General features: G+C 40.9%; 1 protein-coding gene and 4 long non-coding RNA genes across 5 annotated transcripts; 3 read left to right on the top strand and 2 right to left on the bottom strand.

Moving 5' to 3' along the window:
* Window positions 1-20,940: 20,940 nt before the first annotated feature.
* On the bottom strand, window positions 20,941-24,779 carry LOC309486464. Its single transcript, XR_014201551.1, has 3 exons — window positions 24,503-24,779; window positions 24,347-24,408; window positions 20,941-22,124 (listed from the first exon to the last, which is right to left on the bottom strand). It is a non-coding gene; the product is annotated as an uncharacterized lncRNA (long non-coding RNA).
* Window positions 24,780-28,389: 3,610 nt separating this feature from the next.
* On the top strand, window positions 28,390-30,432 carry LOC309493420. The gene is made up of 3 exons (XR_014203915.1): window positions 28,390-28,673; window positions 28,870-28,912; window positions 30,131-30,432. It is a non-coding gene; the product is annotated as an uncharacterized lncRNA (long non-coding RNA).
* Window positions 30,433-42,459: 12,027 nt separating this feature from the next.
* Window positions 42,460-45,669, top strand: LOC309485437 (uncharacterized protein). The gene is made up of 2 exons (XM_082152258.1): window positions 42,460-43,366; window positions 43,410-45,669. Exons 1-2 carry the CDS (start codon window positions 42,475-42,477, stop codon window positions 44,195-44,197), a joined length of 1,680 nt encoding a protein of 559 aa, XP_082008384.1. The 5' UTR covers window positions 42,460-42,474; the 3' UTR covers window positions 44,198-45,669.
* An 18,458-nt stretch (window positions 45,670-64,127) lies between these two features.
* On the bottom strand, window positions 64,128-64,817 carry LOC309493541. Its single transcript, XR_014203975.1, has 3 exons — window positions 64,458-64,817; window positions 64,295-64,373; window positions 64,128-64,207 (listed from the first exon to the last, which is right to left on the bottom strand). It is a non-coding gene; the product is annotated as an uncharacterized lncRNA (long non-coding RNA).
* A 3,460-nt stretch (window positions 64,818-68,277) lies between these two features.
* Window positions 68,278-69,084, top strand: LOC309493416. Its single transcript, XR_014203912.1, has 2 exons — window positions 68,278-68,621; window positions 68,685-69,084. It is a non-coding gene; the product is annotated as an uncharacterized lncRNA (long non-coding RNA).
* Window positions 69,085-72,089: the final 3,005 nt, after the last annotated feature.

Below are 72,089 nucleotides of genomic sequence, written 5' to 3'. Positions count from 1 at the left end.
ATGGGTTATGAATGGGAAAAACATATGGGACCCACTGTGATAAACCATATGTGTCAGACATGGGCAAACACAATCAGTCCTCTATAGGCTGCCTACATGGGCCCAAGGTAGTTCCCACATAGGTAATCTCTATATGTATTATGAATGGGAAAAACATATGGGACCCACTGTGATAAACCATATGTGTCAGACATGGGCAAACACAATCAGTCCTATATAGGCTGCCTACATGGGCCCAAGGTGGTACCCACATAGGTAATCTCTATATGGGCCCTGAATGGGGAAATACATACAAGTATAATTGTGAATCTAATTAATTATGTAGTAAATATAAATTGTGCATCTGTAAGTTACATCATAAACTATACACTTGTAAACAACATATCTGTACAATCATTAAAACAATTGTATACAGTATATTTGTCATTTATAATCTTTGATATAATACCACTAACAGCTGACTGCGGAATATTTAGTAGTGAGGAAATTTCACAAATGGACTTATTATACAATTGGAAACCTGGTACCACGCTTGAATTCACTGAATTCACTGAGCTCCTGAAAGCGACCGATTCTTTCACAAATGTTTGTAGAGGCGTCTGCATGCCTAGTGCTTGATTTTATACAACTGTGGCCATGGAAGTGATTGAAAGACCCAAATTCAATTATTTGGAGGGGTGTCCCAATACTTTTGGCAATATAGTGTATGTGGTTACAGTATAGGCCATGGCTCTTCAAATCCAGTCCTGTTGGTGTTCAGCAGACATTAGTTTCAACCCATGACATTAAATATTCAAAGTGTCAACTTTTAGTGGTCTGATTTTGTGAGTTACTGCAAAATGCTTATCTCCATATAGTTATTTTAAAATCTATACAAATGGTTCAAAATATCCAGAAAATGGTCACTACAATATGAAGAACTGGTTACAGAAGTTATCGAATTCTGTCTATCAAAATCTATCAAAATAATGGAATTATAATGGCTTAGAGATGGGTAGAAGAAATCAAACCCCTAGCAACAGCCATATGCCCTTATTCAATTGAGATTCTCCAGAGTTTTCTGGTCAGTCGGTTAGTGACAATGTAATTCTAGAGATTTTGAATATTGGGGTTAGGGTTAGGGTTAGGGTTTTGATTATTGAAAGGGGCACATCAGTTCAGATGATGAAATAGCCCAAGTAAAGAAAGATAGAATGGAAATTCATGGTTTGAAGGGAAAATCCAATGTAAATTCAGAAATCATATTTGCATCATATACAGGAGTACAGAATAAAGTGCAGTTTCATTCATTTAGCATATTGTGTTTTGTGTTCAGTTTTCTTTTGAGGCCAACAGTACAGACTTTTCTTTTCAGTCATAGTTGGCACATGACTGATCCTCAAAGTTGAAATATGGTTGAAACAATGTCAGTTGTTGTTTTAATGTTGTCACAATGAAACGTTTAATACTAAACAGTTGAAAATGTTTCTTTTTTTTTACAAAATCTGTATGTTGAATCAATGTCATGTCTTCAAGGAATACATCATCTTTTAATTATTATTATTTCTAATTATTATTTTATTTTAGTATGATATTTTGATCCAAACACCACTTCACAAATCTAAATTTATGTAAAATATAATCATATTATTAACAATAATAATAATAATGGATATAATTTCAATCTCAAGAGAGAAGTGCAGCAGAAACTTTTTTGCTTTGTGTGATTTTGTTTGGACTTACAATTTTGTGTTTGCCTAAAGCTTACCATGCAGGATTTCATTTTTATTCACACTGTCATCAAAACACTATTTTAACTAATTAAATAATATAGTCTACAAATAAAACTAAACATACATTTCTTTAAAAAAAAATAAAAAAAAGAAAGAAAGAAAGAAAAGTAATCTTTTCCATTACCACGCTGAAACAATTGCTATTGGTTGTTCCACCTTCTTTGATCATGATTGGTTAATATGACTGGCCAATGACAACCGTGCGCGCCTTTTTACTGGTCAAGTTTGAAAATACGTCAGTTTGTGTTGATGACGACGTGTGTGTGCTACTGCTCGGCAAGATTACGGTCTTTCCTTATGCCTGTTAAATTATTATTTTAAACTAATTTGCGTTGTGGCATGGAAACGGAGAAGAACAGAAGCTGATATGTGAACACAGAGGAAGGAGTCCTGCAAACATTTTGGCGATATCAGGTAAGAGAACATTTTTCAGTCTCTATTACAGGCCTAACGTTATGTAAAGTTATGTTTCGTGTTCATGTCCTATAAGTTATATCCACTATCATTTTAGAAAAACAGGGATCAATTAATATATATTTAAACGTTTAGGTATTACATTAAAATAAGTAGATAAGAATGTTAATATAGTTCATGGTATAATATATAATGCAGGTAAACAAATCGTGTGTTAATGGAGTTCATTAACTTCCCAGAAATGTTCTGTGTAAGTTAACTTTCACGGAAAACGTACTCGGTTACTAACGTAACCTCGGTTCTCTCTAGAAGAGGGAACGAGTACTTGCGTAAGTATCTTACGCTAAGGGAAAACCTCTTTTCCTCGAGATATTGAAGCCAAAAATTATCCTTAATTTTGCAATAATGTAAAACGCATTGCAGCAGCATGCAGACATGGGCGAGACAGCTCGCGCGCCCATTGGCTGCTCTGCGGCAACTGCACCAGCCTATCGATAGAGGCCCCTCATGACGTCAGAACCAATGAGGGTGCTTCGCGCCCATTACGTCATGTCCCGCCGAAAGCGGGTGGGGCTAGGGCTATAAATACGGCCCAGAGAGGCTGGTTTGGTCAGTTTTTCATCGCTGAAGCGAATCAGAACATGACGCATGCACGGCAAGATACGCAAGTACTCGTTCCCTCTTCTAGAGAGAACCGAGGTTACGTTAGTAACCGAGTACGTTCTCTTACGTGAGGTCTCTCGTACTTGCGTAAGTATCTTACGCTAGGGGAACACAATGTAAAACGCCGTGCGTGCTTGAGACATAACACTAAAGTCCCAAGGGCAGGTGCCCGGGGCTCATACAGTGCCTAATCACAAGGGACTCACAGAGAATCCGGGAAGAGGGGCTAGAATAGCATCATTCCTGTAATATGGAGCTCTGATAAGAACATGTTATATCAAGTGTTCCACACAGCCAGGGCGAACTCGGCCTGGACTGGTAAATATGGGGGACTTACGCACTGCCCACAGAAGTATACAGACGATCAGTGATCGACGCTCTAGCAGTTTCAGCATCCTGAGCCGATAGCATCGGGCGGGCAATACTGAAAAATTAAACCGAGAGCAACCTAGCTTGTAAAGCGGGAACCTCGAGGTTATAAAACCTTATAAATGTAGATGGGGAGGCCCAGCCTGCCGCCATACAGATATCTTGCAAGGCAATCCCACTGGACCAAGCCCACGACGAGGCCATGCCTCTTGTGGAGTGCGCTTTGACACCTATCGGGCATTGCAGGCCCTTGGATGTGTAAGCTAGCGCTATAGCATCAACTATCCATCTGGATAGACTCTGTTTTGATGCAGCTAGTCCCTTAGAACGTCCGCTGAACAAAACAAAGAGCTGCTCCGTCTGTCTGAAAACAGATGAGCGAGACACATAGGCTCTTAACGCCCTGACGGGCAAAGGAAGCCTGCGTCCCCTTCCTCTTCAGATACCGGCAGGGCCTACAGGGAGATAACCTGTGCCCTAAACGTTGTATTGAGGGATTTAGGAACATATCCGTGCTTTGGTTTGAGTATGACTCTCGATTCATTAGGCCCAAACTCCATACACGTCGCGCTCACTGAGAGCGCTTGCAAATCCCCTATGCGCTTCACTGAAGCGAGAGCCAGAAGAAACACTGTTTTGAAAGACAAGAGTTTCAGGTCTATTGACTGTATTGGCTCGAATGGGGCACCTTTCATGGCTTCCAGAACCGTGGAAAGGTCCCAAACGGGAACTGAGGGCCCATATACAAATGTTGGCGGGGTTAAGCTGGGACCGAGATGGGTCTTGTGCATGTTGCCCACTTAGGTCCCACCTAGTACCAAGTGCAATCCTACATGAAATCCATCTGGGCAATTAACATGGGGCCATTATGGAACCTGCGGACAATCCCATACAGAGCCCATTTTTCAGCCCATTTCAAACCCACATGGGCCCCACATATAAATGTCGACTGGGTTAAAGCTGGGACAGAGATGGGTCTTGTGCATTTTGCCCACTTGGGTCCCGCCTAGTACCAAGTGCAATCCTACATGAAATCCATCTGGGCAGTTAACATGGGGCCATTAAGGAACCCGCGGACAATCCTACATGGGGCCCATTTTTCAGCCCATTTCATACCCATATGGGTCCCACAAACAAATGTTGGCTGTGTTTAAAACTAAGCTCAGACATAAATCTGAAATTTTCTTAATCGATACAGAATCGTTGGAGAGAATCTATAACACAATATCACATAAATTAAACATAAACTGTTATTTCCTGTAGCCAGGCCTATATGCGTAGCGTGCCAAGTTGATGCTTCATCTGCAATACAGACTGGTTTACTCTCGCGTGCCATGTGACCAGACTGTAATTGCAGCTTTGCGGTTAAAAAAAAAAATCGCATTTCATCATATCGCAATATTATCGCAAATGCAATTAATCGTTCAGCCCTAGTGTGTATAGAGTGAATTCTCAGGAGGGGGCTACTGCTACCCTACTTCTCTCTCTCTCTTCTCTAAACACTATAGGAACTCAGGGAAAAGAAAAATGTAAAGAAAAGTTATAAACAAAGTTAACCCTTATATTTTCAGTTATCTTTTCTTTTCTTTTTAATTTTTTTTTGTTGAACTCAGATACATTTTTCTTCTTTCTTTTTTCCTAGTTTATCTCAGATTAATTTCTTTTTTTTTTTAAAGCTTACTCAGATCAGTATCCTCAAATATTTGAACAGCTTTACGGTCAAAATCAGAATGCCCGCGATCCTAGCTAGTTACAACAGCGCCTGTTATACTTCTATTACTTCAGCGTGTTAAAATGTTTTACAGTTTATTCTGCCCTTATTTCTCTGCAGACTCGCCGAATTTAACCACTCTGGTCAATCAAGTATCGCTTGTGTCACACTTTCTCGTCTCCTACTGAGAACAAATCTTCAGTGTGTTGGATATGTTTTAGAGTTAACTCTGCCCTTTATTGCAGTCTCGCCATATTCCAACCACATTATAATTTACGTAACCAAGCAACATTTTCCTAGCTTAACCGTCTTATATCTAATTAATGGTATTCTTTCTAAAAAAGATCCACTTTTTACCCCAGCATCATTAAAATATTTTTAGAGGTTTACTGATCAGAGGAACTTAAATAAGCCAAATTAAATTGAATTAAATTCCTTTTTTTTATTATGTCTGACATATATTCATTGGCAACACAACTGGTACTTTAAATAACACAGTTCTTTTAAGCAGTTTCAGTCAGTGTCTCTAATTATTGTAAGGGTGGAATTCCTGCAGTGGTTCAAGCTGCAAGAACTGCCGAATGACTAAAGAAACGTTATCAGCAAGATGGTAGAAAACTGCACATTTCTTGTCTATACCACCCACTGCCACTTATACCAACGACGGAAATAAGCGCAGTTACAATAGCTAATATTTGTGGGAGAGCGTTGCTATAGAGAGTGACGATATTGTATTGCAATAGGTAGCACTTCAAAGTCAATACCAAATCAAAACTAGTTAGCACATTAGTTGTAATTGTAAAGGTTTAATGACAAAATATGGTTATGGTTACACTTAAAATAGTTACAAAATAGATGTATGAGATGATAACTTATACCATTAATCTTACCCAGCATATATAAAAAAATGTTACCTTACCTGAGAGAGAGAGAGAGAGAGAGAGAGAGAGAGAGAGAGAGAGAGAGAGAGAGAGAGAGAGAGAGAGAGAGAGAGAGAGAAAGAGAGAGAAAGAGAGAGAGTAAGAGGAAGGAGGAGGTAAATTGTAGACTTGGAATCAAGCCTTTTCCCCGTTATTATTTGATTCACAGGACCGGACACCAGTTATCTTACCAGGAAAAATCTTTATTCTTATATGTCAGGAGAGAAACTCTGAGAAGATGTTGTATTCATGCCAGGTCTATGCGTTTCCGTGTTTCTCTGCCGTAGTACGATTAAGCTTAAATACACAACTGAGCGACTTTCGACTTACTTGTAAGGTAGAAAAACATATTGTTTAAAGATGGAACGTATATGCTGTAACGTAAACGACTCTGGGTCAATGCGAATTAGCTCAAGAATATAGGGAATTTGGGAAATATTACTAATCATAACTCATGGTCATAATTCATAAATCACATATACATTACTTTATCAATTTTCGGAAATACCTCGTTCTGTAACTGGTCTCGTCATCAGTCATTCGTCCAGCGAATAAATGTAAGATTATCAGTTAAGAAGGAGTATCCCTGTTTACAAACTCCAAGAAAGTTTCATCTTCTGGCCACGAACATCAAACTTTCTGAGTTTATGAATTAAAACTACTCAAGGTAGTCAATATCGAGCTTGTAGCTTGGATCTTTGATTTCATTGACTTAAAAGGTGGGTTTTCAAACACAGAGACAGTTACAAGTATAAATGATTTTTTTTTAATAAATGTAAACTAGAGAGATTATATGAGCTATAATATAAACGTACGTAAAAATGCAAACAGTAAAACACACAAACATTTAACCAAACAAAACATAAAACATAACGTGATAGAGAGAATAAAATGAAATGAAAGAAATGAAAGAAAGAAAGAAAGAAAGAAAGAAAGAAAGAAAGAAAGAAAGAAAGAAAGAAAGAAAGAAAGAAAGAAAGAAAGAAAGAGAGAGAGAGAGAAGAGATAGAAGGTAACTTAATTCACAGACCTAAGAGCTGGACACCTGAAATCAGCTTTTAGAGAGAATGTCCATCTGAAAAGTTGCTGGATCCTTGTGTGGCCGAGTATTCTGTAACGGGGCGAACAAGACGTGAGGCGTGCTGATCCATGTGCAAGCTTTTATTTATAAACATAGTAAGCAGGCTACAAAAAAGGGTCAGACAACGGTAAACAGGTATGGTACGGGCAAGACACAAGTGAGATCCTAGGGCAAGCGTGGGTCTACGATCGGTGAACAATATCCAACAGGGCAAGGCAGAGAGATAATCCAGGTACACAAGCAATGATCAAAACGAGGGGCAAACAGAGTCCGAAGGGCAAGGCAAAGGGTTAATCCTGGAAACAGGCAGATATCAAAACACAAGAAAACAGGCAAGGCAAGACTTAAAACAACTGAGTGGGCTCCGTAGAGTAGCTATCACTAGGATATGCACTATACAATACTCAGCGATCACAGAGAGAAAAGGCAAGGCAAGGCAAGTTTATTTATATAGCACATTTCATACACAATGGCAATTCAAGGTGCTTTACATAGAAGAAATTAAAATAATAAAAAGAAATAAGAATAATTAAAACAGTTTAGAAAAATAAAATAAAATACAGTACTTTTAAAAATAAAAAAAAGATTATTATTATAGATCTTTCCTTCAAAGGATTCCCTTAAGACTTAAATCTTTCAACCTTCTTTTAACCTTCAATCTTCTTACGACTTCCATCTATCAACTTTCCTTTAACTTTCTTTTCTCCCTCATTTACTCACACGTTCTTTTCACTTTCTTTAGCACTGCGTTCACGTTCTTTCTCAGACGAAAACTTTAATATCGTCATTTAAATACTGTTCTACTTTCAAACCCACATTAATACACGTCACTTTCACATTATCACTTTCTTTTACACCTTCTGAGTGGGCATTTACAGTTACGGGCTAAATGCCCTGCTGACATAGGAGAAAAGAAATAAGAATAATTAAAACAGTTTAGAAAAATAAAATAAAATACAGTACAGTACAAACAGTCGGACGAACAGCGGCACAGTGCTCATTCAGTTATGCACAGCTAAACAGAAGTGTTTTGAGTCTGGATTTGAATGTGACTACTGTAGGAGCACATCTGATCTCTTCTGGAAGCTGGTTCCAGCTGCGGCTGGCATAATAGCTAAAAGCAGACTCGCCATGCTTAGAGTGAACCCTTGGTATTTCTAGCTGATACGATCCTAATGATCTGAGTGATCTGTTGGGTTTATATTCAGTGAGCATATCTGCAATGTATTGAGGTCCTAGGCCATTGAATGATTTATATACCAGTAATAATACTTTAAAATCAATCCTAAATCCAACTGGGAGCCAGTGTAAAGACCTGAGGACTGGTGTGATATGTTCATATTTTCTGGTTCTGCTCAGAATCCTAGCGGCAGCGTTCTGTATGAGCTGCAACTGTCTTATGGTCTTTTTGGGAAGGCCAGTGAGGAGTCCATTACAATAGTCCACCCTGCTGGTGATGAAAGCATGCACAAGTTTCTCTAAGTCTTGTCTGGAAACAAAGCATCTAATTCTTGCAATATTTTTCAGATGATAGTATGCTGATTTAGTTATTGCTTTGACATGACTACTGAAACCAAGGCTTCTAAAGAGTGTGTGATTGGGTCATAGTGATTGTGAGATAGTTCTCAGCTGTGAGCGTGATTAGTGTAATCAGCTGTATGTGTCGTCAGTGCAATGGATGATGGGAAATGCAGTCCAGTGTGCTGTGTTGTGTGAGAGTCAATGATGGAGAAGCGACCTCTGGTGGCTATCGGGCGGAAGGCCACAGACCGGATTTGTGACAAGTATAACTCGTGCATTTTAAACTTCATAAGATAATACAACTGATTATGAATACTAATAAAGAATAATAATACAGATACATAATATTAAATTATTAAATTATATTCAAAGATGAAATTTTAGTCTTCAGATAGTTCACCCAAAAATGAAAATTAGCCCATGATTTTCTCATCCTGAAGCCATCCTAGGTGTATATGACATTCTTCTTTCAGACGAATACAATCGGAGTTATATATAAAACTTTTTTTTTAAAATATATTTTATATATTAATTTAACTATTTTAAGAGCATTGCGTTAACAACGCAAGGTTGTGGGTTCGATCCCAGGGGATTGCACATACCTATGTATAAATGTATAGGATAATGCAATGTAAGTCGCTTTGGATAAAAGCGTCTGCCAAATGCATAAATGTAAATGTAAAAATTAGGGCTGGGAATCGATTAAAAAAAATTAACTAATTAATTGCACAATTTCTGTAATTAATTGCAATTAATTGCGCTTCCCCCAAGCTTGTAATCATCAATATTTAAACTTAGAATCACCTAATTAAACAACACAGGAAAAAAAGGGAACAGAAAATAGCCCTATATTAAAATATTAAACATCAATATATCAATATATTGTTCTTTTTCAATAATCAATCAACATAATCAATTTAACAGATTATTATTATTATTATTATTTTATTAATTATTAAAACAAAATATAGTCCTACAAAGCTATTATTACCAGAGCATGTGATCAGAGCAGGTCATTTTACCATTGTTGCCCAGCATGGCTATACCAGCTCAGCAAACAGAAGTCAACAGAGAAATTTCACGTTACTTGAGTGGACTTTACTTTTCCAGTGCTTACTGCTTAGTACATGATTGAAGCCTTTGGGCCGTTAACGACAGAGCCGCCGACACACACACACACACACACACACACACACACACACACACGGAACGGAGAGCTCGCCGCTGCTGGGCCATTAACGACAGAGCGAGCCGACACACACACACACACGCACGCGTGCGCGCGGAGCACAGAGCGCGCCGACCGACCGACACACACACTCACGCGCGCGTGCGCGCGGAGCACAGAGCGCGACGCACATACCGAGCGGAAAAGACCCGCTCATGAAAGCTGCCCGAGAATGAAACCTGACCGCCGAACATGGAGGGGCGGGACGGCATATTTCGGCCTTTTTAATAGCAGACGCAACAGGAAATCATTAAAACGAGGCAAAAAAAAAAAGTGCTGCGTCAATTGCGTTATTTTTTTTAACGCGTTAAACATTTCAAATTAATCGCAAAGATTAACGCGTTAATTCCCCCAGCCCTAGTAAAAATGTAAATATATGTTAATTAAGGCCTTCTGAAGTGAAGCAATGAGTTTGTGTAAAAAAAATATTCATATTTAAAACTTTATCGACTAAAATAACTAGCTTCCGGTAGACGGCCGTCCGCAAGTCGACTTACGCCAAAAGAGTAACACTTGACCACGTAGGATGTAGGAGTAGCATAAGCTTTACCACCTCTCGTGGTTCAAATAAACAGATGCGTACGGCCGTCTACCGGAAGCTAGTTATTTTAGTCGATAAAGTGTTAAATGTGAATATTTTTCTTACACGAATGCATCGGTTCACTTCAGAAGGCCTTTATTAGGGGATACTTTCGCTGGTGGCCAGGGTGATTTGAGGGTTATGGTGTGGCACAATAACCAACGAGTCATTCTTTGGGCAACGCCCCCCTCCACATCGCAAACCGTGGAGCTTCCGTGTGTGCCTGGTTCCTCTCGGGGTCCCAGTGTTTTCATTCAGGGCTCCGACTGATGATGTCATTTCACTCACAGCATCACAAGGCGGGCTTGTTTCCTCTGGAAATGAGGATTCGACTGCTTTGCCTCCCTCGGGAGTGTCCGTTCAAGATGCTCACGGCCAAACACATTCTCCAATGTGTGCCGCCACAGGATTGGTTTGCAGCGATCGACTTCATGTCTTCATTCTTCCTCCATTCTTCCTCGACACAGAACGTTCCCACGGTTTGCTTTCGAGGGGCGGGCATATCAGTACACGGTTCTCCCATTCGGTCTAGCCCTGTCTCCTCGTGTCTTCACGAAGGTCGTCGAGGCAGCCCTTGTTCCACCATGGCAACACGGGGTTCGCATCCTGCATTATCTCAACGACTGGCTGATCCTAGCTCACTTTCGAGACCAGGTTTGCGAACACAGGGACCTAGTGCGAGAAGAGCAAACTTTGCCCCGTGCAGAGGATCTAATTTCTCGGTATAGAAACCGACTTGGTCGCCATGTGCGCGCAGCTTACAAGCGAGCACGCGCAGTCAATGCTGACTTGCCTGAAAAAAAAAAAGGGTAAGAGTGCGGTTCCTCTGAAGGTATTTGAGAGGCTCCTGGGGCATATGGCATCCACAGCCGCAGTAACGCCACTCGGACTGCTCATACGAGACCACTTCAGCTCTGGCTTCGCGATCGAGTCCCGAGGTGGGCATGGCAACACGGCACGCTCCGAGTACCAGTTACTCCGACCTGCCGTCAGACCTTCACCCCGTGGTCGAACCTCAGCTTTCTATGGGCCGGAGTTCCCTTAGAACGAGTTTCCAGGCATGTTGTTGTCTCAACAGATGCCTCCACCATGGGAGGGGGTGCCATGTGCGATGGACATGCTGCCGCGGGCCCCTGGACAGGACCCCAGCGCCTTTGGCATGTCAATTGCCTCGAGTTTCTGGCAGTACGTCTCAATTCAGCACTGCTTCTATGCACCAGGACGTACTAGTCCGATCAGACAATACTACGCCATATGTCGCAACTCGCTCGCCACCTCCTCCTATGGAGTCAGAAGCATCTGAGGTTGCTTCAAGCCATTTTATCCCGGGAGACCTGAACTGTGCAGCTGATGAGCTCTTACGGCTTCAGCCTCTCCCTGGAGAATGGAGACTCCATCCCCAGACAGTTCAGCTGATTTGGGATCAGTTCGGGGACATGCAGTTAGACCTGTTTGCCTCCCACGACTCGTCCCATTGCGACCTGTTTTACTCACTGACCGAGGACACGCTCTGCATGGACACATTGGTGCACAGCTGGCCGCGGGGCCTCTGCAAGTACAGGGTTTATACAGAGATTCTTAAATTGAATTTACTACCTTTTTACCACCTATTTTACTACCAACACAATATTTTTACTACCAACACGGCTTCAAACTTCAACTGTAGCAGTGTTAAGTGTTAAGTAAAGTGACAAGTAAAGACATGAAATATCTTTCCAAAATGAATTAATAACATATTTAATCACAATTTAATGAGGCAATTATAACTTAATTTCAACACTGGGAGGGAGAGATAGAGAACCAGAGAGACTTAAACCTCTGTCTTTGGGTCCAACTCAAAAATAAATTCATGGAAGTTTAGTAAGGAAATAGGCCTGCACACGTAAGTTACCCTAATTTAAAACCATATAGACCAGGGGTGTCCAAACTTTTTTTAGTGAGGGCCAAATACAGAAAAATAAACAAAGGGCCGGGCCACACACTAGAGGTGACATATTGACACAATACACAATACTGTATTTTTACAACCTGGCTATAAAACGCTATAAATCCATCCATATTTTTTTCCAAAACGCTATAAATCCATCCATATTTTTTCCCAAAACGCTATAAATCCATCCATATTTTTTTCCAAAACGCTATAAATCCATCCATATTTTTTTTCAAAACGCTATTAATCCATCCAGATTTTTTTTCAAAACGCTATAAATCCATCCAGATTTTTTTTCAAAACGCTATAAATCCATCCAGATTTTTTTCCAAAACGCTATAAATCCATTCATATTTTTTTCCAAAACACTATTAATCCATCCATATTTTATTTTCAAAAGCTATAAATCCATATTTCCCCCCCCAAAATTGTCTTTTTAAAAAGTATTTTGTCTTTTATTTCGTGTTTGCATTTGAGGAAAAAAAACATGTTATGTAGCCTAACCGTTCGTTCTCCATTAAGGTTGCTTTTAAAACTTTCACAGAGACATCAAACAGAAAATACAAAGCCTCTCTTTGAAACGAATTTCGTTTTGTATTAATTTTATCTTAATTTTAATCCATGTTTCATTATTTTGTATAATCGAAACTCAGCGTATAGGTAGCCTAGGCTACTCGCCTCACAGACCTAAACAAATTAGAAATATCCTATATCTACAGAAAGCTTGAAATTTATACTTTTAAACAGAACCATTCAAAACTACATAAAAGTAGGCTATAGGCTAATCCGTAAGAAATGCATTTTTCTCCGGCGCGTTCACTGCTGCGAAGATCGCGAGTCAGTGTCAACTTCATCTTTGCAGCCGACACAGAAACACTTGTTTATTAATAAACAATTAAAATGTCATAATATTTTTTTTTACAGCGTTTAGGTGCCGTTTATATGAACGCGTCACCACTGCATGAGAGAGAGAGACACACACACACACACGCAAGGTCTCTCCCTCTCTGCCGTGCGCTACACGGTTTGCATGCGCGCTTTTGCTCGCTCGCTCGCTCGCTCTAGATTCGCAGGAGATTTTAACTAATTTCCAGGCATCATAACATTACAAAAGGCAATTGTATTATTTTTTTATTACTATTTTGGTATGATGAACATTCACCCGCCAGTGTGGCGGATAGCCTTTTAAGATTTACTCGCCAAACGGAAAATCTAACCGCACTTGGCGGGTGTTAATTTCGGACCCTGGCTGCGGGCCAATAAAAACTGGACCGCGGGCCGAAGTTTGGACACCCATGATATAGACCCAGTTAGATGGGGCTTCGAAAATTTACTACCTCGTCAGATGACGTTTACTACTTTTTACTGGCCTTAATTTGGCATAATTTAATTTACTACCTTTTACAACCCCGCGGAAACCCTGAAGTATGCGTTTCCCCCAGTGAGCCTTCTTGCACAGTGGCTCCTGGACGGGATGAGGCAGGTTTGAGTACCCTACCTACCACTACGCATTGAAGTGGAACCTCTTCATCACCTGGTGCTCTTCTCGCTGAGAAGACCCCTGAAAGTGCCCGATCAGTGTCGTGCTTTCCTTCCTGCAAGAAGGGTTGGCGCGAAGGCTGTCTCCCTCCACCCTGAAAGTGTATGTTGCCGCTATCACCGCACATCACGACGCAGTCGAGGGTAAGTCCATGGGAAAGCACGACCTGGTCATCAGGTTCCTGAGAGGAGCGAGGAGACTGAATCCTCCTCTCCCTCCTCTCGTTCCCTCTTGGGACCTCTCAGTGGTTTTAACTCCCCTGCAGAGTGCTGCCTTTGAGCCTCTGCAATCAGTGGAGCATAAGTTCATGTCAATTAAGACAGCGCTCCTGGGGCCTGTTTCAATAAGGAGGTTCAACCAACTCTGAGTTAAAACTTGAACTCTGAGTTGACTTACCCTGAGATGGAAAACTCTGAGTTTTCGGTTACAGAACAGCTGAAATGAGTTAGTTCAATCAACTCTGAGTTGACTGACTCTGAGATAAGCGCGTGCACCACAACTATAAAAAGACATTATCAATGGAGCACAGATATTACGAGTCACCATGGCAACAGCGCCAGACAAAAAGAGGTCTTCATATTTCTTCACATTTTAATTACTGTTATACAGTGATGGGTGTAATTAATTACCAAGTAATCTAAATACTGTAATTTAATTAAAGGGATTACTCTTAATTCTTCTGTAATTTAAAGTTTAATCTGATGTAATTGTATTAGACTATAGAACAATTCTGTATAGGCTATTTAACATACATTTTTAAAAGTTATATTTTTAATGTAACCTTCTCCCTCTACACACTTTGGTCAATTCAAGAATAATTCATGCAATTGTTTATTTGAAAGCATTAAAAGTGCTGTTTGTCTCTCCTTGTATTGTTCAAGTGTTTAAGGTTGACATGGGATTTAGTAATTAGTAATAAGTAGACCAATAATTTCTAAAGATAGTCATTATTACATTAATCTAATTACACTGTTGAAGATGTCATTTGTAGTTAGTAATACAAGTAACTTGCCCAACTGTTATAATATCAGAGGTGAAACTGGAAGAACAGTATGTTATTCAACCTAATTTTAATTTTCATGTAGGTGCAATCCTGCAGGCATTAAAAGAACATGGCAGCAGCTGAAATGTTAATATAAAAACATAATTCAGTCAAGTAAGGCTTGAGCATAGTATGGGTGTAGGCTACCTGACTTTACAAACATTTGACATATTAAATAACTAAATAGCATCCAGTGTCTAGCAGTGCAGCAGCATTTTTGGCTGAGGGAATTCCTGGACGGACTTCAGAGCCAGTCCCAAAGATCCAAGGGCCTTCATAAAATGTAAGAGGTTTACATATGTGTTATTTTTTATATAGGCTATTTTTGAGATTTCCATTTATTTTACTTTGGGTTAGGATTTTTGTTGGTCCCAATAGATTCTGATGGTAATATCTGTCTTTTGGAGCCTCCTGTCCCAACATAACCCCAGGCAGTTGTAAGTCGCCTACTCAATACACCAGAAATTATGACAAATAGTGTTATAAAGTGTACTCAACCAAATGCTCATCACATGGGGATAAAGAGTTTCTGCTGCCACAGAGAGGCCTACAGAGGTAATGTTAATATTATGTGTCTACACATCAAACAATCTACACATTCAGATTTTTTCACATTTTTATGTGGAGTAGCCTATAGAATCTAAGTTTAAATCTAAGTATAAACGGGTATTCTTATCTCTCCCTGCGCCCCCAGAGTGTGGAAGAACAGCAGGAGGACGGTCCATCAACTTCTGGTGCACAGATGAACACGTTCAGTGATTTCCAGTAAATGCCACAGTTTAATTCTGTAGAATTTGTTTAGAACTACATTATGTAACTCTAATCTACTACTGTGTTTTCAGTTGCCAGTAAAGGAGTTATATAGACTTCATCTTATTTAAAAAAAAAAATATATATATATATATATATATATATTTTTTTTTTTTATTTTTTTTTATTTATTAATAAAAGATTAATTTTATTAATAAAAATGTACTGAAAGAATGAATGAGGTGTTTAAACACCACTTCCACTTTAAAAAGGGGAGGAGACCGAAAAAAACTCTGGGTTTACTGAAGAAAACCTGCTCCCGACCAGGTTAGGTTCACAGAGTAAGTTACCATGGTAACTGACTCGGAGTATAAGTTACCTCTCTTTCTGAAACAGGCTTGACTTACTCTGCTTTCTCAGGTTTAACATACCTCCCATTCTGAAACAGAAAACTCAGAGTTTCCCTCATTTTAGGGTTAACATACTCAGAGTTTTCACTTAACCTCCTTTCTGAAACAGGCCCCTGGTTGCATTGGCCTCCATTAACCCTCTGAGGTCGAGAAACGCGCCGACGCGTTTTGCTGGATTTTTTTCACATAGCAGCAACATAAACTTAAATTACTCCGTCATTTATGGTTATACAGAAAAAAGAAATATAAAAAAATAATCTGTGATATTTCTACTTTTGTATGTGTCCACTTACAATCAAATCAAAACATTGTGCTTTTGTAAAATAAAGAAAATAAACAGGGTGTGCGTTCTGCCTCTCCGTCGCGGTGAACTTTTTTTTTCTTGAGCACGTCTATAAACTGAATCAAAACTCAGCGAATACTTCTCACACATTTATGAGCCATATACCTTTATACACATTTAAGTGTGTACTTTTAAATGATCGGATTCAAACTGAAAACAAATATTCTCTGTTTAAGTAATTTGTATAAAACCAACAGGATGTCCAGTATCTCAAACGCTTGCTAATTACTTTTTAATTCGACACGCCAACTCGCGCAAAAGAGATTCACATGCAAATCTCCACATGGAACGCGAACGCCCTCGTTACCTCAAACACAAAACAACAAAAAACTTCACAAGTCTCTGCTTTTCGTCGAGTTTGGAAGACACGTCTGAGCTTACATTGGATTTACCCCCAGAAGAAGAAGAACGCGATTTGAAGACAAGAAAGATGTAAGGTAAGAAATTCGTACTTATTAGTTTATGGTATTGTTGCATAAACTTCACATTGCAGTTGAACTGTTGCTAGATATATGGTGAATATTATACTATTTAGACCCGTGTTTCCTGTTAAATACTGTTTGTGGATATCTGCTCAAACATAGATATGTATAACCATAATGTTTAATATTTTGGAGCGCGATGGCGTTTGAATGTATCATATTTTGGAGCACGCTGTGGGTTTGAGTATCATATTTTGGAGCGCGCTGTGGGTTTTAATGTATCATATTTTGGAGCGCGATTGCGTTTGAAAGGAAAAATGCACCAAACATTAGGCTTTATGTTTTTACTATTATCTCATTTCATATCATCATAACGAATGGAAACATTTGAAGTAACATATGATAATCAATATATTTTTCTCTAGCGTAGTTGTTCTTGAAATCTTTTGGAAGATTTAATTTATTGTTATTATTATTTTATGCAGCACTGCGTAGCCTATGCCTACAAGGCACAACCAACCTGGTGTTCATTATATATTGTTGGAAACGTGTGTGTGTGTATTCTGTGAATTTTTTTAATAAATTTTAACCAGAAAAATCTAAAATCTATTCCCAAAATCGTGCAGCCCTATAGTTTCTCTTGATATCAGTATGTTCACAGTTTTTTCTTTTTTTTTTTCTTTCAGGGACCAGATGCAACTGAGTCCTGCTGACTTCAACATTCACATGAGTCTCTGTACATGAACATGGTAAAGTGAAAATCAAACACCTTGGAAATGAAAGGTATGTACAATGTTTTTAGGAATGGCACAAAGGTCTCTGTCTTTGGATCATTGTTTTCAATGTGCTCTTTTGTTATTTGTATTTTTGGATTGTGTTGTGTTGTAAATAAATCCAAACAATCTAAAAGCCATTCTTTTTTAAATCTCCTCATTCTTTGTGCAAGGTTGCTCTGAATGACAGGGCCTGATCGCTCCTAATAGGGCAGTTAGGGGAGTGTCTTTGTCTTTCTCAGGTGTGAAAAGCTTACATATTAATGAGATGATCACGCCTCTTCGCATATGGCTTTGTCACACAAAACACGTCTTAGAAATTTTAAATCAATATATTGTTTTATCTGAATGAGCAGTCAGGGTGATTTTCACATAGTTTTGGAGCAAATATTCTAGGCTATGTAGAGCTGTAGCGGTGCGTCGATGGCGTCGACGCGTCGACGTCATATTTTTTGCGTCGACGCTTCTTTATTTATTATCTATTTATTTTTTTTGCACCATTCCCGGAGGTACAGCTCGCCACACACACACGTCTCCTTTCTCTGCAGAATGCCACAAATCCGCTCAACCAATCACAGCGCACCATTCCACGCATTGTAAACAGTAACGGTGGCGCTCTGACACCCGGCATCCTAGTTTTCCTTATCTACTTTGCACTTTTTGATCAACAAACAAACAAAAAAAATAATACATTGATGAACCTGTGGTGGATTCTGCCGTAGGGAAGAAACGTAAGCCATCGAAATCTAATCATTTACGTGAGGAGATTAAGAAGATGAGGCACGCGGGAGGAAGAGAAATGCCGACTGATGCTTGTTCTCACACGACAGCGTCAAACTTCTGTCGAATGCTGACACGTTAACCCCAGGGGACCTTTTAAAAAACTTTCAATTCTTGTACTCAAAGTCAACGAAAACCGAGCAGGACCTAAGCCATTTTACAGCTGATCGCCGTCAAAAAAGAAGGTCGCCGTCGTTCAGAAGGTATTTCTAGCGATGGCTGATGTAGCCTATGTTTAGTCCAGATTAGTATTGACCGAGTTCAGAGGCTGTCATATGTGGATCAACTTACTTTGTTGTGTATTTTCAACAGTTTCAATGTGAAAATTAACTTTTATATTGATTCAATGGATTAATTGCATGAAAAAAAAAGGATTTATCACATTTATACTATATTATTCAGAAGTAAACATTGTAACTGACAGTGTGTTTATGTCAGAATGTTTATTTTTAAACCACAACCTTCTAAGTGCTTCTTTTACCAATATATTTAACATATCTTTTGCATTTCTCATCCAAACAACGTCAAACTTGGCACTGCACTTACTCGTGCCCAGACAGCTGTCGAGTTTGAAATCCATCGGAGTAACGGCTCGACAGAGATATGCGAATAACAGACAGGATACATAATTCCAATTAGTCGTTAGATTAGTCGACTAATCGATAAAATAATCGCCCGACTAATCGTTTAATTAATAATCGTTTACCCCAGCACTAAGGCTATGTCATACAATTTTCAAAAGTCTTGTGAAGAAATAATCAGTATGGGTTTCATGGCCTTATTTCAGTGAGAATTTTTTTTTGTATTTTCATAAACCACGCATTAATGTCATTATCTCAAAACTACAAACTTTTACATACATGCTGCTGATATATTATTGTAGTAGAGTTTGTGCTGAATACAGTGTAATTAGACTTTAGCCATGAAAATGTCACTAGTAACAGAAAAAAACACAAATGTCAGAGCATGTCAGAACACCTCCAGAGCCCAGAAAACAGCTCAGACCTCAGAGGGTAAAGAGGGTAGGGGACCTGCAGGCATTTTCTGTTGATGAAGCGTGCCTGGAATTCGGGCCGGCCTGCTCTCACGTGATCCTGAGACCCCGGCCTGGATATATGCCCAAGGTTTCCACCACTCCCTTTCGAGATCAGGTGGTGAACCTGCAAGCACTGCCCTTGGAGGAGGCAGACCCAGCCTTGGCACTGCTCTGTCCAGTACACGCCCTCCGTGCTTACGTAGACAGAACGCACTGTTTCAGGACCTCAGATCAGCTCTTTGTCTGTTATGGTGGGAAGCTGAAGGGAAAGGCTCTCTCACTGGATAGTGGACGCCATTGCTTGGCATACCAGCAGCAAGGTCGACCGTGCCCCCTTGGTGTGAAGGCCCACTCCACCCGGAGTGTGGCCTCCTCTTGGGCTCTAGCGCATGGCACCTCACGAATACCCCTTTTCCACCAAGGCAGAGCTGGTGCTGGTTCGGAGCCAGAGCCTAGTTTCAAATCGGTTCTTTGTTTTTCCACCGCCAAAGCACCAGCTCCGAACCAGTAAAACTGGTTCTTAAGTAGCACCAAATCATTGCAGGGTCTAGAACGGAGCCAAGAAAGAACCGCTTGCGTCAGAGGCTGGGGGCGGGGTTACCGTGGCCAAAAGACTGAAGAGAAACTTGTGACCGCCATTTTTAAATAGCAGCTAGTCGAGCTAATAGCAGCTCGATTATAATATCCGTCTGTGTAAGTTACGGCGAGCTGCACGAACGCGTTGGATTCGCCGTGTTTGGATGCCGATTTATTTTCGCAAACCCATGAGCATCCATAGTAACGCAACGTCTATTATTGTTGATGCCTTGTTCGAGATGCATCGGAGCAGCGTGGACCGATCAGAGCTGCGGGAGTGTTTGGAGATCATACGACTCCTTGTGCTTTTTGATCGCTTTCGCAGTGCTTTGATTTCATGTGCTGATCGTTCTGCGAGAAGCCGATGCATCTCGAACAAGTCTGGTGTGTTTGTGTTTGGCGCTGCCGCACGCACGTTGCTGGGCAACATGATACGTATGCAGTGACGTAAGATATAGCTCTGTTGTGGCTCTCTGGCCGGTGGAAACGCAAACCGGTTCTTAGTAAGCTCGTCAGTCGAACCAACTCCGAACTGGCAATAGCTCTAGCTCTGAACCAGCACCCGGTTCTTGTTGGTGGAAAAGGGGTATAACAGACATCTGCAGAGCTGCAGGCTGGGCGATACCCTACACATTCGCGAGATGCTACAATCTCCAAGTGGAGCCAGTGTCCTCTCATGTACTCACTTCAACCAGCCGGTACTAGGATCTGCTCAGGTGTCTTCACTTGCTCGCCATTCCACTCCACGGACTGGATACGCGCAATATTCTTCTCAGGTGAGCCTCCCCGAGAAGCCCTGAGTTCCTCCAGCACTGTTGACGTCAATGCCAGAGTTATGCCACCGGCAGCTTTCGCGATTGGCTAGGTGCCACCATGTGCATGGTTCCCCCTCTGGGCGACCCCCACATGTGTATTTCCACTGTAAGCCTCTCTGAGTATGTGTCTTTCCCTTGGCAAGCCACCTTGTCCCCCCTGGTGTTGAAACATTCCACCCTCCGGGCTAGACACCCCAGTGTTTTCTCCATATGCAGCCCCCTCTTGGGTCATATGTGTATTCTTAAGTATTAAGGTGGCGTGATTAGACTCGGAACCCCATTCGTCGTCACAACGTAACTCATAGTGACCACGAAAGGGAACGTCTCGGTTACGTATGTAACCCTCGTTCCCTGAGTAGGGAACGGAGACGTTACGTCTCCCTGCCACTTCCGCTGTACCGCTGGAATGCCGGAGTTCAGTCTCGGCTTCTCAGCGAAGAAACATATCTGCATGTTGCCAGCGTACTTCCTTATATACCCACAAGGTAGGGCGGAGTTACGCTATGCAAATTCCGCAGCCCCATGGCATTTTCTTGCCATTGGCTCGTTTTGTATTCTCGAAGGTGAGAGGCTTTCTAAGCGAAACCCCATTCGTCGTCATGACGTAATGTCTCCGTTCCCTACTCAGGGAACGAGGGTTACATACGTAACTGAGACGTTCTGAGAAAATATTTATCGCGAGAACAATAATCAATGATGCACACTTGACTGATATTATGGCAGACACTGCTGGATTAGTTCGATCGCAGTACAGTCTATTAGTCAGTTTGAATAGGTCCGATGACAATACTTTACAACAACTGCTGTACGGAGGTGTGCCGGCAGACAGTAGCCTATTGATAACTTATGTGATCTTCACAACATTATGAAAAATACCATTGTATTTGAAGGATAGAATTTGAGGAAATGGTAATGTAACCCTACAGTGATAGTTCTGCTTATAAGCAGACTAAGAATCTATTGTAGGAGTTATCTAAATCTAGATTCGATGAGGAGGTTGGTTATGTACTAATCATCTGGTCCAAAACTCACAGATTCCACCCCAAATGAAGCACAGGTCAACAGATTAAAGTTTGATTGAAGTTCTTATTAATTATTTTCCTTATTTTCTTATTCAAAATTCAATATTTAGTTCAGTTCACACAGCTTTAGTACCATTAATATTCACAAATCGGCCACAACTTTTGAGATCTCATGAAACAAAACAAAAGGAAAATCTTTCGAAAGAAAAATAGTTACCCTTGAGTGCACTCAAATATTTCAACTGTCCAACTACCCCTTCAATGCTGAGCATCCATATCAAACCACCCAATGGGACCGTTGCAGCGCTGTTAGTTGAGGCAGTGGACCAAGGAACCAGGCACCAGGGCGAACAGAGAAGAATCCACCTTCTATGGAAAGAACATCAGGGATCCGGGACCAGAAGAAGCCAAAAAAAAAAAAACAGTCTACACAAAAATGTGCAGAAAATTAACCAATGTTCAACTAAATGTCCTTTTTCATCTTTTCATCATTTAAAAATCCATATCGTCGCTGTCCGATGAAAACCGCGTATGTCCATTTTGCCGATTTTGAGATTTTTCGACGGATAGAATGTCCAGGTTCATTTCCGTATACAGTATGCTTCACATATCTAAATGACCAATGAAAAGTTGTGAAATCATGTCATCTGATTTTCACGTATATCCATTTGGTGTCAAAGCTGTCAATCACGCCGCGTATCTCCCGCCCTGTGGAGGCATCTCGCCGGTCTAAGCGTCTCTGGAAGCTCAGCATTGGATAGCCGAATAACTCTGTGAGGTAAAGTATCAGCAAACGTTTGTTTTTGACAACTGTTCAAGTTTATTATATATTCGCAATATATTCACAACTGTTATTTACCGGTAAATGGTCTAGACGAAGTAATTGTCACTTTTTATTGTGGAGATGTTCACGCACGGGTCTGTTAACTTAAGCAATACTTTTAAGGTAGTCTAATATTTTCCTGACTAATAAATTACTGACACAGTAAAGGGTAGATTTAAATAAAGAATAACTAATTTTAAATAAAGAAAAACTAAATTTAAATAAAGAAAAAAACTAAATTTAAAAAACGAAAAATGAAATTTAAATAAAGAAAAAACGAAATTTAAATAAAGAAAAATGACATTTAAATAAAGAAAAAACGAAAATTAAATAAAGAAAAACCCGAAATTTAAATAAAGAAAAACTAAATTTAAATAGCCTAAAGAAAAACTAAATTAAGTTAAATTAAAAACGAGATTAATTTAGATTGATAATGGGTAAAAAGGCTAATAGCCTACATGTTGGGTCCGTGTACTTTTTCGTTCATTCATTATTCTATTTCGGAATGAAAGATGAAATGTAAAAAAAAGGGTGCAGCTTGTTTTTTTGTTTTAAAGAAAAAAACTGAAATGGCTGTATTTTTTTGTACATAGCATAGCCTACTTTGTTATGATTTTAGTATCATAATGATTAATAAATGCACGCACAATTATCCGTGAACTTGATTTGAAGCCTTTCAACTTGTGTGTGCAAAATGCAGAATTAAATGAATGTGCAGCAATTTGTACAAATAGAGTCTGTAGGTCTACTATACTGTTAAAAGTATGAAAAGTGAACAGCACGAGTAATAGGATGCACAATTTGAGACGGGTCAAACATGATTTTGACCACTTCATTAAGTTTGGTTTTGTAGAAAACCTTTCTTTAAAGTGAATTTCGTTTTGTATAAATTGTATCTTAATTTTAATAAATTTTTCATCAACCAATTGCCTGGAGTGGATTTAATAAATAAGAAGCAAATATATAGCAGACAATATAATCATGGAGGCGCCCGCGCGGTCACTTGCATTGCACGTTAACTGGAGCGCATCTCATCCTAACTTAACGAAACTCAGTGTATGCCTCACACAGACATGAGAAATACATCAAATACACAAAGCTTGAAAAGTCTTTAAACGAAATAATTCAAAACGAAAAGAAAAAGGCTCTCTGATTATGTATGATTATATGATCATATAGCCTAGCCTATTTTGTGAATTGTTCATTCCCGGTTGGCACACATTTTGCTGCCCTTACAAAAGTGCCGCTCTAGGCAATTGCCTAGTTCGCCTATATGGACGCGCCGGCCCAGCAATGAGTGTTGATTCATTGTCCCTTCATAGTTTGCAAGAGACATTTAATAAACTGAGACGTAGGCTATTTAATAAACTGAGCGTAGCCTATTCATCTGTCAATATGAAACGCGACTTGGCCATTCTAATTAATGATCGGAAGAACGCGTATCGACCACCGTTACTGTAAAATATGCACGTATGTCCATTTAAACTCGATTTTGGTCAAATGTGGATTATATCATTACACTGGCAAGAATATGGTTACATTTAAAGATGCCGTACCAAGTATGACAATGCTACGTTCAACTGCTTTTGAAATTACGGTGTTTTTTTCACTTCCTGAAAAGTAACCGTTTTGGACATACGTGAGTTTCATCGGGCAGCGACGATATGTTCAATAATACAACTTAAAATTAAAATCAATAAAATGGAATTGGACAAACAAAAAGTACAGTATAGCAAAGTAACTCAAAATTGACATACTTGACTCAAAATAAAATCATTTCCTTTCAAAATGCATTTTTCATTGTACCAAAATTAGAATACACAACAAAATGTACCTGTAGGGTAACATCCACTGCTATTGTAGATAGGCAGACTGGTTTTTAATCCACTGTAATCCACTGTAACGTTGAAATGTAAACTTTTTAGTCATTTCACCATTTTAGCTTCAAGCTAATCAACACAAAATGATAGTTTTCACTCACCGAGATAACTTTGTTTACAACAGGTGTCGTATAATGTTCAATGCAGTTCAACCTCGAGGATATATTTCAGCTTCTAAATCAATTTTAATCGTAATATTTACTTCTGCTCGAGCTCCCGTTTTTCAGGCTTCTTCCAAGGCAAAACGAATGCCAGGAAACAGCAGAAGAAGAACGTTTCATTGTGCACTGCCACCTAGTGGCGAACTAGATATTGCACTTGTTTTAAGTGTTTGCATTAAAGATCATTACAGGGCTTTATTGGGGGAAAATTAACAGGGTTACAGTAAGATTTGCACATTTCCAAAAAATGTTTTGTCAGTGATGCAGAGTCAGATAATTTACACTGCAAAACAATAAGTAGGCTTATCTGTTTTCATTAAAAATACACTGTATAAACATCCTAAAATATTATGTTAACCTTGTAGGCAAAATAACATACATTTTAATCTTTTAAAACAATTAAAAATACCATTTGGCCAGTGTAAAAGAATGAGAATAACTCTTCTCTGAATTTTTTTTTTTTTTTTTTTAAGTATTTTATATGACTTTTACAGATATTTTGATATAGTATTTATTAAACAAGACAAAGATACCGAATGATTTTAGAAATGTAATATGACGGCATAAATGGCATTATTATCTGTATCTCATATTTTTCTAATGCATTAGCTTACCATTAAAAGTGTTATCACGTGGACGTGCATATACAGTATATCGTCGCTGTCGGGCGGAAACCTCGTATGTCCAAATTTGGTCAATTTCATATTTTTTCACAAATCGATGCTATTTGGTCAGTCCCCACGTGGTTCTGTTATTTTTACAAATTATTAACCAATCTAAAGTGTTGAAAATAGCTTGAGAGCAAATCTCGTAACTCCATTGGACACTTCAACTGTCTGAGAATCCTCGTAACTCCACCTCTTCTTCACTCCGCGGGGGGCGGGAGCCTCGCTGCATTTTGTCTCCTCAGGATTGAAACTCGCAACGATTAAGAAACCCTCGTCAAGCAACACGTAAAGCAAGCCTTAACTCTGATTTTATCTGTGTTAAACTATGATATCAGTTATTGATGCATTTTAAATGTCTACGTATTACTAGGCTTATTATTAGGCTTATTATACTTGTGCATTGAAGTTTTAAAATGTATCTAATATAGCCTAATACTTGAATTGAATTAAATGTTTTGGATACCAGCTTTAAATGATTGTTTTTATTATTATTTTACTGACTCGAAGTTGGCACTGTGCATGTAAAATACCCCAAGTAGCAGGTTTTATTTATGGGAGAAAAAGGGTCTGTCTACTGGTGCCAGTAAGTTAAGCCTATTTTTGCATAACTCTGTCTGTTTTTTAAGTCAAGTCAAGTCAAGTTTATTTGTATAGCGCTTTTCACAATACAGATTGTATCAAAGCAGCTTCACAGTATTAAATTTTTTTTAATTAATTTTAATTAATTTTTTTTTTAAAAACAGTATTTTTTAGACAATAACGAGTGAAAATAGTTAGGTTAGATACATTTGAGTTGGCTTGTTTTGTTAAAAATCGATAGCTGTAATGCTTCGGTGCAGAAGGAAGCCCGTGAGCCACGGAGGTAAGTTTGCGTGCAGATTAGGCAAATTTCCACCTATGAGACAACGTTAGTCAGCTCATCATTTTTTGTTCTGCTTCACTTATAGCTCTTAAACCTTTAAAATGGAGTTTAGGAAGATGTATGTAACCACGGTCATTAGCTTTGATTAACTATTGAAGCCTTTTCTCTTGTCAAAAGGCTCAACGCGACCGCCGATTTTGTTTGCGTGCAGATTAATTTCCGCCTATTTTAGACAGCCTAATATTTTGGTATTGCATCACTCATATCTCTTAACCCCCTGAGGTCTACGGTATCGCCGGCGATACCAGCTCGCTTTTTTTTTATCAATGTAAAAGAAACTCATAAATACTCTGTTGACTTTGACTTTCCATAGGAGTTTCATACATCAATCGATTCTGTTAAATGTGTATTATTTTTGTGTATACTCACAATAAAAACAAAGTGTTGTGCTTTTTGCCAAATAAAGAAAAATAAACACGAAGCGAGTTCTGCCTTCTCTCTGCCAGTGAAGTCCATTCTGAAACGCGTCCGAAAATGAACAATAACTGAGCGAATACTCAGTCAAACAGGCATACAGACACACGGGCATGAAGCTTGAATTCTCTTCTTTTAAATGAAGTAATTTATATAAAAAACAAATATTCTCATCTTGTGAAATCTGTATTAAAAGAGAGCGATTCCAGTCGAGCTCATCTCATCTCATTACGTTATAATCGGCCCCGCCCACGGAGAGCGCGCGCTATTCAAACGCAAATGACTGAGACGATCCCATACAAACTGTGAACGCCCCCATATCAGCTCGAGAAAACACATCAAGTTTATTCAGATAAGTGTAGTTGTCTACACTCCCAGGTGAAAATAAAGTGTACTTGAGTGCACTAAAAAAACACTTAAATACAAGAAAGTACATTTGTAGTACATTCCTATTTTTTGTGCTAAAGAAAAGTAAAAAAAATTATACACTATAAATACACTAATTAAAAGTATATTTTTACTTAAGTAGTACTTAAGTGTAATTGCAAAAGTATACTAAATAACATTGATATTTTAAATGTATTTTTAGTGCATAAGAAAAAAGATATACTATTGAAAAAATACACAGAAGTGTTTTATTAGTGTATTTCTTACAAGTACATTTTTAACACATTAAAAATAGTTCATTGTTAGTGCACTTTTAGATAGCTATTATAAGTTTAAATTAAATTGATTTTACTTAAAATATATTCAAAATGTAATAGTCAAAAATTTAATTTTCCCAAAAGTAGTATTTAAGTACACTTTATAAAAATAAACTAAATATTACTAATTCTTTAAATTAATTTTAAGTGTATAAGGTACTCCCAGGTGAAAAAGACATAGTATTAAATGTATTAAAAATATACTTGAAATACAAATAGTATAATACATTTGTATTACCAACATGCTTATTTGAAGTGCATAAAAAATACATTGAATTGTATTTTAATATATTTCTAAAAAGTATACTAGAAATACATTGGTAATAAATATATGCTTAATTATACTTTAAATAAATATGCTAAACACAAGCATAATTTTAATATATTTCTAACAAATGCACTACAAGTACATTGGTAATAAATATATGATTAATTATACTTTCAATAAATATGCTAAACACAGGCATACTTTTAATATATTTCTAACAAATGCACTAAAGGTACATTGGTAATAAATATATGCTTAATTATACTTTTAAGAAATATGCTAAACACAAGCATACTTTTAATATATTTCTAAAAAAAAAGCACTACAAGTACATTGTTAATAAATATGCTTAGTTACATTTTTAAGAAATATGCTAACACAATCTACCATTTGTGTGAAGTTTTAGTGTATTTAAAGAAAACATACTTATGTTGCTCTTAATTAAAATACATTTGTGTAACTTGTGTAAGAACATAGCTAAATCTAAAATATTAAAATGGTTAATCTAAAATATAAAAAGCTTTTAATGTGTTTAAAGTACTTTAAACACTTAGGCTTACTGCAATATATTTGTAATATTTATCATTTTACCATTTTAATATTTTAGATTTTTTTGTATAATGTACCAACTTCTAATGTATTATAAACATTTGTCTACTATCATTAAGCATTGCAATAAGCACTTAAAATGAATGTTGTTCACTTTTACTTGTTTGTAGGCTACTTGTAAAGGGCTGTTGTCCATTACATGATGTTTTTACTACTGAAATTCCCACATGGATATCAACATCATATTATTGTAAATGCATAATAGATACATTTTCCAAATATGTTTAAATGTTGTCCAAAAATATGTTGTACTTGTTTGAATTTGAAAAACGCTAATAACACACGTGACTAATCCTGATTGGTTCCAGCTGTTGAACGTCTGTGATTGGTTCTGGTGTAATTATGAGCTCACACCTCACTCAGAGCTTGCTGACGGCTGTGCGTTCATTGAATGTGATTATATTTCGGCGTCGCGTCGCGTGTAGTTAGGACACGGTGTAATAATTCAGAGATAGAAGTCTAAATTCAAACTAGAGCGATCGTGTTTCTTTAGAGGACTTGGAGGAAACCACGCGATATGGATTAGGTGAGTTTTTTTGCGATTAACCTTTTCAAACGTGAAGGTTTCATTAGTCTACGATATTTCAGTTTTTATTTCTAAGATTAACGGAATTCTTAAATGTTTTGCAACTAATGAGTGATCATGACAGTAGCCTATTTAGATTTTTTTTCTAACGTTAATAGAAAAAGTAACTGTTAGTGTTGTTTTTATTTTTTCCAAGTCGAATCTCGAAGAGATGAAGATACTGCTATCAGAAGTTACTGGTAAGTTTTAGTTGCTGTTTGCATAAATAAATAGCTCACTGTTTAGTTTTTGTCCTAGTTTTTTTCCAACATTTTTTCCTAGCTTCTTAGTCTAGTCTAATTTGTGTTCATTCATGTAAAAATCTATTTAATTGTTTTTTTGGGACAGCTGCAAGTCACTTGTCATGGCTTACAATATTTTGCACTACTTCTAATTTCCTTAACTCTTTGAAGAGTTTGAGAGTTTGTGTTTCTGCACATAACTTTTTTTTTTTGCTCTCAAAGTCAAAGGGGGCTGACTAAAACAAGATTAGCATTTGTTGTACATTTTAATTATTATTCTTGTTGGCTGGGTATACTTTTTCAGTTAAACGGTTAGCCTAAATTGCCCTTTTTTGCTGTGATACAGTGACATATGTAGACTTCACAGTTGTTCAAGAGCTATTTTATTAACTCCTTTTCTTAATTAACATGTTATATTAAATGTCTACTGTTAAAATATATGAACTAAGAATTACATGCTATGTTAAAGAATTCCATTTTTACTAGGTGAAAAAGACTTACTATTAAATGTAATAAATATGTACTTAAGTATGTTTTTAGTACAAAACAAATATACTTTAATGCATTTATAATACATTTAACAGTGTCTTTTTCACCTTTTATGTACAACAGAGGGAAATGTCAAAACATTATACACTGTAAAAAAAAAAATTACATCCCCAAGTCAAAAATTTCTTGTGACTGATCACATCTAAATTTTTCAATTAGTCTGACGTATTATTTCTCATTGAGCCAATGTTAACAGACTATTGCAACAAGAATTGCACTTGGGCCAATTAAAAAATTTTGATGTGACCCGTCACTAGAAAATTTTGACTTGGAGAGGTTAGAATTTTTTTACAGTGTACTGTGTTGTAATAAAAAACGTCTAGGTTACGACCTCTGTTCCCTGAGACAGGGAATGAGACACTGCATTGATGACGATATGGGGAACACCCTCCATGTAAACCGGTGTTTGAAAAGCTGTACAATCTCGGCAATAGAATTTGACTGGCGACAGCCTATGACACGACTAGTGCGACTCAGAAGAATTAAAGAGGCGCCTAGAGAACATTGTTCCCCAATAGCATCATCGAAGCAGTGCAAGTTCCCTTTTGATAGGGAACAGTTACTTTTTTAACAGAGTTTAATTTTGCTTTAATATAAAAATAAACTCATCTTTTTCCCCTTTCATAGACACTGTGATCAAACAATTTCCAACACGTCTGAGGTGCGAGCACTGATTCGAAGGAAATGCAACAATAAGGCAAACTCAAAGACCAATCAGTAACAGTACTGTAACTGTTTGCAGCTATTAATGATTGCACTTTATTGACTAGTTAGGTTTATTGAAGTTAGTTTTTTTGTTGTTGTTTATAATACCTCTGCAGATCACTGTATTTTATGTTAATGTATTTTTTTTTACAGTTTACATATGCTGCTGTACTGATGTACACTGGGTAATACATTAAAGTTTACTAGCTTTCAAAGTGTGTGTTTTATACAATTCTTTTTTTAATGTGTTTTAATACACCATTAACATATTTAATTGTTTTATAAAGGTACTGTTCACAGTATTAAAACATATTTGAAATGATTTACTATATAAAAAAATGTGAGCAATACATAAATATGATTTGTATATATTATATATTCTTAAATTTTAAATAATTTAAGTGTATTTAAAATGCAATAAAGATGGGTTCAATTGTACTAAAAGGGGTAACAAAATAAATTAAAGCCTAAATAGTATGTTAAAAGCGTATTTTAGTTCATCTTCAGTGTGTCTCAAAATAGCACAGTTGAGTACACTAAGATGATCTTAAGTTTATATTAAGCAGTACTAAAGGTAAGCTTTTAGTATATTAAGTGCAAAATAAGTGTGTCGAAAATAGAGCACTTTAAGTACATTATGGAAGTGTAATAAAATGTATTTTAGTGCACTTTTTTTAATCTAGGAATACATTCTAAGTATAATTTGTATATAATTTAATATTATTATTATTATAATTTAAATAGTTTATTATTGTATTTAAAGATGATTTGAATTATACTTAAAGTGGTAACAAAATACATTTTTAAAAAATATGAAATAGTATATTAAAAATACACTTAAATTCATCTTCAGTGTGTCTCAAAAAAGCACAATTGAGTACACTAAGATGATCTTAAGTTTATATTAAGCAGTACTAAAGATGAGCTTTTAGTATATTAAGTGCAAAATAAGTGTGTCGAAAATAGAGCACTTTCAGTACATTATGAAAGTGTATTATGGAAGTGTACTAAGTGCACTTAAATAAAATGTATTTTAGTGCACTTTTTTTTCACCTGGGCTGTCTCGCAGCGCTGTGAGGAATAATAATAATGGAAAACTTACCTCAGAAGTGCTGGTATTTCGAGGAGCAACGGATGGAATAATGTAGTAAGTTTTTTTTTTCATTCTCAAGTAAATCGCGTTTCTGTGTGAATGAATGAACGGCAGAGATGCGCTGTTTACCACAACTCGCAAAAAGACGGTTTAAATTTGAATTGCGTTTCTGTGTGTGAATAAATGATCTGCTTTTAGCAAACTATTTTGCTATACTGAGTAAAATCGATTGAAATATGTTGAAATAAAAAGTATTTGTATAAGCAACGTATTAAACTGCAAATTAACATTTATATTCCTTATAATAAAAACGAAAGAGCTATGTTACAGACATATGAAAGACAACATTTCGTTGATTAGTTTTGGATAGATTACACATTTTTACTGTAAAATATCTGCCACCTCAAATAAGCTTTTGTTTGCCAATTTTTGCTAATATGTTAAATATAGTATGTTTTGTCAATGTAGGCTATATTCGAAGTTTGAAATATGTATGATAAAATGTATACTTTAGTTTTTACAAAGAAAGATTACACTTCAATTGTTGTTGTAATTGCAACCTTTTTAATAAAAAAATATATATTTACAAGGTAGATGTAAACAAATTTTAAAAGGTAAATATAAGCATTTTCTTTAAATAATTTTTATTGTGTTTTATTATTGACAAATTTGGGGAGAGGATACATATTCCAAAACTGAAAATACAGTATGAGAATTAACTGCACAATTAATAGACATGTTTTCCTTGGATATTATACAATTTGCAAGCAAAATTTGTGAAAAAAAAAAAAAATTGACATGCTTCCAACTGTGAACCAATTTGGTAGAATATATATATATATATATATATATATATATATATATATATATATATATATATACTGTATATATATTGGTCTTGCATTCTTTCTTGTCGCTATAGGTGACACACCTGAATGAATGGCTCATTAAGTATGCGGGCCCCATTGTCTCCTCAGGTGTGAACCACTACATATGCATGATGCTGTTGAATGGTTGACGCCCCTTGCGCATATTGCCTTTACAAACAAAAAGTGTTTTACAAGATTTAAATCAATGTATTGTGTTATGTGAATGATAAGGGCAGGATGATTTTCACATCATTTTGAAGAAAACATTTTTTTGTGCGTACGCAAAAGCTAGCTTTTAGGATGAAATCTATGGGAAGTTTTATACATGAAACCCCTACTCTTTAACCCTTAAACCACCATCATAGGGAGCGAATTATGTGCCATAATTAAACAAACAAATCCAGCATTTTGCAAACAAACTCGATCTACTTCGCAAAGGAAAACTCGACTCGCAAACAAACTCGATCTGCTTTGCAAAGGAAAACTCGACTCACAAACAAACAGAAAGCAATGTGCAAGTACAAAGGTCAGTTTGAGTGAAAATGCAGTGGAGTAACAAATATGTATTGTGTTTTACAAATATAAATAAATGAGCCAAGATAATACTTAACAAATAAATACAAACCATCCTACAAATTGCATGTAACCTTTGAACAAATACCAAATCTAGTGCAGACAAATGCATTTCTGTCTGTTATGATTGTGTGACACTTGGCTTTTTATGAGATCTCTCAGCTCGATTTTCTCACAAATGTGTCCAGGCAGATTTTCTCACAAATGCAGTTGAGCAACTTCCTCTTCTAAAACAGTAGATGGCGCTAAACTAGGGGATTAATTTAGCGCTAGTCTACCGGGAGAAGCACTGATTTGAAACTTGCCATTGCCTACAGCTGAGGAAAATGACCGGTGAACGGGTGTGTTTCTGTCTTATTTGATATATAATTAACCTTTTTAAAGTTTTATTTAGCAAAATGTTTATTACATATCTAGACAGATTAGCACTTAGCAATTCACTCTCTCTATTTATATTTGTAAAACACAATACATATTTGTTACTCCACTGCATTTTCACTCAAACTGACCTTTGTACTTGCACCTTGCTTTCTGTTTGTTTGCGAGTCGAGTTTTCCTTTGCAAAGCAGATCGAGTTTGTTTGCGAGTCGAGTTTTCCTTTGCGAAGTAGATCGAGTTTGTTTGCAAAATGCTGGATTTGTTTGTTAAATTATGGCACATCATTTGCTCCATACCATCAGTCTTGGGCTGCGTTTCCCAAAACTTTCGTAACGCTACGTCGTTCTTAAGTTACACCTTAAGCTGTACCTTATCGTTAATACGCGTTTCCCGAAACGTTCTTAGTTAAGTATACCTTCTGTAAGTAATACGTTCGGAAGGTTGGTCTGGATTACTCTTAGCTTTACCTTATCACTGTTGCAGGTCTATACGATTATAATTCTGAAGTTTTAATACACCCGGACAGTGTTCAATTAGGCTAATTCAAGTGTTTTCATGCAAAGAATAAAAATTGTCATTACACTGATTGTTGTTATATTTTTTATTATATTATCCAAAGGTACATCAGCTGGCAGACCATTAAAGGCTTAATAGTCTATTTAAATGGAATTATTGTGGTGGGGAGTTTGCTCAAACTATGGCAGCGATACAGCGAATTGTTGTTCTAAAAGACGGCGCCGTCCGCAGAGCGCTTTTAAAGGCCAGTGAAACCATAGGCTACTGCCAGTTAAGTCCTATTCGGACGATAATTGTTTCTCATGGGCTTGTACGGTATTTTAAACATTTTCAGGGGTAAGTCTGTGATTTTATTGCTGTCCGAATCCATAATGTCAGTGTTTTTTCTCACATCTGAGTTTACAAGTAGAGATTAAAAATTCACTCTTTAAATCATTTTTGATCACTGCCGAGCACCGTAAGATGTACACTTTTATTACGGAAATGCTGGAAAGTATTTACAAGAACAATATTTCATCGCAGCTCCACCTCAGCGAACAAAAATGGGAAAGAGAAGAAAGCATTTGAAATGGGCTGTTATTGTGGCAGCAATATATGATTCGATTTTAAAATATGTAGGCTAGACTATTATAAGCTATTATAGTTTGGATTATTTTTTATAATATCCCATGAGTCCTAATAAATGAAATTTCAACTATTTCTGAAGTGCTTCTTTTATAAAGAACGCATAATGCTCACATAACGCAGTGAAGCAGCCCCTGCGAGAGAGAATAATTGATTCTCGAGCCATCGATATCAACTAATTCAGCACCATCGCCACGGACAGCACCTGGTAACGTCGCACGTAAGAAGGTATATCTTAAGCAGTTTCCTAAGGTATGGTTCGGGGAACACGCCTAGAAAAGGTATACCTTTAGCTAAGTTATACCTTAAGATTCTTCGTAACGCACAAAGAGACAACGTTATCTGGAAAAGCAGCCCTGATCTTTAACCCCTACACTTCCATCAGCCCTGATTTTAACCCCTTAAACCACCTTCAGCTCTGATCTTTAACTCATAAAGCTCATCAGCAGGAGAGAACTAATTTTTCTTATTACATCTGGATTTTCTTTTATATTTTATATTGTATTCTATTTTATACTGAAGGCAACTTTTATGTGTAAACCAGCATATCACAGACTATTACTCAAGCTAATGTTCCAGCAAGTGTGGTGCTTTGTTTCAGCTGAATTAGCAACATATCAGAAAAAAACATACTCAATTCAGCACCACTCCAGAACACAAATAACCAAAAACACAAACTCAAGGAACAAGCCGCAGCACTGAGACTGAAGTCAGATGGACCCAAACTCTTGAGTTTCATTTGCTATTTTTGAGTGTTTCCTTCAGAAGCTTGAAGTATTTCAGATGTTCAAAAGCCGATAGAGCCCCCTGCTCAAGTATGTGTGTGCGCACATGTGTGTTAAAGCCTGCGGTGAGACCATTGGCTCAAAGGAGATAATGACTAGAGCTCCATCTCTACAGATCACCAAATAGAAAAAAAGAGAGAGAGAGAGAGAGAGAGAGAGAGAGAGAGAGAGAGAGAGAGAGAGAGAGAGAGATTGACTTTTAAGGGTCTCTTTAAAAAAAAAAAAAAAAAAATAGATGAACATTATAAAAGAGAAAAAAAGAACGAAAAATAAATGATTAAGTGAAACGTCACACAATTCTTAGTATTGTTTTACAAGAAAACATTACTCAAATATAAATTTGCAAACATTCATCAGACTCAACTTCACAAATACACTGATTAACTTCTATATTTGAACATCTCCAGATCATTTATCAACTTATAATAACTGTACTCTATGTTGATACGGGATTTTATTAATTCCTTTAATACTGAAATAACATCAGTTGATCCCTTATCACTCAATTGACTTTTTCTTGTCAACCATATAGCCATCGTTGCTTGCCCAAATAAATAATTTAATAAAACATGACTCTCCCTTTTATTTCTGCTATACTTAGACCCATAAATAAACCTTTCAGGTGTAAAATCTTCCCCCAGGGTTTGACACCACTCTTCCATTTAAAATAAACTAGATGTACCGCATCGCGGTACAAAATATGACCGCCGCTCAGGCCTGCACTGGCTTTCCACAAAAATAAATGACGTGGAGTAATTTGGCTGTATTGCGTGTTTATGTATATACCTAAAAAAAGTAATAGTATGTGCATGTCTGTGTGTGTGTGTGTGTTTGTGTATGTGTGTGTTTCTCTGTGTGTGTGTGTGTGTGTGTGTGTGTGTGTGTGTGTGTGTGTGTGTGTGTGTGTCTGTGCGTGTATGTATGTGTGCGTACATGTGTGCGTGTGTGTGTTTGTGTGTGTGTGTCTGTGCATGTGGATTTGTATGGGTGTGTATGGGTGTGTGTCTGTGCGTGTGGATGTCAGTGTGTGTGCATGCTTGCGTTTGTTTATATTCCTGCATGTGTGTGTGTGACAGTATCATCCTAAACCAGCAACCCTTCGCTCAACAGCACCATCTACAGGCCCCCGCGGACCAAACGAAATTTTTCCGTAAAAGTCTAGTAGACCAACATACCATAAAAATGTCTTCATCCTCGGTGCCATGGTTCAGGTAGGAAAAACTGCATTTTTTGGGGTTTGGGGGGGCCCAGCGCGGGGGGGGAGTGGCCCCCGGGGACCAAACGAAATTTTTCCTTAGAAGTCTAGTGGGGCTACATGCCCACCAAATTTCATGTTCCCCGGTGCTTCGGTGTCCCTGGTATCGTTGACGAAAAATTTACGGGGGCCCCAGCGCGGGGGGGGAAGTGGCCTCCGGGGACCAAACGAAATTTTTCCGTAAAAGTCTAGTAGACCAACATACCATAAAAATTTCTTCATCCTCGGTGCCACGGTTCAGGTAGTTATTTAGGAAAAACTGAATTTTTTTGGGTTTGGGGGGGCCCAGCGCGGGGGGGGAGTGGCCCCCGGGGACCAAACGAAATTTTTCCTTAGAAGTCTAGTGGGGCTACATGCCCACCAAATTTCATGTTCCCCGGTGTTTCGGTGTCCCTGGTATGGTTGACGAAAAATTTAGGGGGGCCCCAGCGCGGGGGGGGGGGAGTGGCCCCCGGGGACCAAATGAAATTTTTCCGTAAAAGTCTAGTAGACCAACATACCACAAAAATGTCTTCATCCTCGGTGCCACGGTTCAGGTAGTTATTTAGGAAAAACTGCATTTTTTGGGGTTTGGGGGGGCCCAGCGCGGGGGGGGAGTGGCCCCCGGGGACCAAACGAAATTTTTCCTTAGAAGTCTAGTGGGGCTACATGCCCACCAAATTTCATGTTCCCCGGTGTATCGGTGTCCCTGGTATCGTTGCCGAAAAATTTACAGGGGCCCCAGCGCGGGGGGGGAAGTGGCCCCCGCGGACCAAACGAAATTTTTCCGTAAAAGTCTAGTAGACCAACATACCATAAAAATGTCTTCATCCTCGGTGCCACGGTTCAGGTAGGAAAAACTGCATTTTTGGGGGTTTGGGGGGGCCCAGCGCGGGGGGGGAGTGGCCCCCGGGGACCAAACGAAATTTTTCCTTAGAAGTCTAGTGGGGCTACATGCCCACCAAATTTCATGTTCCCCGGTGCTTCGGTGTCCCTGGTATCGTTGACGAAAAATTCAGTAAGGTGACAAAAAAAAAAAAAAAAAAAAACTTTGACAATCCCTATATGACTGCTTTCGCTAGCTACGCTAGCGGCGGTCATAATAAATGTTAGATGGCTCAACCAGATAGAAAAAAAAGAGTATGTGTGATAGAGAGAGAGAGATTTTGATTTTTAACACACATTTATTAACTACACAACCTCAAACAAACAAATCCAAAAAACACTGCATTTACAAGAAATCACATTGAATTAGGCTTACTCAAATTCTTCAACAAAGTGCAATGTGTCATTTTCAATCCAGCACAACATTCTTTGCACACTCCAAACCTCTTCAAAGTTTTCCAATTTTCTCATATGAGAATAAAAAATAAAATCATGTTTTATTCTTGCTTTTATGAGCCCCTTAAACAACAATTCAACATTTATACTACTGCCAGCAATTTCATATTTCCTACTAATATAAACTGCCATTTTGGCTTGACCCAAGATAAAATTTAACAACCGTCCTTTCTTCATTTTTCCTTTACAATATTTAAAACCAAAAAGAAACACAATCATTGTAAACATTTAATTAACATTAGTAAATAAAATCTCCAATAAACCAAATAAAGGTCTAAGTCTCTCACAATGCATAAAACAATGAAATATGGTTTCTCTTTCACCACAAAAAGGACAACTATCTTGCACATTCGAATTCAACAATGAGATAAAAGAATTTATAGCAACAATTCCATGTAAAATTCTCCATTGAAGATCACCCACATTTTTAGTCAATGGTGGTTTGTAACAAGAGCCCCAACAGGGTTTGACATCAAAATCAACATTTAAATGATCTCTCCATGGTGTATCCATACGTTTTAATTTCTCTTTATTTATCACCTTCACGCAAACTTTATATAAACTCTTTCCCCCATTGTATCAAACATTATGTCTCTCAAATTCTCTGGGGTCATTAAAACATTTTCATTTTCTATTACACTTTTCGATATCACCATACAAGGGAAATGATCCGTTTTATCAGGAAGAGCTTGACTTGACAAAAAGTTCCAGTCTTCTTCACTCAAATTTTCTCGGCACTTCTTTAATAAAAAATAGACTGTCCTTGTTGATTTTATTTCAAGTCTCTGTGCGAGTGCATCAGCATTGTCCAACGCGATACCAGCAACTTCTATTAAGTCTTTCATTTTAACAACTTTGGCTTTTGTTAAAATTGGCATGAACCACAAAGTTGTATCTCCACTTAAATCGAGTCGAGCACCATTAATCAATGGCTCTTCCAAAAACCAATACAGAGACTGATATGACAATGATCTTTTGACCTGGAAAATGATCTTTTTTTGTTTCAGAAAGGAGATTCAACCAACTCTGAGTTAAAACTTGAACTCTGAGTTGACTTACCCTGAGATGGGAAACTCTGAGTTTTCGGTTACAGAACAGCTGAAATTAGTTAGTTCAATCAACTCTGAGTTGACCTACTCTGAGTTAATCCCGTGCACCACAACTATAAAAAGACATTATCAATGGAGCGCAGATATTATGAGTCACCATGGCAACAGCGCCAGACAAAAAGAGGTCTTCATATTTCTCACCAGTACGAACATTATTACTGTAATTTTACAGTATTAGAACATTAATACTGTCATTTAATTAAAGGGATTACTCTTAATTCTTCTGTAATTTAAATTAAAATCTGATGTAATTGCATTAGACTATAGAACAATTCTGCATATTTAACATACATTTTTAAAAGGTATATTTTTAATGTAACCTTCACACTTTGGTCAATTCAAGAATAATTCATGCAATTGTATATTGTTTATTTGAAAGCATTAAAAGTGCAGTTTCTTGTCTCTCCTTGTATTGTTCAAATGGTTGAGGTTGATATGGGATTTAGTAATAAGTAGACCAATGCTTTCTAAAGATAGTCATTATTACATTAAGCAAATTACACTGTTGAAGATGTCATTTGTAGTTAGTAATACAAGTAACTTACCCAACTGTTATAATATCAGAGGTGAAACTGGAAGAACAGTATGTTATTCAACCTCATTTTAATTTTCATGTAGGGGCAATCATGCAGGTATTAAAAGAACATGGCAGCAGCTGAAAATTAAATATAAAAACATAATTCAATCAAGTAAGGCTTGAGCATATCATGGGTGTACGCTACCTGACTTTACAAACATTTGACATATTAAATAACTAAAGCATCCAGTGTCTAGCAGTGCAGTAGCATTTTTGGCTGAGGGAATTCCTGGAGGGACTTCAGAGCCAGTCACTCCCGAAGATCCAAGGGCCTTCATAAAATGTAGAGGTTTACATAGCCTATGTGTTATTTTTTATATAGGCTATTTTAGAGGCCTACAGAGGTAATCTTATGTGTCTACACATCAAACAATCTACACATTCTGATTATTTCACATTTTTATGTGGAGTAGCCTATAGAATCTAAGTTTAAATCTAAGTATAAACGGGTATTCTTATCTCTCCCCGCGCCCCCAGAGTGTGGAAGAACAGCAGGAGGAGGGTCCATCAACTTCTGGTGCACAGATTAGCACAGTTCAGTGATTTCCAGTAAATGCCACAGTTTAATGCTGTAGAATTTGTTTAGAACTACATTATGTAACTCTAATCTACTACTGTATTTTCAGTTGCCAGTTTAGGAGTTATATAGACTTCATCTTATAAAAAAAATAGAAAAAAACTGCAGTAAAAATAGCAATATTTTTTTTATTAATAAAATATTAATTTTATTAATAAAAATGTACTGAAAGAATGAATGAGGTGTTTAAACACCACTTCCTCTTTAAAAAAAAGGGAGGAGACCGATAGAAACTCTGGGTTTACCGAAGAAAACCTGCTCCTGACCAGGTTAGGTTCACAGAGTAAGTTACCATGGTAACTGACTCTGAGTATAAGTTACCTCTCTTTCAGAAACGGGCTTGACTTACTCTGCTTTCTCAGGTTTAACATACCTCCCATTCTGAAACAGAAAACCCAGAGTTCCCTTTCGTTGTCACTCCGAGTTACGTCGGATGACGACGAATGGGGTTTCGCTTAGAAAGCCTGTCATCTTCGAGTATATAAAACGAGCCAATGGCAATGAAATGCCATGGGTCTGCGGAATTTGCATAGCGTAAGTCCGCCCCACCCTGGGGGTATATAAGGAAGTACGCTGGCAACATGCAGATATGTTTTCGCTTCGGAGCCAAGAGTTTTCTTCACTCCTACAAGCTATTCTGTATCATCTTCACTCTACGAGACGAGCGGCTCTTCAGTGTGTTGGTGTGACGGCGTGTTCCAGCGAGATCGCATTGCCTGCTGCTGATCTGTGCAGTGATCTGCCGACAGTGTGTGTGTTTCTCCCTGGGCGCTTCAGCACTCTGCTGAGCTTTTCCTCTCTCTAAAAGAGCTGCACGTGGCACGTCTTTTTCAAGACGGCTCGCCCGTGTATTTACTGGATGTGGGCGCGTGATTCATCTGCCTAACGGTCACGAGCGCTGTTTCGCGTGTTGGGCTGATTCACGCTCGGCAGCGCTCGTGGGTGAGTCACGTTTTCTCTGCGGGAACGTGACCATCGTGATGTTTATAGATCGAGACTCAATGATCCCCGTGTGGGTAGAGTCCCCTCTGCCACACCCCAATCTATCTCTTCCTCGAGAGGGGATACTTTGGCTGGTGGCCAGGGTGATCTGAGGGTTACAGTGTGGCATAATACCGACGAGCATTCCTCGGGCCACGCCCCCCTCCACATCGCAAACCGTGGGGCTTCCGTGTGTACCTGGTTCTTCTTAGGGACCCAGTGTTTTCATTCGGGGCTCCAGCAGGTTGTGTCATGTCACTCACAGCATCACAAGGCGGGCTTGATTCCTCTGGAAATGAGGATTCGACTGCGTTGCCTCCCTCTGGAGTGTCAGCGTTAGTCGAGTCAGATCCAGAGCTGATGGCCATGCTTTCCCGGGCAGCTGAAAGCATCGGCTGGAGTGGCGCCGCCCTCCCCCCGAGCGCTGTAGGCTTCCCGGATGTGCATCAGGACGCGTCCTCCGCCTTCGCTGCACTCGATCGCGTGGCGATCATGGGCTGTATGTTCTCTGTCACTATCGTGGCACAGGCATGCAGTGCTGTGTGTCGCCTTCGCCTTCGAGGCAGTGCTGACTCGGGAGTTCTGTCAGAACCGGCCGCAGTGGAACGCTAGTCCTTCCCTGGCCAACACTGACAGAACGCGGAAACTCGACCACGCCCCCTTGCTGGGACGCTATGCCTCCCATGCCCGGCTTGGTCGTTCCGCCGCGCACACTACTGACCTCGCTCTCGGGCGACATCGGTACCTGCGTGATCCTGGGTCAGGTGGTGTCCACTAGAGTGGTCCAGACATGGGCTCAGCCAGGTTGATGTGAGGGGGTCTGAGAATTCATTTTCTCAGCTCCCTCATGTCCCAGGCTGGGGTCCTCGGCGGTGTGGTTGAGGACTGTACCCTACAGTTTTTGACCCCCCCCAGAAGCAGACTGAGGCCTTCTGCACCGACGGTCATCCGTCCGTGTGGTCTCCTTAGTCTGCTTCCCGCCGACGCCGCTTCCATGCGGCTCCTCCCCTCGACCCTTCCCGGCCCGAGCATGAGGAGGTCGCTGGAGGCTGGCACCGCCTGTCCTTGCCCTTAGCCGGCTAACACCTGGCTAAGCAGCACTCCTGAGACAGGTAGCCTGGAGTTAGGGCTCAGTTCTTTCAGGAGCTGGTAGCAGGACCACTCCTTCCCCCGGTGGAGGGCTGGGTGAGAATCTCATTCAAAAGAACTGATGCTCTTTCTCTGAGCCCCAAGAGGCTATGGATGACAGCACGCGCCGCCCACGGGCCACGCTCCTCTCATCCCCCTCTGTCGCCAGACCCCTGCCAGAGCACGCCCCCGTGGGATGCTGGTCCTCCCCTGGCCTCCTCTGGCAGGACGCGGCTAATGACCGTGCCCCCGCACAGGGCCGCTATGCCACCTTGCCTGGGCCGGTCATTCCGCCTCGCTGCACCTCCGACGGTACGTCTGTGGTTCGCTGGCGCAGTTTCTGGAGGCCTGGCTAGAGCCTCCTAGACTGTCCCGCCGGGTCGCGAGAACCATCAGGCTCTGCTACGCGATTCAGATCGCGCGGTCTCCTCCCTGCTTCAGGGGAGTCCACTTCACTATGGTCGGTGGCAATGCCCCTGTCATGAGAGCGGAGGTCGCCACCCTACTGGCGAAGGGTGCGATCGAGATTGTCCCTCCAGCCGAAATGAGGTCCGGCTTCTACAGCCCTTACTTCATTGTACCGAAGAAAACCGGTGGGTTACGACCAATCCTGGACCTGCGCGTCTTGAACCGCTCCTTTAAGAAGGATGCCGTTCAAGATGCTCACGGCCAAACGCATTTTCGAATGCGTGCGGCCGCAGGATTGGTTTGCAGCGATCGACCTGAAGGACGCCTACTTCCATGTCTCCATTCTTCCTCGACACAGACCGTTCTTACGGTTTGTTTTCGAGGGGCAGGCATACCAGTACGCGGTTCTCCCTTTCGGGCTAGCCCTGTCTCCTCGCGTCTTTACGAAGGTCGTCGAGGCAGCCCTTGTTCCCCTTCGGGAACACGGGGTTCGCATCCTGAATTATCTCGACGACTGGCTGATCCTAGCTCACTCTCGAGACCAGGTTTGCGAACACAGGGACCTAGTGCTCTGGCACCTAGCTCGTCTGGGCCTTCGGGTCAACTGGGAGAAGAGCAAACTCTGCCCCGTGCAGAGGATCTCTTTTCTCGGTATGGATATCGACTCGGTCGCCATGTGCGCGCAGCTTACGAGCGAGCGCGCGCAGTCACTGCTGACTTGCCTTCGTCAGTTCGAGGGCAAGAGTGCGGTTCCACTGAAACTTTTTCAGAGGCTCCTGGGGCATATGGCATCCGCAGCCGCAGTAACGCTGCTCGGATTGCTTCATATGAGACCGCTTCAGCTTTGGCTTCGCGATCGAGTCCCGAGGTGGGCATGGCAACACGGCACGCTCCGAGTCCCAGTGACTCCAGCCTGCCGTCAGACCTTCACCCCGTGGGCGAACCTCAATTTTCTACGGGCCGGAGTGCCCTTAGAACGAGTTTCCCGGCATGTTGTTGTGTCAACAGATGCCTCCAACACGGGCTGGGGCGCCATGTGCAATGGTCATGCTGCCGCGGGCTCCTGGACAGGACCCCAGCGCCTTTGGCATGTCAATTGCCTCGAGTTTCTGGCTGTACGTCTCGCCCTGCACCGCTTCCATGCGCTGCTCAGGGGCCAGCACGTACTAGTCCGATCAGACAATACCGCAACAGTAGCGTACATCAACCACCAGGGTGGTCTACGCTCCCGCCGTATGTCGCAACTCGCTCGCCACCTCCTCATATGGAGTCAGAAGCATCTGAGGTCGCTTCGAGCCATTTATATCCCGGGACACCTGAACCAGGCGGCCGACGAGCTGTCTCGAGTTCGGCCTCTCGCTGGAGAATGGCGACTCCATCCCCAGACGGCCCAGCTGATTTGGGATCAGTTCGGCGACGCACAGGTAGACCTGTTTGCCTCCCACGACTCGTCCCATTGCGACCTGTTTTACTCCCTGACCGAGGGCACGCTCGGCACGGATGCACTGGCGCACAGCTGGCCGCGGGGCCTACGCAAGTATGCGTTTCCCCCAGTGAGCCTTCTTGCGCAGACCTTGCGCAAGATCAGGGAGGACGAGGAGCAGGTCATTTTGGTTGCCCCGTATTGGCCCAACCGGACCTGGTTCTCCGAACTAGTACTCCTCGCGACAGCACCTCCCTGGCCAATTCCTCTGAGGAAGGACCTCCTTTCTCAGGGACGGGGCACCTTATGGCACCCTCGTCCCGATCTTTGGAACCTCCATGTGTGGCTCCTGGACGGGACGAGGCAGGTTTGAGTACCCTACCACCTGCGGTGGTGGCTACTATCACTTCCGCTAGAGCATCGTCCACGAGACATGCCTATGCGTTGAAGTGGAACCTCTTCGTCAACTGGTGTTCTTCTAAACATCAAGAACCCACGAAATGCCCGATCAGTGTCGTGCTTTCCTTCCTGCAAGAAGGGTTGGAGCGAAGGCTGTCTCCCTCCACCCTGAAAGTGTATGTTGCCGCCATTGCCGCACATCACGAAGCAGTTGATGGTAAGTCTCTGGGAAGGCACGACCTGATCGTCAGGTTCCTGAGGGGAGCGAGGAGACTAAATCCTCCTCGTCCTCCCTTCGTACCCTCTTGGGACCTCTCAGTGGTTCTAACTGCCCTGCAGAGTGCTCCATTTGAGCCTTTACAGTCAGTGGAGCTTAAGTTCCTGTCAATGAAGACAGCGCTCCTGGTTGCATTGGCCTCCATCAAGAGGGTAGGGGACCTGCAGGCATTTTCGGTTGACGAAGCGTGCCTGGAATTCGGGACGGCTAACTCTCACGTGATCCTGAGACCCCGGCTTGGATACGTGCCCAAGGTTCCTACCACACCCTTTCGAGACCAGGTAGTGAACCTGCAAGCGCTGCCCTTGGAGGAGGCAGACCCAGCCTTGGCACTGCTCTGTCCAGTACGCGCCCTCCGTGCTTACGTAGACAGAACGCGGTGTTTCAGGACCTCAGACCAGCTCTTTGTCTGTCATGGTGGGAAGCTGAAGGGAAAGGCTCTCTCAAAGCAAAGGTTATCCCACTGGATAGTGGATACCATTGCTTTGGCATACCAGCAGCAAGGTCGTCCGTGCCCCCTTGGTGTGAAAGCCCACTCCACACGTAGTGTGGCTTCCTCTTGGGCTCTAGCGTATGGCGCCTCGCTAACAGACATTTGTAGAGCTGCAGGCTGGGCGACACCCAACACATTCGCGAGATTCTATAATCTCCGAGTAGAGCCAGTTTCTTCTCATGTACTCGCTTCAACCAGCCGGTGCTAGATTCTGCTCAGGTGTCTTCGCTTGCTCGCCATTCCTCTCCACGGACGGGATACGTGCGATATTTCTCTCAGGTGAGTCTGATAAGCTCTGAGTTTCCTCCAGCACTGGTTACGTCAACGCCTGAGTTATGCCAATCTGCCATAACGCAGCTTTTGCGCTTGACTAGGTGCCTCCATGTGCATGGTTCCCCCTCTGGGCGACCCCCACATGTGTATTCCACTGTAAGTCTCCTTGTGAGCGTGTGTCTTTCCCTTGGCAAGCCACCTTGCCACCCCTGGGGTTTAAAATTCCACCTGCGGCTGGACACCCCAGTGATTTTCCATATGCAGCCCTCTGGGTCATATGTGTATTCTAAGTCCCCCCCATCAATGGCTGGGCATAATTGCATATTTCTCTCTGGAGATATGCTTCCCAGTGTACCTTGGTATCCCTGTGTTAAGTAGGACTCCTTCGTTCGTGCTAGTCTCACAACAGGGAGCTCACACTTACGCAGGGCACTGGAAGACAGTCGGGAGGTGGCGTGATTACACTGGGAACCCCATTCGTCGTCATCCGACGTTACTCGGAGTGACAACGAAAGGGAACGTCTCGGTTACGTATGTAACCCTCGTTCCCTGAGTAGGGAACGGAGACGTTACGTCTCCCTGCCACTTCCGCTGTACCGCTGGGAAACGCCTGAGTTCAGTCTCGGCTCCTCAGCGAAGACATATCTGCATGTTGCCAGCGTACTTCCTTATATACCCCCAGGGTGGGGCGGACTTACGCTATGCAAATTCCGCAGACCCATGGCATTTCATTGCCATTGGCTCGTTTTATATACTCGAAGATGACAGGCTTTCTAAGCGAAACCCCATTCGCCGTCATCCGTAGGGAACGAGGGTTACATACGTAACCGAGACGTTTCCCTCATTTCAGGGTTAACATACTCAGAGTTTTCACTTAACCTCCTTTCTGAAACAGGCCCCAGTACCATACACCATGCTTTTTTCTTAAGCTTTCATAAAAGGAAGAAATAGACTTCAGATTAAAACACCTACAATCTGTCCAAAATATATTTCTTCTAAAACCCCACCCTCCAACCTTACTCAAAAGGCAACAGGCTGGTCCAAACCATGAAACACTAGGACTGTATAAACACTTTTGAACAAACTGTAGGCTAAAAGCTACTTTCCTGCTTACAAGGTCAACAACCCCTTGACCACCTTCTTCCTTTGGAAGGTACAGAACATTTCTTGGTAACCAATGTAATCTATTCCAAAAGAAATTGATCATCTTGACCTGTATTTTTCCAAGAACCCCTTCAGGAGGCTCTAAAACTGTTAATCTGTGCCATAATGAGGAGGCTACTAAATTATTAATAATCAATGCTCTCCCCTTAACCCTCTGGGGACCAAAAACGCGCCCGCGCGTTTTGCTCGTTTTTTTTTTTAGCAATGAAAAATAAACACAAAATGCTCTGTTAATTTTGATCTTTCATTTTCGTGTAATACATCAATCGATCCTGTTCAGTTTCTATTTTTTTTCTGTATACTCACAATACAAATAAAGTGTTTTGCTTTTTGACAAATAAAGAAAAACTAACATGATGCTATTTCTGCCTTCTCTCTGTCAGTAAACTCCCATTTGAAACGCGTTAGAAAATTATCTATAACTCCGCGAAAATTCAGTCAAACAGGCAAACAGACCCACGGGCATAAAGCTTGAGATCGCAGCTTTTAAATGAAGTAATTTATATAAAAAACAAATATTATCAGCTTCTGTAATCTGTATAAAAAGAGAGCGACTCCAGTCGAGCTCATTAGGAGCCATTCAAAAGTAATTTGACCACGCCCCGGAGAGCGCGTGCTATTCAAACGCAAATTCTGAGAACCATTTCAGTCTGTGAAACGCCCCCACATCAGCTGTAAACAAAGAGGCATAATATAGCCTACCTTATGGAGAAAATTTTCCGTGCTGATATGAGGAGCAGATCCCGCTGAGTGAGGTAGGCTAAGTTATCCTTTCTCAAGTGTTAATGTGGAATAACGTTATGGAATAACGTTGTAGGCTTATGTAAACAAAAAGATGAATCGCGTTTCTATAATATGAATAGCGTTTCTGTGAGATGAATGAAGGGTACATATTTGTAAAGACTGTTTAGCCTAAATATGAATCGCGCGTCTGTGTGTGAAAGAATAAACTGCTTTTACAGTTACAGTTACTGCGTTACAGTCAGGCGAAGTATGAAAGACAACATTTTGTTGACTAGATTTGGGTACAGTTTTTACTGTAGAATATACTGTCACATCAAATAAGCTTTTCTGCTCATATATATAAAATACTATTTTGTCAAAAATAAAGTCATAGACTAAGATGTTCCAATGTTGGCTATATTCAAACTAATGAATACATATGATAAAATGTAGGCCTATAATCTTTTTTTTTTTTTTTTACAAAGAAAGAGTACTTTTTTTGCAGAAATATTGCTGAAATTGTAATTATTGTTGTAATTGTAACCTTTTTAATAAAATAGCAAAACATATTTACAAGATAGATGTAAGCAAAATCTTAAATGGTCAATATAAGTCTTCTTCTAAATATATAGGCTATTTTGTCCTTGCATTGTGGCTCAGTCAGTGTCACACCTGAATGAATGGCTAATTATGCAGAGTCATTATGCAGAGTGGGTGGGACTGGGTAATCTAAGGTGTAAACTACTCCTCCCCCTCGCATATTGGCTTTCCAAGCAAAACCTGTTTTACACCATTTAAATCAATGTATTTTTTTTTTGTGAACGATAAAGCAAGACTATTTTCACATAATTTTGAAGCTAGAACTCCAAGAGAAAACATCCATTAGTCAAAAGTCTTGTGGGCACATATTTTGTATGAGTTTTGTGGTCTTATTTCAGCAACTTTCATTTTTATTTTTTTAAATAACCACGCATAAACATTATTCTCTTAAAAATACAAACATCTACATACATGTTGCTCGCATATTATGGTAGGCCTGTTTGTGCTATATAGAGTGAATTTACACCTTTGCCATTAACATGTTTATAAATAACTGAAAAAAGCACAAATGTCAGAGCATGTCAGAACATCTCAAGGGCCCCAAAAACCGCTTGGTCCCCAGAGGGTTAAAAGACATTTTAGGTAAAAGCCATTTCCACCTTTCAAATCTTCCTTCTACATTTTCAAGAATATTTTCCCAGTTTATTTGCGTTATTATTTCATCAGCTAAAAATATTCCAAGATATTTCAGACCTCTTTGTGACCAAACCATTTCACCTGATAATACCAGTTCTCATTCATTCCATTTTCCAACTCTATATGCTGAACTTTTGGCCTGTAGACTTGGAATTTAGTCTTTTCCCCTTATTATTAGATTCACAGGACCGGACACCAGTTATCTTGCCAAGAAGAATTTTATTCTTATATGTCAGGAGATAAACTCTGAGAAGATGTTATATTCATACCAGGTCTATGCGTTTCCATGTTTCTCTGCTGCAGTACAGTAAGATTGAGCTTAAATACACAACTGAGCAACTTTTGTCTTCCCTTTAAGGTATCAAAAACATATAGCTGATGTTTAAAAATGGAATGTAAACCTAATTCTTACACATGGTGCAATCCACTATCCTTCTGTATATACATTAATACATTAGTGGTACACAAATGGTACATTTGCATTAGTTGAAACATTCCTCTTCTCGCAAAGAGCATACCAACTGTACACATTTGAAGTATCATCATCATTGGAACTCTGCTAAGTGAACATTGCATTGCACACATACCTTTAAGCAGAAAACAAAATCCTCAGAGCTACCCTCCTTGTCCAAAATATGTTCCTTAAACACGTGTCCATGCAATCTATAGTCTAACTTGTGCATTTTAAACTTCATAAGATAATACAACTAATAAAGAGTAGTAAACTAATAAAGAATAGTAATAAAGAATAATAATACAGATACATAATATAAAATAATGCAATTATATTCAAAGATGAAATTTAGTCTTCATCTCCCTCCACTGGAACTACGGCCGTTAGTTCCACACCATCATTCCCAGGTTGCGACCCTATTGAAGTGATAGTGAGGAGGAAAAATAGCAGACCAAGAAATAGACATAAAGGACAGAAGAATAGAAACAGAAAACAAAACAAAACAAATAACAAAGAACTCCAACCCATGTTATGTCCCCGCATACTATGTGTCATTTAACGTATATGTGCAAGCGTTTAAAATGAACCCCAATCATCTAAGAAAATAAAAACTAATAATTCTTCTGCCGGTGCCTTGACTCGTTAAGTACTTAACTCCTCAAGTTCCCGACCAAAACAACAACCAAAATAAACGTTGATGTTAAAGGATCCTATGCCTTGGGGTTGAAAATCAGTAAGCGAGTGTTCATTGTTTGTGAGGTTGTGTTTTGTAAGTAGTGTAGAATGTGTAAAATCTCCTATTTCACTCCGTATGTCCCATTCTTGGTTCTATCCATTTGATCAGTAATAACCAATTTAACAGGTTTGGTTCTCGTCCTTCTAGTAACACATATGATGAGTTGTATTACTAACAGAATCACCAAAACTCCTACCATAGTCAAAACTATCCATTCCGACCATGAAAGAGTTCCTGGAATTTGCGTCAATTTTCTCTCAGACATCAATTTAGCTATCCCGTTTGCTACGATAACATGACCCATTGCTTGAATTCCCTCCTCTTGAGCTGCTTTAACACTCTTTTTAACTCTTCTAACCATCTCAAAGAGTTCATAATTCCTTTCTTCTACTAAATCATTATTCCACCATTGTGGCTCTAACTGCAACAATTGCACATGTGGAACATGAATTTCACCCAAGTGAAAAGGATAGAGAATCTCAAGGCAAAATGGATCAGGAGAAATTGGACACAACTTCCCTCCGTATATCATATTTTCACTTATTCCATCATGTAATATGCACCACTGTGCTTCTGACACCTGCCATGCACCTGTGGCTTGATCTAAAGGAACTACTTCCCAAACTGCAGAACCATTAAGAGATAGACTAAACATTGTAGAGCATGAGCAAATTACCCACTCATGTTCCTCAACACAACAGTCTATGGTAGAAATCATTGGTGGTTCACCTTCAGCCCAATATCCATTCCTTCCTAATCTAATTACTGAATTTCCTTGTCTAACACCCATTGATTGGAATCGCCTAACTGTCATAATATTGCGCTTCCCATACTGAGGCCATATCATAGTCAAAGGTAATGTTCCAGAACCTGACAACGAATTTTCATTAATGGTGATTTTAACTAATGGGACATGTTTAGCAGAAGTCAAATTAAGTTGATTACCAAAAACCAATAACAAAGATTCCACTATTCGCTGTAACGGAGAGCAGATCACCAGTTGCAGGGTGATTAAATCAAATTAATTAATGCAGTCTAAATCTACAAAACCCCTGTCTCGCTCTGACTCAAGCTATTCTCACATTCCAAAGCACTCTCATTTACGACACCTCTGCTGTTTTGAGATTGCTCTGCGCAAGACGTGCAGCCCAAACGGCGCCGAAAAATGGTGTAAATCATTGTCTATCTCTCACTCTACATGATCTCTTACGTCTAAACCAACAGAGACCGTCTGTTTATGGCCGGGAGAGCCTAACGCTGACCAATAAGAGCGATCCCGAAAGCACCCCCCCCCCCAGGGAGTCTCTCGGACACTGATTTACACATAGACACTAATTAACTCTTCACAACAATAAAAACAGTGTTGTAGAGACCAGATGCCCAAAACATGTGGTCTGTGCCTAATACATCAATCCAAAGAGCCAAACGCACGCACACACATAAGCCTCACCCGCAGCGCCGGGGACAAGAGTTCAGCGGACGGGTATGAACTTTCAAGACGCACTCACATACACACACACAGAAACACACTCAGGCCCCACCACGTGTGATCCAAAATCCTTGTATAAAACATTTTAAATGTATTTTCTTGATGTGTATGATCCCCTGTCCCAAATATTATGCCTATGTAGTTTATTGGCCTGTAATCACTCTGTGGTGCCCACAATTACAAGAAATGATGTACCTCCTTGATTTTAGATATTAGAACTGTCATTCGCGGTATTGCCGTGTTCCACAAGCCCCAACGATGCTGAATCTTTAACACAAAATATCAGAGAATGCATTGTTCTATTAAATACCAGTGTTATTAAGTTATGGACGAATTCATCGTTTCAAAACCCCGCGGAAAGGAGGCGTATAGACCTCAAAACGTCAGGAGGTGGGCCCATACGTTGTTAAAGACGATTGGCCCACGCACGTGAGGGAGGCGTGAGTTTAGCCCTTTAAAATTGCGCGCCCCCTCTCCTCTCATTGCAGTCCGCCAGAGAGAAAGACGACACGCCTCCTTCCCTCAAGGAAGCTCCGCTCGCTTTTATTTTCCTTTTATTTCCAAGTCTTTTCTTAGAACTACCATTACTTCAGTATAGTCTTCTGAAACCAACCCACAAAACCAACTTAAGGCTAAAGATAATCTTTGCTGAGTCTTCGCTCGCTTCAAGTCGCCATAGCAACCAGAACGCTGTGACCACGTGATCCAGGTGTCTTTATCCAACACAGACGAACGCACCCACAGAAGGCCGATCTTTCAAACAGAGTAACGTAGATCTTTTAAATTTGCAATCTGAAGGAAATGCTGTTTAAAGTTGTCTAAATATTACTGAGAAACGTTGGGGTTTTGTGGTGAATGACTAAACTGTTTCTATCCCTCTCTCTAAATTCTCTTTCACACACACAAACATACACATACACACACACACACACATACTCTCACCCACGTGTGCCGAGACAAACACACTACCACGTGCTCACGGAGCGACACACCCACCTTACAAACGCTACCATCTCCACATCTCACGCACACACCTAAAATCATTCGTATCTCAACTATTAGTTTCCTCTCGCTGAGTTTCTCTCTCTCTCTCTCTCTCTCTCTCTCTCTTCCAATCTCTCTCTAAAACCTTTTTATTTTGTTGTATTTCTGTATTACGATCGTTATATTGCCTGTTTTGTTTATGCATTTTTACTCCTGCGTGATTTAAAATAATTGTGTAATCGCTAGCTTGTTTAAATAAACTTTGTTAAATCATTTGAATTAAGTTTGCCTGTTTTGTTTCAAATTCTGAGTCCCTGATGAGTGCAGATTTTACCTTATAAGCTCTACGATTGGTTTTATTCTTAAAAGAAACCTAAAAATTGTCTAAAACACGGAGATAATTGTCTTCTTTGTGGCCACAAGAAAGTGTTATCTATCAGTGTTAAAGACGCCCGATTTCTGTTCATAAATTATACATTCTGTCCGCTGGACGGCCAGTCTGCATGGTAAATGAACCTTCTTCAACTTCTACCTCAAATTCCCCAAATTGAGTAAATGCTACCCGTCTCTATCAGTGATTATTGCAAGTAATTGTGTAATCGCTGATACAAGCCGAGGTTTTGACCTATTCCCTAATTTGAATAAATTAATTTATGGAAGCAACAGATGCATATTCACATTGATGAATATTACCGCTAATTTGAGCTAATTAATTCCCCAACACAAAGTCATTGTTGTTACATCGCTCAGGAACTTGACCCATTCGAATGACTTGAATATCCTCTACCATTTGATCCTTTAAATTCTGGGCTAAAAATAAACACGCCGCACGATGTGTCTCAAAATCAGACGATTCTGTTAATGCATCTGCCAATTCCTTTGCAGCATTATTAAGATGCTGACCCGCTGCTATAATATGTAGAGTACCTTGAAGGGCCTTAGTGAGTCCTTTCCCACTCATTGTTCCCACCCACTGAGTGTACTCGCTTAGTTGATTAATTTGAGCAGTATTACTAATTGAATTGACAGAACCAAATACCCCCGCTATGTCTCCCCATATACTTCGAGATTTACGACTTTTACTACTCAGAGGATCCTTAGAAGTATAATATTTAACTTCTTTTTCCAACCAACTCCTTATTTGTGTAAAATTTCCACAATAAGACTGATCAAATACATTAAGAAGGGATTTCAAGTTATAATTAATGCGTTGTCGCACCATGTGGGCTTCATTTATCAAGGTTCTGGTTTCTTTTGCCAACAAAATACCATGAGCTGGTGCAATAGTTGTATTTGGGCATGTTTTAGCTTTATTTGTCCTTTCCGCAGAAAGATAAAAACACCTTCCAATTTCCCCAGTTTCTAATTCAGTCTCACAATATTCATTCTCATCTTCTGAATGCCATACTCGCATTTAATTTCCCTTGAATCTTGTTGTCCCCGAGGAAGCATCCCTCAGAAACCCTTCACATGGCAACACTATGGGATAAATACAACCTTGGGCCAATGAGTCCCATATTGTAAGCATGTGAGTAGGATTCAAAATGAAATTGATTTCCACATTAGTAGATGTTATAAGGTCTAACCCTATAACTTCACATTGTTCTTTTGAACAAATTTCTCTTCTTTGAGCTCTACCAGTATACCCCCCGTCTTTCACAGGCCAAATTACTCTGCTTTTGTAACACTGATGGTGAAAGTTACATCCGCCAAAGATACCCTCACGGTATTTAGCAAGGTCTTTATCATTACGTGGCACCCAATCCCATAATCCCCATCTGGAAATAAAGGGTAGAGTAAAATGTTGGCCAGTTTTCAGAGTTGCATTCCGAATGATCTCCTGAACTCGGGGAGTCCATAAAGCTTGGCTTTCTTGGTAAATGCCAAGTAAAATTAAGAATAAGCATACCATTGTCGTTGGGTATCGAGAATAACTTGCAACCATCTCTAATCAATGTCAATGGAATTGATTCCTGAAATGGAAGCAGAGAAATAATTAAACATCACTTCTTTGTTCCCAATCTTTAAAGCTAATGGATGAACAGTGCTCAATATCAGGCCATAAGCCGTCATTATCATTTTGTTCATTCACTAAGCAAGGTTTAACTTGTGACCAATGATACCATCTATCAGTTCCTACACCCTTCCCTTTAAGGCAGACACTTGTATCAGTTGTTAAGAGTATCTCATATGGTCCCTCCCATCTAGGCTCTAAACCTTTCCTAGCAATGCGTTTGACCATAACAAAACTGCCTAACTCGGGAATGTGTGGAATGTCAGTAGTGGTATGTTTTTCATCCCATTGCTGTTGAGCTTCTCTCACTTTCTTATTATTGTCTTTAGTAGCTTTGTCCAGCATTGTGAGATAGCGTCGTAACTTCTCTTGGAACAAAGTAGAATCTCCTCCTGTTCCGGCAGGAGGCGGAGCATCAGGAGGTAGGACCATTGCTCTTCCAGTCATCAGTTCAAAAGGAGTTAGTCCTGTTACTCTGTTTGGTGTTGCTCTCAAGTTCCACAGAATAGCAGGTAATAACTTATGCCAACCTTGGCCAGTTTGCAGAATGGCTTTGGTAAGAGAGGTTTTTAACGATCTGTTCATTCTCTCTACCAATCCTGAGCTTTGAGGTCGATAGGGAATGTGAAATTTCTGTTTGATCCCCATCAATTTCATTGCTTCCTTCATCAGTTTTCCAGTGAAGTGAGTTCCGTTGTCAGAATCAATCTCATATGGAAGACCCCAGCGAGGAAAAACTTCTTCCACCATTACTCGTGCTGCCGCTTCGGCAGTGCAAGTTCTCGTAGGGAATGCTTCCACCCACCTAGTAAATCTGTCCATGAGTACTAGAATGTATTGATACCCTCCACTGGGTGATAAAGGTCCTGTGAAATCGATTTGGAGGTGTGTCCATGGACCTGTTGGTCTGGGTGCATGTGACATTCGCACCTTTACAGATTTTCCCACATTTGCTTTCATGCAAATTAAGCATCTCCTACAGTAATCATCAATGTCTCTCATCATTCGTGGCCACCACCACGTCTCGCTGATTTGAGTTTTCATTGCTTTTGCTCCAGCATGCACTTTTCCATGATACAGCTGCATTAGTTCTCTTCTTGTTCCAATAGGCATCACCACTTGTCCTGTTGGAATTCTCCAAATACCCTGATCATCTTCTTTTGCTCCCGCTTTTATCCATTGTTCATTCTCTTCATCTGTCTCCATTTGATATGACAGAAGATGGAACTCAGGATTATCTTTGCTGTTTTCCTTTACCAAGGTAACAGGAGTAAGAGGAAGTAGAGCTGCTTCTCTAGCTGCTGCATCTGCTGCCGTGTTCCCTTGACTTTCTTTGGACTTGTCAGATTGATGTGATTTTACTTTGATCACGGCTGCTTCTCTGGGTAAGTGACATGCTGCAATCAAACGACGAATTATGGAAGCATGTTGTATTTCGCTCCCACTGCTAGTGATAAGTCCACGTCTTTTCCACAGAGCCAAATAGTCATGGACCACCCCAAAAGCATAACGACTATCTGTGTAGATGTTAACTCGATCTCCTTCCGATAGTTCAAGAGCTTCCGTAAGTGCTATGAGCTCAGCTACTTGTGCTGAAAATTGCCCCGAAAGAGCTCCTTTCTTCACAACAGTTCCATCAGCTTCCACTACAGCCCATCCAGTATGTCGTTTTCCATCAACATAATAACTGGATCCATCGACCCATAACTCTTTGTCTGGATTTTCAAGAGGGATTGGATTTACTGGACCAAAACTATCTTCTTCTACTTGTTTTTCACACTCATGTGGTATTCCCTCATGTGGTTCCAACATCATTGTTGCAGGGTTGAGAGAAGTGTCTCTGATGATTTCCACTCTCAGATCCTTGTTCAACAAAGTTGCTTCCCATTTTGCTCTTCTTGCGTCAGTTATGGTTTTGATGTTTGTGTTGTTCAACAGTGTCACTATACTGTGTGGAGTGTGCAGTTTGATAGTTTGTGCTCCTATCATATTTTCAACAGCGTCCACTGCCCACGTAGCACCATCAAGAGCTTGTATACATCGTGGTTGACCAATCATTGTGACAGGAATCTTTGTGGAAAAATATCCAACTGGTCTGTATCTATCACCTGGTTTTTGACACAGAACTGCTGAATACGTCTCATCTCCCACCCTGGTCCACAAATGAAACTGCAACCGTCCATCAGGAAGTCCCAAGGCTGGGGCTGATGTCAGTTTCTCTTTCATAGAAGTAAATGCTTCCTCAGCTTCCGACGTCCAGTTTATCTTTTCCACTCCAGGCTTTCCTCCCTTGTACAAGTCAATGAGAGGGCTAGTGATGCTGGCAAAATCAGGTATATACTGGCGACAGTAGTTGAACAGTCCCATCACCTTCCGTATTCCTGTAACTGTTAAAGGTTTTGGAAGTTGTCGTAATGCCTCTACACGCTCTGTTGTCATTCTCCTTCCCTCGACAGATATTTCTTGGCCCAAGTAGATTACCTTGGTTTTAGCCAGCTGTGCTTTGTCGGGGTTGACTTTGAATCCTCCTTTCTTAAGGGCTTGTAAGACAACATTCAGAGCAAATATATGACTCTTTTCGTCTGGGCTTGCAATCAACAGGTCATCAACATATTGGATGCAAACACTTCCTGAACTCTCAATTTCAGCTTTTCGCTCCGTTAAGAACTGATCCAAAGTTCTATGGAAGACTACAGGAGATATATTTAGCCCTTGTGGTAGTCGGTTCCAGACAAACTGTTTTGCCCCCACTGTGAAGGCCAATTTCTCTTGAGATCTCTCGTCAATAGGTATAGACCAGAATGCCGACAGTACATCTAGTACTGTAAATATTCTTGCATTTCCTGGGATATCATTCAGAATGGTGGCTGGATTGGCCACAATAGGATGCGGTTTTGGTGTTACACTGTTGAGTCTTGTGTAATCAATGGTTAATCTCCATGAGTTATCCGATTTCTTGACAGGCCATACAGGACTATTAGTGGTTGATGAAGATTGTATGATGATTCCTTCAGATTCCAAATCTGCCACTATCTCTTCCACGGCTTGTCTTGCTTCAGGTCGGATAGGGTATTGTTTATGAGGGGCATGTATCAGTCCCTCAATTACGACAGGGTCAATGTTGGCTTTACCGCAATCCAATTTGTGTTTAGCCCAAACATCTGGATATAAACTGCACAGAAGACCCCACACACCGTCTTTTCCCCAATCTCTGATAATTGGTTTTGCTGTACCAACAGATGTTAAATTACATGTGCGATCTTCATGTGGTATTATCCCAGCTGTTGTAGCGATTTGACGACTGTCAGTGAATATGATCATGTTCAACAATGGAAGAATGTCCATGCCAATAAGGCTTCCTTGTGAATTCGGCCCTACCCAGAAAGATGTCCATAAGACTTCATCTTCATGTATTTGCAAAGGAACTTGTATACTTTTGCGAAATTTAGTGATAGCTCCTCCAACTCCTTCAACTTCCATAGTTTCATCGGTTGTAGGTAGGTTCAGATCTGTTATTGAAATCGAAGCTCCTGTGTCGACCAACATATCACATGGGTGGCCCCCTATTAATGCATTAACGAAAAGGCGATTGTCTCTTTTCTTACTAATACAGGGGGCCGCTGATTCCTATTGCGGATGCACGATTCCCTCAATGAGCTGACGGACTTGTGCTTCAGTAAACATTTTCCCTTGAGGGGTTTCATCATGTTTCTTTTCACTGGCCAGTCTAAATGATGGACCTTGACCTTCTGCTCCACCTCCTTTAGCCCAACAATCTTTTATTGTGTGGCGAGGCTTTCCACAGTTGGTGCAGAAAATCATCCTCTTCTTTATGTCCATGTTGAATTGAGCTGTTGCCACTCCTTTTCGATTTGGCTTGTTTCCTTCTTCCTTGTTTGATCTCGTAGCCATCTCTAATCGCCCAGCCCATTGCATAATTTGATCAAATGTCTCACCTGGATTGACTCCAAGTGATAAGGCTTGTTGGTATTTTGAGCTAAGTCCATCCACAAGTGTGTCAGTGAACTGCACATCATCTCTGTCAGGCTGTTTCTTGGAACAGAGAGACCATCTCTCATAAGCATTCCACTTACGCAGAGCATATTCATCTGGAGATTCATCATCCTTTTGCTTAATCAACGTCACTAATGTGAAAGGAACTTTCCCACTGCCCAAGATTTCTTGGATTTCTTTTCGAAACACATCTAATGCCTGCCAAAGACCCAGTGGTCGTCCTTGGTCATCAACCCACAAATTTATCCATTGGGCTGTTGTTATCGAAGCTGGCAAGCGTTCCCATCTGTCTCTTGGGATTTTAGCTTTCACAATGGTGTGTATATCTTTTAATGTCATTTGATGTGCTTCAACCAGAGAGTCTAATTCTCGCCAAAACTCTGTGTTTGGATCTTGTCGCTTCAGAGGAGGCAAGGCTGTGAGAATGGCTTGACGTTCTCCTGGTGTGAATGGTCTCTCTTCTGTCATCATTTCAGATTGTAATTCTTCCCTTTTAACAGCAGGTGAAGAAAATTCAGGACCGATCTTGTCAACTGTGATCATATCGTCATCCCTGGTCTCATCACCCCAGTCAGATCCATAATTACGGGCTGGTGTACCTCGCAGCATGTCCCTGTTTTGCTGGGCTGATTTAGATCTTGTTATTATTGGAGCTGCCTGTACAGATGCAATATACATTTTGTCAACTGGACCTCCATTTGGTCCTAAAGTTTGAGGCTGTGTCAGAGGTTTAGATGAACTTGTATATTGTTCAGGCAAAGCTGGATAAATTGGTTTGTAAGGAGGAGGCGTTACTGTGGTTGCAGATTTCACTGGTGATTGTGAATATTTTCTTTCAGCTTCAGTTATTATATTTGTCCAATCTGGATCAAATAAGTCATCACTGGTTAAATTTTCTCCATCTGAACATTTAATAGACATGATTTTTTTTAACTTATTAAATGCTTCAATTTGAGGCTTCATTACTTCAGCAAATGGTACTGGACCTCCATTTATATCGCAACAAATTCCACCTTGTTTCAAAATCCAATGAGCTGCCAGTATTGGGAATGCTTGTGATTTTATCTTGTCTTTTTGAGACTCAAACCAGTGTAACTGTGCATCCATAGTTGCATTGATATCCAGCCCTTTTTTCAAAAGCTTAGCTTGTTTCTTGTTCTTCCTTTCCAGGTACCAAGCAGATATTGTTCTACTGTTACAGCCATTTTCTTCCATCTTGCAAATTATTTGTTAATTATTTGTTATTTGTGCGCTCAGAACAGCAGGGCTTTGTATGTATGTGTGTGTGAGTGAGTGTGTATGGAGGTATAGCAACTTCTGAAGGGAGGGGCTGCACTCTCTTTCCCTCTTCCAACTGTATGTGTGTGTGTGTTTAGAGTGAATTCTCAGAAGGGGCTACTGCTACCCCTGCTTCTCTCTCTCTTCTCTAAACACTATATGAACTTCAGGGGAAAAATAAAAATAATTAAAAATAAAGTTAACCCTTATATTTTCAGTATCTTTTTTTCTTTTTAGTTTTATCTCAGATTGATTTCTTTGAATTTTTCTTTTTCTTTTAGCTTGCTCAGAATAGTAGGCTATACTCAAGTATTTGATCAGCTTACAGTCAAAATCAGAAATGCCTGCGATCTTATCTAGTTACAATGGCGCTTTTACTTGTATTACTCCAGTGTTAATGTCCTTAGAGCTTATTTTTAACCCTTTCTATGGCGCTCGTCACACTTAACTACTCCTGTCAATCAAGTCTTGCTGCCTTTTCATACTTGTATTAATTCCAGCGTTGATGTCTTTAGAGACTATTTTTACTCCTTTCTTTGGAAACTCCCTACATCTAACCGCTCCTATTAATCAAGTATCCTCAAATTTCCTAGCTTAACCGTCTTACAGCTAATTTCTCGATTTTTTTGACTAGATAGTCCTTTTTTTTTTTTAGAAAGAAGACTATCTCTATCTCAGCATATCAAATACTTTAGAGATTTACTTTTCAGAGGAACTTAAAAATTCCAAATTAAATTTAATTACTTAATTGAATTCCATTTTTTTATTTTATTATTATATCTGACATATATTCATTGGCAACACAACTGGTACTTTAAATAGCACAGTTCTTTTAAGCAGTTTCAGTCTATGTTTAATCATCAGGCAGACTTATAATTATTTAGAATAAAACAAGGTCTTACCTTGAATGATCACACAAAGGCCTGAAGACATCAATCCTGTTCGTGACGCCAATTGTAGACTTGGAATTTAGTCTTTTCCCCTTATTATTAGATTCACAGGACCGGACACCAGTTATCTTGCCAAGAAGAATTTTATTCTTATATGTCAGGAGAGAGACTCTGAGAAGATGTTATATTCATACCAGGTCTATGCGTTTCCATGTTTCTCTGCTGCAGTACAGTAAGATTGAGCCTAAATACACAACTGAGCAACTTTTGTCTTCCTTTTAAGGTATCAAAAACATATAGCTGATGTTTAAAAATGGAATGTAAACCTAATTCTTACACATGGTGCAATCCACTATCCTTCTGTATATACATTAATACATTAGTGGTACACAAATGGTACATTTGCATTAGATGAAACATTCCTCTTCTCGCAAAGAGCATACCAACTGTACACATTTGAAGTATCATCATCATTGGAACTCTGCTAAGTGAACATTGCATTGCACACATACCTTTAAGCAGAAAACAAAATCCTCAGAGCTACCCTCCTTGTCCAAAATATGTTCCTTAAACACGTGTCCATGCAATCTATAGTCTAACTTGTGCATTTTAAACTTCATAAGATAATACAACTAATAAAGAGTAGTAAACTAATAAAGAATAGTAATAAAGAATAATAATACAGATACATAATATAAAATAATGCAATTATATTCAAAGATGAAATTTAGTCTTCATGGCCCAATTTACTTTTGCAGATGAGATTTTTACCCCGAGTACCACACTTCACGAGCACTCTCACGTCCACGAAAGCCCAGTCTCACGAACTCTCCCAACGACGCCGCTCTGTTACGCACGGAACGAGAGCAAAGGCGGGTAAATTACCACAGTCCTGTCTCACTTGTTATTGCCTGATCTACTGTCACTGTCTGTCCCCCAGAAGAGGTGAGGAAGCTGCTGTCATTCGATCGGCTGTTCCATGAACACGTCCGTAAGCTGAGTCTGAGCACCGTCACTGTCTGTCCCTCAGAAGAGGTGAGGAAGCTGCTGTCATTCGATCGGCTGTTCTATGAACACGTCCACAAGCCGAGTCTGAGCACCGTCACTGTCTGTCCCGCAGAAGAGGTGAGGAAGCTGCTGTCATTCGATCGGCTGTTCTATGAACACGTCCACAAGCCGAATCTGAGCACCGTCACTGTCTGTCCCTCAGAAGAGGTGGGGAAGCTGCTGTTCATTCGATCGGCTGTCCTAAGAACATCTCCACGAGCCGAATACTTACCTGTTCTGTCTGTGGGGAAATCTGAAGGCGAGCAGAAGCCTCTGTCCATCCTACAAGCACATTCTGACGAGTCGAAGGAACGAGAAGAAATGACTGTCTGTCTCTCAAGCACCTTTCTGACGAGTCGGAAAGACGAGAAGAAGCCATTGTCCCACCCACGAGTCAGAGAAGAGGAATATCCCTCCCCCCAGCTCCTCTTCCCAAACCGGGGTCCAGCCACGAACATTCTCAGCACTGTTTTTATTCTTTTAAATTAATAAAAACGTACCTTTAGAAGTCATTCTGTTGTCCGCCTCTTGGTGTCCTCTGGTGTCTGCTCCTCCGGAGAGTGTGGTAATTGTCCCTCGGCCCTAACATCGGTTACAGTTTCTAACGTATACCATAAAAACTGATGATCCACCCGATCAAACGCCTTCTCTTGATCTAGGGAAATTAGGCCACATTTTTTCCCAAACAGTCTAGAGACTTCCAAAACATCTCGAATTAGAGATATATTATCCGCAATTGATCTATTAGGTACACAATAGGATTGGTCTAAATGTATAACCTGTCCAATTACTTTCTTCAGTCTATTCGCCAAAGCTTTTGATAAAATCTTATAATCAGTGCATAATAAAGAAACTGGCCTCCAGTTTTTTATCTCTTTGAGATCACCTTTCTTAGGGAGCAACGTTAAAACAGCTCTTCTGCAGCTTAGTGGCAGTTGTCCCTGCAAGGCAGTTATCACTTAACACTGCAAGTAGATCATCTCCCAACAAATGCCAATATGCTTTATAAAAGTCAACAGGCAACCCATCCAATCCTGGTGCTTTACCATTCTTCATACTCTGCAGAGCTTTAAACAGTTCGTCTATTGTTAAGGGAAATATCAGTTCTGCATATGAGTCTTCATTTACTTTCGGTAGATTGGACACAAATTCAGCCATCAACTGGCCATCCACAACACTGTTGGAATACAGTTCCTTATAAAAACCGACAGCCATTTTTCGAATATCAGAATCCTCAGTCAGAACTTTTCCATCTTCTGCCCGTAAACACTGAATACTTTTTCTTTGGCCATTTTTCCGTTCTAAACTGAAGAAGAACTTGGACGGGGCATCCATTTCAGAAAGACTCTGAAATCTGGATCTAACCAACTGAGACCTGGATCTGAGACCTTGTACCTAATAGATCTGCTAAGGCTATTTTTTTTTCCCTTTAAGAGCCTGCAATTGGTTTTGATTTGCAGAGGCTCCATTTAGAGCCTGGAGTTCAACAATATCCATCTCTAAACTTCTCATGGATTGAACAATGTCTCTAGTAACATTAAAAGTGTAATGATTACAAAATTTTTGTATTTGCACCTTCCCAATCTCCCACCACCAGGCGCGCTGGAAGCTGTTTCATGCGAGGGGGGCTGGGGGCTGGGTTGGAAAATATGTGACGTCATAATGTTGTGGCTGATGACAAGACATGACATTTCTCTGTAGGCCTACTGTATATGTGTTGTAGCCATTAAAGAAAACATTTAGTTTCATATTTATGTTTAAATATTATAGGCTAATGTTATTTTTTTATTTAATCAATGTTGGTTGTGACCAGAGCAGTATTTTTGGTGATGCAATTCTATACAAATAGCCTGACTACGCCACCTTGGGAATTACACCCAAGGAAATATAGAAAACAAGGAACCCAGGTTCGGTGGTGCAGAGAAAAGTCAGAGTCATGTGATTCAGAAAACAAACAATTAGTTTTATTCAAAAAGAAAATATTCTGCTTATATCTTCAAATGGTATAAATCACTGGCGAGTTTATTGTAACAATACTAAGAACATTACTAAAAGAACATTCTTCCAAGTGTACATGATTCAGCAAATTATCACATCAGCAAAACATCACAAACAAAAAGAAACCAATAAATGTATCGTCTCCACAAAATAATATATATAAAAAAAAGAATTAATAAGAAAAATCATATATACGAACAAGGCTAAAGTTTACTTTAGGGGGGGCAAGCTAGCTATAAACAACTGTGCGCTCAACCATTTATGTGTGCACGGCAAACCAAATAAGTCGAGGTGCTCAACCCTGGTGCTCCAACCTCACAGCAAATGTGTTCACCCAGGTGACTAGCCTCCCCTTCGGCGCACTCAGCCTTGACTCAAACAAAAAGAAACAAAAATAAGAAAGATTAGTGGGTACGATACAAATACAAAATCGTCACAACAATCACATCAGACAAAAAAGAGAAAGATTAACCAAAGCAATAATTAGTAGTCTCAACAGGTGACCATTAGAGAGCCGCTGATATAATATGATGTAATGTAATTAACTACACCCCACGGCCAACGGCCCAAATCACACTGGTTAAAGGTATAGCGGAGGATCTTTCCAAATTTTAGATAAGACCCGCCCTCTCCACTTTTTGAAAAGTTTGATTGATTCACCAGAATGATTGACAATTAGGAGGACCAATAGTTTAGACTACCCACCAGGAAGTAAAACATCCTCCGCTATACCTTTAAGCCACCCTCAATAAGAACGCAACAAAAATAACCCAAATCATAAAATGAAAACAGAACCAAACAATACACGACAATAATAAAATTATAGAACGGTCCGTCCACAAAAAGATAAGAAGACTAATCTAGTCATGAAAAACAGCAGCACGACCTGAATTAATCACGTTGTTCACGGGAGACTGCAAAACAAAACATAACACTTAGATCAGAGTCTAACGTTACTTCAAAGAATATAGAACTAAATATATGTACTAAATCATACGTACCACATGAGAATCACACACACACCTCACGAACCACACATAATGCTATCACGACGTCAGGATGCACTCATTGAATGTCCAGCTAAAACACAATAAACCCTGTTAAACTTAACTAACCCCATAAAACCCACTTCGCAACAACATTTAGACTACTAATCATACATACCACACGAGGATCATACACACATCACGTTATCACGAAGTCAGGATACATTCACGAATGTCCAGCTTAACGCTTCCAATGAGCGCTTAACGCAACTCCAGGGCATTCAGCCAAAAACGTTACAGGAATCCTTCAAAGATAAAAACACATACTCTAAACACTTTGAAACTCCATGAAACAGTGTATGACCTCCGTCGCTTACCTTGACTCTAATAAAACCGGAAGAGGGGCGGGTATGACGAAGCCTACATCCTAGGGATTCCAGTCTACGCACTTAAATATACCGGTACTGATTACCTCATCCTCCCATTTCCATATAAGGTTAATGACGCAAAGAAAAGAAACAGGGAAATCCTCTACTGCTACATTGGTTATGAAAGAGAGCATGCAGCATGAGAAAGATAATGATCATGAGATGCACAATATGACTGGAGACAGCGGGTAAGACATGATTTTGACCACTTCATTGAGTTTTGTTTCGTAGAAAGACTATTTTTAAAAGATTTTCGTTTTGTATAAATTGTATCTTAATTTTGATCAATGTTTTATCAACCATTTGTTGATAAACAGATGATGTAATAAGGCGCCGGCACAATCACTTGCATTGCACGTGAACTGGAGGGCGCCGAAACTCAGCTTGTGCCTCACAGATTTGAGAAATATAGGCTATCTATTATAGAAAACTTGTGCAAACAAATGTGCATTTCTCTCTGGCGTTCATGGCGAGTCCGCAGCCAACTTCATCTTTGCAGCTACACAGAAAATTAATAAACAATTACCGTATTTTCCGGACTATAAGTCGCTCCGGAGTATAAGTCGCATCAGTCAAAAAATGCGTCATGAAGAGGAAAAAAACATATATAAGTCGCACTGGACTATAAGTCGCATTTATTTAGAAATTTATTTCACAAAATCCAAGACCAAGAACAGACATTTAATCTGGAAAGGCAAGTTATTCAACTACACAGTAGCACACAGAACAACAGGCTGAATAGGTGTCCGGTATGTTAACGCAACACATTAACAGTTATTCAGCTACACAATAGCATAAAGAACATATACCTGGGAGGCTGAATAGGCTTAATTAACATAAGCCAGCGAGTCCAACAAGCAAGTTACCAGTAAACAAGTTCACCAAGCTCCCGCGATCTCATTCCACATCATTTTCTTCATCCTTGGTGTCGCTTCTGAACAACTCCGCCAACTAGAGCGCCCTCTCGCAGCTGTAGACGGTAATGTTTTTTCATGGTTCATCTCAGTCTGAATTAATTTTGATATAAGTCGCACCTGACTATAAGTCGCAGGACCAGCCAAACTATGAAAAAAAGTGCGACTTATAGTCCGAAAAATACGGTAAATGTCTCCTTGCTATTTTTGACACATTCATACTTTTGCCGGTTCTTTGTGGCAATCTTTATGCGTGCAGCCGTGCGCTTGAGTGCAGCTTATGTACACGCTCATTATCCTGTATATAGCCTATTTAAGTAATACAATTAATATAAAGGGGCGATTTGTCCACTAATGGCTTAAATGAACAACTACTAGTCGACAAAAAAAAAAACTTTAGTCGGAGGCCGCCCTTATTCCACATATTTTCGAACCAGCAGGCCATTCTGGGTTGAGCGAGCGACCCTGAGCGGAATGAGCGAGGGAGCGTAATATTCAGAAATGCGCTCGATCTCCGCTCACGTGCTCTGATCGGAACAAAGCATGACAAATTCAAACTTTATTTCATTTTCTCCGTAGCTTGAACACTCACTACATTAGGCATAAGAGAGTTAGTTAACGCTGTCCATTTATTTATTTTTATTTCACGTTTTTAAAGTACAATATTATGTTAGTCCACAGCCCCCCACTTGGGGGTGCTGATGCTATGACGAGGGGGCTGCAGCCCCCGCAGCACCCCACTTCCCGCGCTACTGCCCACCACTGTTGTACTGATGTAAAAGAAGACTTTTTAGATTTCCACCCCAACCAAAAGAAGGAAAAACATTTACAAAAGTGAGCATCTTCAAGTAAAGCACTATTAAAATGCCAGTAGGCACTCTTATGTTTAACAGAATGAATAAAAACACATGCAACTGTCACGGGGTGACTAAATACATCAGTCCCCTGTAAAGCGGAACTAAAATTTGCCGCGACTCCCCCGGAACCTAAACAGTGAAACACCTACACAGCCTGAACCAGCGTAAGCGCCCCGTAAACAGGAATTAATTATCCAAGATCACCGGCAGCTGGGCCCGAGGTGAGCGAAGGCTGAGAGCGAGACACGTTGTCTAAGAGGAGCATAAAAGGAGAGGTAAAGGGAGAGGGAGAACGCGGTGTTTTGGGGTGGTGCTTGTGCAGTGCTTACAGCAATGTTTGGAGCTGAGTTCGGGGCTGAGCTGTGATGAGAGTGAATGGGCCACGGGCACGGTCATTCAAGGGCAGGTGTTGATTCAGGCACGTTCGTGGAAAGAGGGAAGACGCTGGAATTAGGAAAACTTGATGAGAACTAATTAACCCCTCACCAGCTCTGTGTGTAAGCCCGCCTCTGAGGAAGACTGTGAGAAACTGTTCATCGGCTGCTTTGCAGTGAAAGACTCCAGTTGTAAGTCCCCTGTCTTATGTGAACCACGAAGATTTACATGGATGCTCACCTGTCTGCTTTGCAGAATTAACCCCTCACCAGCTCTGTGTGTAAGCCCGCCTCTGAGGAAGACTGTGAGAAACTGTTCATCGGCTGCTTTGCAGTGAAAGACTCCAGTTGTAAGTCCCCTGTCTTATGTGAACCACGAAGATTTACATGAATGCTCACCTGTCTGCTTTGCAGAATTAACCCCTCACCAGCTCTGTGTGTAAGCCCGCCTCTGAGGAAGACTGTGAGAAACTGTTCATCGGCTGCTTTGCAGTGAAAGACTCCAGTTGTAAGTCCCCTGTCTTATGTGAACCACGAAGATTTACATGAATGCTCACCTGTCTGCTTGCAGAATTAACCCCTCACCAGCTCTGTGTGTAAGCCCGCCTCTGAGGAAGACTGTGAGAAACTGTTCATCGGCTGCTTTGCAGTGAAAGGCTCCAGTTGTAAGTCCCCTGTCTTATGTGAACCACGAAGATTTACATGAATGCTCACCTGTCTGCTTTGCAGAATTAACCCCTCACCAGTTCTGTGTGTAAGCCCGCCTCTGAGGAAGACTGTGCGAAACTGTTCGTCGGCTGCTTTGCAGTGAAAGACTCCAGTTGTAAGTCCCCTGTCTTATGTGAACCACGAAGATTTACATGAATGCTCACCTGTCTGCTTTGCAGAATTAACCCCTCACCAGCTCTGTGTGTAAGCCCGCCTCTGAGGAAGACTGTGAGAAACTGTTCATCGGCTGCTTTGCAGTGAAAGACTCCAGTTGTAAGTCCCCTGTCTTATGTGAACCACGAAGATTTACATGAATGCTCACCTGTCTGCTTGCAGAATTAACCCCTCACCAGCTCTGTGTGTAAGCCCGCCTCTGAGGAAGACTGTGAGAAACTGTTCATCGGCTGCTTTGCAGTGAAAGGTTCCAGTTGTAAGTCCCCTGTCTTATGTGAACCACGAAGATTTACATGAATGCTCACCTGTCTGCTTTGCAGAATTAACCCCTCACCAGTTCTGTGTGTAAGCCCGCCTCTGAGGAAGACTGTGCGAAACTGTTCGTCGGCTGCTTTGCAGTGAAAGACTCCAGTTGTAAGTCCCCTGTCTTATGTGAACCACGAAGATTTACATGAATGCTCACCTGTCTGCTTGCAGAATTAACCCCTCACCAGCTCTGTGTGTAAGCCCGCCTCTGAGGAAGACTGTGAGAAACTGTTCGTCGGCTGCTTTGTAGTGAAAGACTCCAGTTGTAAGTCCCCTGTCTTATGTGAACCACGAAGATTTACATGGATGCTCACCTGTCTGCTTTGCAGAATTAACCCCTCACCAGCTCTGTGTGTAAGCCCGCCTCTGAGGAAGACTGTGAGAAACTGTTCATCGGCTGCTTTGCAGTGAAAGGCTCCAGTTGTAAGTCCCCTGTCTTATGTGAACCACGAAGATTTACATGAATGCTCACCTGTCTGCTTTGCAGAATTAACCCCTCACCAGCTCTGTGTGTAAGCCCGCCTCTGAGGAAGACTGTGCGAAACTGTTCGTCGGCTGCTTTGCAGTGAAAGACTCCAGTTGTAAGTCCCCTGTCTTATGTGAACCACGAAGATTTACATGAATGCTCACCTGTCTGCTTGCAGAAATCGCCTCTTACCAGCTCTGTGTGTACGCCCGCCTTTGAGGAAGACTGTGAGAGATTGTCCATTGGCTGCTCCACAGTAAAAGAATCCAGTTGGTCCTCCTTTCGCCTGCTCTGTGTGTTTGTCCGCCTTTGGGAAAGACAGAAGGGAAAGCCGCCGCCATCTGGTGGGCGGTGAAAGACCTCGGTCAGAGGACCCACGCCCCTGGCCATAAACCCCTCCCCCTTTCCTCTTCCTCCTTACAAGACACACGTACCATACACTTACCTGACGGCAATCCCACGAAGTCCTCTAGGCTCCCCTTCTGGCCTGGGAACCGAAGAAATCCTACTCACCGGACCTCTACCTTTTAAGACTTTTAACCTTCTAATCATAAATAAAATATACCTTTTTGATCATTCTCTCTGTTGTTGTTGTGCTTGGCCTCTGTCCGACTCCCCAAGGGTGAAAGAGGGGTTCCAGGGGTGGGTGCAGCCTGATTGGCCCACCCCGGCCTGTGACATCTTTTGGCGTAGTCGGCAGGATTTCACCTTGGGTTGAGTAGACAGAGGCCGAGCAATGGCAGACGAAGATGTACCGTTGGGTCGCCCACAGGTTATGCCCATCTTTATGGGAGCTCCATGGGCTCAAAAATATGGAGGACCAGGGTCGGAACTTAGTTTGTCGGCATGGAAGACACAAGTAGAGTACTTAGCAGGCCTGCAAGGGTTAAATGCCACCCAGAAGACCCAGTTCATTTTGAATTCACTCGACGGCGAAGCAAGGAGAGAAGTGCAAGCAGCACCGGAAGCCACCCGAGCCACCGCCCAGGCCATCCTCGGTTTCCTAACAGGACAGTATGGTGACACGACTCCCGTAGCTGTCCTCCGCACACAATTCTTTAACTGCAAGCAAGGGCCTCGCCAGACTATTCGTGCCTTTGCCCTGCAGTTACGGGAACAATTGTCTCGGTTGAAGGGGAGACAGGACCATGGACTTGGTGAAGAAGAGGCTCTATTGAAGGATCAGTTTTTGCTAGGGCTGCGAGATGGCCCGATACGCCAGAGCCTCCGGATCCAACTTCGCCGCAACCCTGTCTTGACGTTCGATGAGCTTCGCCAGGAGGCATTAGCTCTCGAACGAGATCATGCTGATATCCCCGAGTCCTCCCAGTGCATGGCCACAAATACGGCCGACGGTCCCTTACCTCTTGCTCCACCAGATTGGAAGCAGGCCTTACGAGACGAATTGAGAAGAGACGTCCGTGACCAAATTACCGAACTGTCGAAAACCTTTTTAGAAGAACTTCGCCGTGAATCTCACCGCCCTTCGCCACCGGTACGGGAGCGAGCATACTCTGACGGGGGTCGATTTCCAGAACAACGACCACCCCGGCCATCGGGGCTCCGTTTCCAGTGGGACGAGCAGGGACGTCCTATCTGCAATGGCTGCGGTACCCCGGGCCATTATGTCCGGCAGTGTTCTGCACGTCGAGGATCACAAGGGGGTTTTTAGTGTTACCGGCCACTGTGGGTCAAGTGGTCGGCACCCCCTTAGTTGACCCTTTTTCATCAACGACAAAAAATCGCTTGGTTGGCCGCTGTCCTCTGGTATCAGTTCGAGTCAATGGGGCCGAAGTCCAATGCCTTCTAGACACCGGGTCCCAGGTGACGCTATTCTCTGAAAGCCTGTCCCGAGAATTATTCGGGGTTCAAGATCTTTCTGCCGCAGATGTCCCCTGGTTAACTCTACGAGGGGCCAACGGTCTGGATATTCCCTATGTGGGCTATCTAGTTATGGACCTGGAGGTCCAGGGGACTCGGGTCCCGCAGAAGGGAGTTGTGATCGTACGGGACACCTGTATGGGGGCTCATCGTGCCCTGCTGGGGATGAACGTCATTTCTGAGTGCTGGGAAGAATTGTTCAGAACAAGACCTACACCGACGGCCCCAAGGGAGGAAAAACGAGAATGGGACCGAGTTGTGGCGGACTGTCGCCGGGTTTGTATGGCAGCGGCTCGACGGGACCAAGAGAGTGTGGGGAGAGTAGCATGTCGATATGTACTGTCCATTCCGGCTCAGAGTGAGGCTATCATCTGGGCTCGCCTTCCCGCTCAGCTTCACGGGTCTAAGGAATGGATCCTGGTGGAGTCTCATCCCGATTGTCAGGCTGTGGAGGTGGCCCGCGGCTTGGCTTCTGTACACCAGGGCCGGGTGGCCGTCAGACTGCGTAATACGAATTCTTATGCAGTGGATCTTCATCGACACCAACGCCTGGCCCGGATCACGGTAATTGGCCCTCAACAAATTCATGAGGAAGGGGAAGTTCAGTTTAGCCGAGCGGGACCCACAGTTGTGGAGGTGTCTTTAGCCCAAACCAAAATCCCGGTGAGCAGGACAGATGGAGGATTGCCGGTCCACCTTGCTGGGGAGTCCCTGCGGGGCGAGGGATTGGGGGAAGAACAAGCAAAACAGCTTCAAGACTTTCTGGTGAGATGGGAACATCTATTCTCTGCACATGAGGAGGATTATGGGCGGACAGACATTGTAAAGCATCAGATCCCGACTGGAGATGCTCCCCCAAGCCGGGAGCGCTACCGTCCCGTACCACCGACTCTGTACCCGGAAGTCCGGACCCTACTACGAGGAATGCTGGAAAAGGGAGTCATCCGGGAGAGCAGTAGCCCGTGGGCGGCACCCATTGTCCTTGTCCGAAAGAAGACCGGAGCATGGCGATTCTGTGTTGATTACCGGAAGCTCAATCAAGTGACCAAACGAGATGCCTTTCCTTTGCCGCGGGTTGAAGACTCTCTGACTAGCCTTACCCGGGCTGCCTGGTACTCCACCTTGGATCTGGCTAGCGGTTACTGGCAGGTACAGATGGAAGAAAAAGACCGGGAGAAGACAGCCTTTACTACTCCCTTCGGCCTCTTTGAATGGGAGCGTATGCCGTTTGGCCTGTGCAACGCCCCAGCTACCTTTCAACGACTCATGCAACGCTGTTTGGGGGGCCAGCTTATGGATACCACACTCGTGTACCTGGATGATGTCATAGTATATTCTCCCGACTTTAAGTCTCATTTGCAACATCTGGAGCAGGTATTCCGGTCCCTGGAACGATATGGTTTGAAGTTGCAGCCCGAGAAATGTCAGTTGCTCCAGAAGGAAGTTAAGTTTCTGGAGCATCGGGTTAGTGCAGCTGGGATCGCAGTGGATCCTGATAAAGTGTCGGCTGTCCAGGAGTGGGCCGCCCCGAGGACCGTGCGACAAGCAAGGTCCTTCCTAGGATTTGTGGGATATTACCGACGGTTCATTAAGGACTTCGCAAAAATCGCTAAACCCTTGAACCAGCTGCTTGTCGGCTCTGGCCGAGCCAGGGGGCGTGGGACCTCCTCCATCCTGTGGGATCCCGCCTGCGAATCAGCCT

This window comes from Leuciscus leuciscus, assembly GCF_965113295.1.
Source record: "Leuciscus leuciscus genome assembly, chromosome: 2".
In the NCBI taxonomy this organism is placed as follows: domain Eukaryota; kingdom Metazoa; phylum Chordata; class Actinopteri; order Cypriniformes; family Leuciscidae; genus Leuciscus; species Leuciscus leuciscus.
This window is presented reverse-complemented; position numbering and strand designations above follow the sequence as displayed.

Bases quoted from the DNA above. Each gene is read 5' to 3' on its own strand.
- LOC309485437 (XM_082152258.1), top strand. From the start codon at position 42,475: ATGAGAGCGGAGGTCGCCACCCTACTGGCGAAGGGTGCGATCGAGATT. The intron at 43,367-43,409 runs GTGCCCTTAGAA...TTGTGTCAACAG, and splicing joins TCAATTTTCTACGGGCCGGA to ATGCCTCCAACACGGGCTGG.